The 70,532-nt window shown below is 42.7% G+C and overlaps 6 protein-coding genes and 1 long non-coding RNA gene across 8 annotated transcripts in view; 2 read left to right on the plus strand and 5 right to left on the minus strand.

Annotated features, from left to right (window-relative positions):
- The window catches only part of LOC122040739 (sterol 3-beta-glucosyltransferase UGT80B1-like), a 15,090-nt gene extending 12,417 nt beyond the window's left edge, over positions 1-2,673 (minus strand). The window contains exons 1-3 of the mRNA XM_042600164.1: positions 2,293-2,673; positions 1,348-1,499; positions 771-1,013 (exon numbers count right to left, since the gene is read on the minus strand). Coding sequence (XP_042456098.1) covers positions 771-1,013; positions 1,348-1,499; positions 2,293-2,530 — 633 coding nt within the window. The 5' untranslated portion in view covers positions 2,531-2,673. The remainder of the gene's footprint in view (positions 1-770; positions 1,014-1,347; positions 1,500-2,292) is intronic.
- A 2,531-nt stretch (positions 2,674-5,204) lies between these two features.
- On the minus strand, positions 5,205-7,340 carry LOC122040741 (sialyltransferase-like protein 1). Of its 2 annotated transcripts, XM_042600165.1 has the most exons (2): positions 5,904-7,340; positions 5,205-5,341 (listed from the first exon to the last, which is right to left on the minus strand). In XM_042600165.1, exons 1-2 carry the CDS (start codon positions 7,023-7,025, stop codon positions 5,240-5,242), a joined length of 1,224 nt encoding a protein of 407 aa, XP_042456099.1. In that variant the 5' UTR covers positions 7,026-7,340; the 3' UTR covers positions 5,205-5,239. The 2 variants fall into 2 exon arrangements, with proteins under 2 accessions (XP_042456099.1, XP_042456100.1); XM_042600166.1 differs by lacking the exon at positions 5,205-5,341 and having other exon boundaries at positions 5,595-7,340.
- A 126-nt stretch (positions 7,341-7,466) lies between these two features.
- On the minus strand, positions 7,467-10,230 carry LOC122040742. The gene is made up of 5 exons (XM_042600167.1): positions 10,003-10,230; positions 9,800-9,906; positions 8,534-9,038; positions 7,860-7,975; positions 7,467-7,748 (listed from the first exon to the last, which is right to left on the minus strand). The coding sequence occupies exons 1-5, from the start codon at positions 10,228-10,230 to the stop codon at positions 7,544-7,546; spliced, it is 1,161 nt and encodes a 386-aa protein (XP_042456101.1). The 3' UTR covers positions 7,467-7,543.
- Positions 10,231-12,064: 1,834 nt separating this feature from the next.
- Positions 12,065-16,236, minus strand: LOC122040743 (inactive leucine-rich repeat receptor-like serine/threonine-protein kinase At1g60630). Its single transcript, XM_042600170.1, has 2 exons — positions 14,212-16,236; positions 12,065-13,076 (listed from the first exon to the last, which is right to left on the minus strand). The coding sequence occupies exons 1-2, from the start codon at positions 15,605-15,607 to the stop codon at positions 12,301-12,303; spliced, it is 2,172 nt and encodes a 723-aa protein (XP_042456104.1). The 5' UTR covers positions 15,608-16,236; the 3' UTR covers positions 12,065-12,300.
- LOC122040744 lies at positions 13,095-15,550 on the plus strand. The gene is made up of 2 exons (XR_006128710.1): positions 13,095-13,665; positions 14,127-15,550. It is a non-coding gene; the product is annotated as an uncharacterized LOC122040744 (long non-coding RNA).
- Positions 16,237-31,399: 15,163 nt separating the features above from the next.
- On the plus strand, positions 31,400-36,476 carry LOC122040745 (tobamovirus multiplication protein 3-like). Its single transcript, XM_042600171.1, has 11 exons — positions 31,400-31,783; positions 31,965-32,055; positions 32,148-32,200; positions 32,286-32,378; positions 32,463-32,534; positions 34,233-34,305; positions 34,394-34,439; positions 35,693-35,756; positions 35,831-35,884; positions 35,969-36,046; positions 36,127-36,476. Exons 1-11 carry the CDS (start codon positions 31,634-31,636, stop codon positions 36,217-36,219), a joined length of 867 nt encoding a protein of 288 aa, XP_042456105.1. The 5' UTR covers positions 31,400-31,633; the 3' UTR covers positions 36,220-36,476.
- Positions 36,477-57,417: 20,941 nt separating this feature from the next.
- LOC122044408 (myb-related protein Zm38-like) lies at positions 57,418-58,392 on the minus strand. Its single transcript, XM_042604894.1, has 2 exons — positions 57,971-58,392; positions 57,418-57,891 (listed from the first exon to the last, which is right to left on the minus strand). The coding sequence occupies exons 1-2, from the start codon at positions 58,231-58,233 to the stop codon at positions 57,486-57,488; spliced, it is 669 nt and encodes a 222-aa protein (XP_042460828.1). The 5' UTR covers positions 58,234-58,392; the 3' UTR covers positions 57,418-57,485.
- Positions 58,393-70,532: the final 12,140 nt, after the last annotated feature.

A 70,532-nucleotide genomic window follows, 5' to 3' on the forward strand; every position in this document is an offset into this window, starting at 1 on the left:
TAGAAAGGCACAAAATAATCAACATAAAAAAATGTAACTACATAACTTCTCTCCAAATAAAAGAGAGGAATAAAAATTTCTTTGCAAGAGGTTATTTTCAGAAGGTAGCAATGTCCTTTATTTTAAAAGATATCTAAAATCTAAATCTCTTTTTGTTTTTGTACTTAATATTCTAACTATTGTTTTCTTGTTCTTTGAATTAAATTGGTAAATATCAAATTGAAATACTCTGAACACTGAAGATAGTTGGAAATCATAAATTATTAACAACCACTTGCTGAAAACTGCAGCAACCCATATTTTTTGATTTGTATATTCTACTCTGGAACACAACTTCTCCACTAAAAGAAAGATTATACACACTGATTTGTTAGAATGGGAATGCCAGAGTCAATCTTATAAACGATTGAGATAGATAAGGAATCCTAAATTTTGTCAGAGAACCATACAGAGTTTGCAGAAAATGATATATATGAACATGAAGCTCCTAAAAAAAGCAATAGATGCATTTGAATTTTCTAGCTTTCTCATGATATTTCATAACAAACATATACTTTCACAAAGGAATGTTCTAAAACTACATCTAAAGGACAGCTCGATGCACAAAGCTCCCGCCAATGCGGAGTCCCGGGAAGAGTCTATCATACGCAACCTTACCTGCTTTGCAAGAGGTTGTTTCTGAATGTTCTAAAGCCACATCTATATTCAAGAAAAGTATACTATAAATTGGCAACATTAACCTTCAAAAGGTTCCTTTTGTGTTTACTTGCCTGAAGCTTCTTTGCAAAAGCTATAAAAGGTTGCACATCTCCTCTTGTTCCAACTACAAGCATTGCTATCATTAGTCTCGGAATTGATTTTCTGATCTGAGAAGCATTCCCTTCGACATCTTCTGGTGCAGAATCAAAACCATCAAACTCCAGAAGTTCTGATGCTACAGGAGCAGTTCGGGTAACATCTACCTCCACTGTACCATCATTCTGGATCCTTATTAGATCTTCAATTATCTTTTGCTGAAAAGAGTGGAACAAAGAATTAGATAGGAAACCAAACAGAAATAAAGGCATCAAAACAAAAGTGTAGAACATAGAATTTTTGCAGGTTGTTAAACCCAAGGCATTTGAAAGAATAAGAAACCAGAACCAATCAGAAGATGGACAGAGGTACTGATAATGGAGTATGATTTAAAACAACAATTAACTCTAATACTGTCCCTGTGCAACTAGTCAGTAAACATAAAGCACGCCAAGCACTCCAACAAAAGCATGTGAGAATTTTGGTAGCTGTAAAAAATGATCAAACAATTATTATTGAAATGAATAGATACATCATTTGGTAGATATCTACCTTTTCTCTCTCTGACAGCCTGTCCAATTTCAAGTCATACTTCGGAATCTCTTTTCTTTGTAGTTTTGACCTAGGCAAAGTAAGCTCGGGCCCTTTAAACAACAAACTGCAGCTATTAGACCTCAATTGTTCAGCACCACAATACTCCAACCCTGAAAATTCAACAATTACAAAAGATAAGCTTCCAACAACGTTCTAAATGTAAGAAAAGCACATGAATAGGTATCAACATTTAAAGTAGGATCTGGATTGGGCTAGGATCTTAAGATCCGATCCAATTCTATATATGTTTATCATTCCTACATAGGATCTCAATTGCACATTTTACTGATTGACATGTACCATAATAAATAATTTTCTGTTGTGTCATATTATTTGAGAAAGTTTACAATTGTATAAGATTCCTTTTACTCCTAAGTAGAAGAATCTTTTCAACTATTGCATTATCATTCAGATTCTATGTTTTAATCATATGATCTGAATCTATGAACCTCCATTCCTAGGTAGGATATCAATCCTGACGACCTTGTTGTTCAAGATGGCCTCTATGACACCGACAAGAAAAATGTAAATACCTTTTAAAGCTTGAAGATATTTTTGTGAATGTATGTACTTACACAGACGATTAGAGAATATGTGCAAGGGGCATGTTGACAATACGTAGGGCCTGTTTACTCGGGCATAAAATAGAGAGGAGCGTAAGGAACGGATCGAAACTGGTGGATGAAGGTTTTCTTTACATACATAAAGATAGAAGAGAAAAAAAAAAAAATGGAGTACTGTTCAAGTCCTACTTTTGTTTCGCCCAAGAGGAGGGAAAAGGTTCCCAAATTTGGTTCACACACAACGTTTGCAGACTTCAAGTAGCTACTTCCACAATCCACACACAGTATCACGAACAAGGATGGGAAAGGCAATCCGAAAAATACCAGACAGAAAACTAACCTAGCTGAGACGATGTCCAAGAGCGAGTGACCCATAAGTCGGAGGCATAAAGGTCCGAAGATTTGCCTGAAGAATCGCTAGCTCCATCGTCTACATCGGAAGAAGTACCAGTCCCTTCCCCGCAGTCCCCCTCGCCGCAAACTTCGCCGCCAGCAATTGGCGCAGCAAGCGTCGCCGGATGCTCACTATCAATCACTTCTCTATCTTCCAACCCCAAAGCCACTGCCCCATTCCCCATTTCTTGACCGCGATAAAGCCAGAAGATTCAGACTTCCGAAACGCACCGGATTCACAGCGAACCCCGGCAGATCTGAGACCGCCGAGGCTTCACGAAGCCTGGAAGAGGATCTCCAAAATACAATAGAGGTCAAGCGAAAGACCACTGGGTTGGGATCAGGTATATAAAACACGCTGATCTGCGGTTTGACTGGCAGTTTGCGTGGCAGCATATTGTGAATAATTTTTTTTTAATTAAGAAAAATAATAATATTTCCATTAAAAAATAGATACTAGTTTATAATGATGGTTCAAATTTCTCTTAAAATATATCATATATTTGTGGTATTCAAACTACTCTTGATATTCAACCGTCCGTCATAATTTATTTGCGTTTCTTAAATTTATTTAGGTTATTAATGAAAAAATTTTACCAGATCAATTATATTTAAAATTAAGTAATTCAATAAGTTGAAAACCTAAATAAACAACAACCCCAAAAAAAAAAAAATGTATGATAAATTTTTGGATGTGCATTTCAGAGTCAACCCTCTTATTTTTAAAATGCCAAAATGATGCGGTTTTGTTATCTTGATTCAAAAGGCACTTGGCAAGGAGGATGCGGTGGAACGAGAGGCACAGGCTTTTTTTTGAGTTTTTAAATGGGATAATCATTCAATACATTTGAAAATAAGACATTATGGGGATGACTGAGGTGTATGTTTAAATATGATCTAGCATAAAGAAAGCTATCCCTCATTACAGTGTTGCAAAATAAGAACAAAGTGAAAACTTCTAGGACAAAAATCAAAAGTTAAAAGATTGCCCTTAATTTTTGAAATCATCGCAAAGTATACCTTTTTAATTTTTATCAAAAAGAACCTCTCATACTATTCATGTATTAAATGTCACAGCTATCTTCAAATTCTTATCACATGTATTAAATTTTTCACTACTCTTCATAATTTGTAGCAACTACAATTTTATAATTATTATAACATAAATGTTGAAATTTATAATTATTACAACGTGAATAATAGATGAAGAGGATTAACTCTATATTACAACAGCTATAAAATCATAGCTATTACAATAAAAATACTTTTAAACAAATTAAATATATATTATAGCAAGTATAAAATTATAATTGTTATAACAAGTCTGACTAGTTCAGGATTTAATGCATATAGTAAGAGATAATACTAAAAATATATAATGAAAGACAATTGATTACATTACATGAGTTACTAGTGGATAGAGGTGTCTTTTTAATAATAATAATAATAATAATAATAATAATAATAAAAAAGATTCCAAAAAAAATAGGACGAACCTGATTGTTGCCCAAACTTCTATGATGTGAAAACTCATTTATATCAACATCTTTCAACCCTCTCAAAGCCCCTTCAACCATACAAATCTTTGTTAGCTTCTCCTACTTCCTCCTTGGTCCTTCCTCCTTAGCATGAAATGGGTTATGTACATGTATGCTTATTTTGCCTCTGAGGCTTCATAGCTTCTAGTTTTCTCACTAATGTATTGTCTTAAAGATTAATATCTTTAGAACTTTCACATCTGTGCATGAACTATAACTAAAAACACAATTTGTAATTGAAGAGTAATTTAACTTTGAAAGTGAAAGCTAAAGGTTGGTTTACTTGAATGAAATGTCCTTTTTCTCTTCTCCTTTCACTTTAGATCTAAAGTTATTTTCGTAGTGGAGAATTTCTTTGTACATAGATAGATAGCTCCTCACCACCACTTTGTGGCAGGCCAAGCAAAATAAAGAAAGAAAATATATTCCATTACTCCAGAGTGACAATAGGAATATCAAACCATGATGAATCCCAAAGTGCATTGCTCAAATTAATATAAATTAAGGAGATCAATCAAGTGGTTTTTGAGCAATAGTATTATCTCCTGCCTAATCATTCAAGTACATGAAAGAACCTTTGAACAAAATAAAAGACATCAAAATGGAGACAATTTCCACAGTATTATCAAAAGTAACTTAAAACTCGATTAAAAAGCATTACAATTGTAATTGAGGAAGCTTCTCAAAATCTCATATTCCAGGCAGAGCAAGAAAAGAATTGATTCCTTGAACCAAGAAAGAGCACTCCTTGAGGGATGCACACCAGAGTGACAAGGAATGCAAACATACATATTACTTGGTCTTAGCAAATAACTGACTCATGTTTCAACCTCAACCGAGTAACATGAATGGTGCAGTGAAGTAATGAACTAAAAATCTGAAGATTTTCTTATGCAGACATGGATGGTTATTAGAGAACCTTTGAAGGGAGATAGATTGTTGATCTCTAGAAATCTATTCAACCGAGGTTAATGCCATGGCAGCAGAATGAATATTCAGATTATATAAATAGAGATGCAAATGATTTTAGCTCTTAAGGCAATACCAAGTCGAAGCACAAGTTAAGTTATTTGAATGGTGATAACCATCAAAATCCCTCTGAAAATGTTTAGCAGATCTTCAACACATGCTGAACTAATTAAACATACTGAACACTTGGGGGATGCAGTAACCATAATGTCATTGTACTAAGCATTAGCAATTAACCAGTATAACAAGAGTTTACACATAAGAACTGAATAATTTAAGTAACTTGTTTGTTTGACTTAGCATATGATTAGATTTAAACAAAACTAGCAAAATCAGCAAGTCTGGAATGGGACGAACAGCAAAGAGTATTTGTGTGATTCTGCTTAATTATACTTTCAGCTGAAATGAACAAGCAAATTCCAAATTTTCATTCAAATAACCACAACTTTGAATCAAGGAACAATCTTCCAAAGAAAACTTTTCAATTACCTGGCAGACAAATAAAGATGCTAAAATCAGCAAGTCCAGAATGGGATGAACAGTGAAATACTTTGAACTGAAATGAACAAGCAAATTCCAAAATTTTCATTCAAGTAACCACAACTTTGAATCCGCGAACAATCTTCCAAACAATACTTTTCAATTACCTTGCAGACAAATAAAGAGGCTAAAATCCTCAAGTCTAGAATGGGATGGACAGTGTAAGAGAATTTGTGTGATTCTGCATACTTATACTTTCAACTGAAATGAACAAGCAAATTCCAAAATTTTCATTCAAATAACCACAACTTTGAATCAGGGAACCAAACAATACTTTTCAATTACCTTGCAAACAAATAAGGATGCTAAAACTACCTTCTTCATGCTCTTTCGCAAGTATTTACCAGAGCGTGGGATGAATAAAACTACCTTCTTCATTCAATTTCCTTGCAAACAAATAAGGATGCTAAAACTACCTTCTTCATGCTCTTTCACAAGTATCAATTTGAGTTCATTGGTAGAATACCACGGGAGGAAGCTTAAATCCTGAGTCTGTGAGGAATGGAATTGCCTGCGGCTGCTCAACCAGGTCGCGATACAGGGCATACTCGGCCGCGTAATCATGCAAGTCTAACTCTGCCTTCTGGTTGGTGTGGTAGTGGTGCTTTGCCTCCTGCGACTTCCCGAACCCGAAAACGCTGACCCGATCGCAGATCCCCAATGCAAGCATCACCGCCTGCATTCCGGATGAGTAATGGAACATCTTTTCGTTGTGGGCCTTCGCCCACCCCTCCGCCGGCGTCCCTGTCGTGTCCACGAATCTCTTCAAAGAGTAGTACTTGACGATACGGGAACAGAGCATGTCGAATCGAAGGTCCGTGACGAGGAGCGGCGCCTTGTGGGACGAGTTGCAGACGGCGTAGTCGAGGAAATGGACGGCTTGGCAGATGTACATCACGATAGGGACGGTCTCGCCGTAAGGGTGACAGAAGCAGCCCTGCCTCCGAGCGCAGAGGTGGAGGATGTTGCTGTTGACGAAGGAAAGGTCGGTCTTTGTGCCGACGTGTGGGCCGTACCCGTTGACGCGGGCGTTGTTGAGGCGGATCACGAGGTCGTGGCTGTCGATTAACCCGCCATGGCTGGTCTTGAGGAGAATCCCGCTGTTGCCGACCACGGCGCAGGAGCCGTACCGCCGATTCTCAATTCCGCCTGTGTCCGAGAGGCCGCGGTGACGGTCGATGGGGCGCTTGACAAGATCGACGAGGTCGTGCATAACCCCCGGATCGAACCGGCGGCGTCGGAACCAGTCGCGGAGGGCGCGGCGGAAGTCGGGCAGCGCCATGTAGTCTTTAGGTGCGCGAAGCCGTTGCGGGAACCGCATCGCCTGACGCCGCAGCACATCGATGTGGCCCTCGCGCCGCCAGTCCGAGTGGCTCACAAGCCGTGCCTCGGTGCCGCGGCGGCGAGCCGAGGAGATAAAGGACCCGTCAAGAAGATCGTCCACATCCTTCCGCAGCTCCCCATCCCCAGACTCCGCCGCCGCCAGCCTGACAATAGAAGCGTTGGCCGCCGGCGGGGCCTCGGCCGACCGCTCGCGGCGTAACCCGTCCTGGACCGCCGCCCGGAAGCTGAAAACGGAGAGCACGGCGAAGACGATCAGAAAGATAAGGGGCAAGCGCAGAGACCGCTTCATCCTCGCCGCTAAACGTACGGAACCGAGGAAGAGGAAGAGCGCTGCTTTCTCCAGCAAGATCGCATCTTTAGGAGCGGAGGCACATCAATAAAAAAGCGGGAGAAATTCCAGCGGGGAGGCAGCTACAAAGAGGGGTTCTTGGCCGCCATGGACGGGGATCTCAGCAGGTCACAGCTCGAAGAAGAGAAAACGAGATCAGGATTGTCGTTTTCGTGTTTACTCGTTTCGCACCCGCAATCGAGATCAACGCATCGGAGATATCCCTTGGAAATTCCGTTGCTCCATGGGTAAGTACACATATATTTTAGTATAGGTCAGTCTTCGCTGTCCTTCCCTGGGTTGTGCGCTTCCATTTGTTTCGATTGTTCAACGATAACGTTGATGTTGATGCGACAGTAAACATTCATTTTATCAAAAAAAAAAAAAGGTAATACAACTCCATATGTAAATCTTCCAAGTAATTGGCAATTTCTCAGTCTCCAAATTTGTAAAGAAAATTCAAGGATACTGAACGTTAACTAAGCGTTTGCCACACCAACAATGTAAGCATTCCATGCATCTTGTTGCTGGAACGATGACAGTTCTTCATACTTGACATCTCTATCTGCGTTAAACTCCTGCCTATTGTGATCGTCCAATGTATCCGGCATTTTGCGAATCCAAACACGTATGGAACGGAATCCAGCCTCCTCCAAGCAATCCTTGATTTCTGGTATCGACCACCTGAGTAAGGAAGAATTCTTAAGCATTTGCTTTATTATCAGTTTTTATCAACAAAACTCAAGCGGGAACCAAGAAAACAAGTGCCGATGGTAGGAACGGCGAGAATCTTACAAGCGCCAATCGTAGGAAAATGCATGTCGAATACTATGCTGCTTTCCGAGATGGAAATGGAGGCTAATTCTTGTCTTTCGGTTTAGTATGTCAAATTCTTCTTGCTCCCAAACATACTGCAATCAGGCAAAACAGAGAAATCAGCTAAAAAAAGAAAAGGATGCTTGCGATGCATGTTGAACATTATTAGATAATTGCAATAGGCATTGTATAATAGCAGTCCAGAATTTATCACCTTTGATTCAGTAAATCAATCAGCAATCTAGACATTATTAAATGGACCCTTCCTACCAATGAAATCTCTGCGACCACAGTCTCTGAATCATTTCTAGAAATACTAAATTCTGCTCCATGAACCAAGCCTTGGTAATTAAGCAGCTAAAGAGTTGAATCATATATCTACAAACTACTCAAACAGCATAATTTGATAATGAACAATTTAACGGTATGGCAGAAGTACACACACAGAAACTTGCATCAATAGATCAAAAATGTTGCAGTTGGATGTGAGCATTTAGAACTATGGCTTTAGAGTATTTAGATCAATACCTCACATTATATTACTAGGTGAAGGGTACCTAGATTTATTGTATGACGAACCTTACTAAGGTCATGTCATTTCAATATGGATAACCAATATTTCCAGTAACTGAGAGATCAGTAACACAACTTACTGTAAAGTTAGAAATCCTTCTTTGAAGCCGCAACTTGCACTCTGACGAAACACCACCATACAAATCCATAACAAAAATGCCACCCTTTTTTGACAGAACATTCAGAGCGTGTTTGAAGTACAAAATCAAGTCTTTACGCTTGTGGAGGCAGCAACAGCTGTAATTGAATGCACAGACAATGTCTCTATTGGGCAGTGCATATTTTTCCATCAATGAAGTCATGGAGGTTACTTGGTTAACAGAGCCATTACCCTCAGTTGCATTCGCACTTGCTGACGAACCAATTTGTGCACTTAAAGATGGATCATTGATGAGATCTTGTTCTTGGCGTGTCACAAGGCAAGATTGCTGGGGACGCAAGACATTACCATGGAAAAGGGAGATCCTGGAATATCCATCAGCCCCAAGCTTACCTAAGTTATTATCAAAGCACCAATTAAGTGATTCAAGGTCCAAATCAACACCAACAGCTGTTCGTCTAGGGTCACTACGTAGCCACTCACAACTGCATAATTTGGAGAAGCAATTTTTCCAATCAAAAGATCTTCAATAAACCTTCCAATTACATTGAGTGAATTTAAGTAAACCCCTAATAACAACAAACTTCTATTTGAATTGACCTCCCATCTAGAGTAACCCTATTGGGTGCAAGTGGATCTTTAACAAAAAAACATTAGAACAATTATCACCATACTGATTCCACTTGCATAGAATTCATCTATAAGTAGATTATTCGCCAAATAGATATTGAACAGCTTTCTGTCCATGGAGATTTGGGAGAGGATCTACATGGAGATATTCGAGGGACTAATCCGTAGAGATTTTGAAGAAAAATCTAGATGGAGCTTCCTTAGCAAATTGGATGAGAGTATCACAATGAATATTCCTGTTAGAAGGGATTAATTGGTTTTAATACAGAGGAAATTTGTTCTTCCATCTTTTTATTATGTCGCTAGTATTTTATTACATAGATCTTTATGATTGAAGCACTTCGATATGACAAATTTAGAGAAGGCCAATGTGATCTTAAAAATAAAAATTCCAGGACTTAAGATCCTATATGCTAATCACATTATACTTTATCAAGAGTTGAACTGAAGATCCATATGAGGGCAATTAAGAGCAAAATCCTTACAATTACTAACAACTATTAGTATCTTAGTCCCACGAACCCTAGTCATTTGAGCTTCACATATTCTCTGGGAAGGAGCTACAGAACTACATGAAAGGAAAGAAATTGTGCGCACAAAATGTTTGCATATATACCTCAAAAGTGCGGTTCCACAGAAATCTTCCTGCAAATGTAAGGGAAACCGTCCGCCGACATACATCAGAAAGAATTTTTGCATGTAGCTGATGTCCCCCTTTGGCGACTGTAACGACCCGCCATGAAATGGGAATATATATATATATAAATCTCAATAACCTAGAGAAAGCCCCATTTCAGCACAAGGAGATTATGATGTCACCTGAACAGAGAGCTGATAGAGATGGAATTTGGAGAGAGCAGTCGAACTCCAATCGGCTCCCTCTCCGTCATCATTGTCTTCTTTTTCTTCCGGATCGCTTAGTTCTTGCTGATCGGTTGGCAACGGAAGGTCGTAAGCGGCGGAGGGTAAGGAGTCGTCGTTATCATCTCCGCCGCCGCCGCTTCGGTGCCTTGGTGATTCGCGGTGCTTCTTCCCGCGCTTCCCCATCACCCGTCACTCTAGGTTTAGCAATATCATGAGCGATGCAGTTTTGACTAAAAATAATTGTGATTGGGTTATACCTAGCTCTAATTTAAAAATAAATATAAAATAAATAAATTTTAACATTAAATTTACTCATCAACTAAATAATTTATAAAATACAAAAAATTAAAAATTAAAAATTAAAAGTTTGATAATATTTTCGACAACTTGATTTGTTTTAGGTTTAACCAATTATTTTATCAAAGAAACTTGACAGATAAAAAATTTGACTGGACTTAATCCATTCAGATCCATATAAAATTTGGACTTAACCCATTTACAGCCTTAGTTATGTTGCAGGTTCTCCATTGAGATTTTGACCAAATTACTCACGAACTAAACCCTAATTATTACTCTCAACTAAGTGAAAGAAGATTAGATATTTGGAGATTCTTCTCTAATATTATTTAGAACTATTTAACATGTTTTTTATATAAAAAAATCAAAAAATTTATATGAAAAAAACTAGAATGATCTATGATCCTGTCTGAAAGAAAGAAGGTGAAAAGTTGAGGATGTGACAGATTTCGCTAATCGGCTGTAGATCTTGCTCCGCTTTGCAAAACAAGTAACATTAGTGCCGAGCCAGGGAAGGGTTCCCGGCGTTGACCTTTCAACGCTCAAGTCAATCATCGGAATTATAGAAAAAGTGGAGCAACAGTAGAACTAGCACCAGACAGTAATAATACACACCTCTGCCAATGATGGCCCCCCTTTATATAGAGCTCTAGTGAGCGACGTGCACGCTCCTCGAGGCATGATTGTGTTCTCCAATACATCCCATGAAAGGATTTGCCAAGAAAGTACCCTTAACACTATACCTTAACAGGGCATGTATGTCCCCGACAAGATAGTAGAAGCTTCCTCCGTACAATCTGTCTGTCGATCATGTCTTGTGTCAACGACATTATTTCCCAAAAGGATGTCGAGAGATACTATAGTGGTCTCGTTGTTTAGCCAAGCAGGATAGCGGCCGGGATTCTACTCCGTCTTTGACCAAGTCCCGTTGCTTGGTCGAGCAAGGTAGTCGCTCGGGCGGGACCCCCCCCCCCCACTTTGTCGACTTCAATTGCTCTTCCGTGCAGTGACTATGTAATAACATGCTCTCCTCCGTTTGGACAAGCTATCCGGTCTCTTTTGGCGCCCTGTTGCTCTGTATTGAGTATCGACTGTCTTACGTATCATCTCGAGCTAGACAGGTGGTCGGATCGGACATGCCTCTCGTCAGACGAGCTCTGACCATCCCAACAGAGCATTACAATTGTCCTTCGTCCGACCATTTGACATCTGGACGTTTACCTTCTTAACTTTGATCTCCACCTTGACAGTTGATCCCGTATCAAGTGGATCTCCCTTTGTCGCCGCATCAATCTCCATAAAAAGTTTATAGGAAGATCAAGGGATGAATTACCTTCCTCTTTTAGGGCTAAAATCGAATGGATTGTGATATCCTGTGGGTTTGATTGATCCATAAATTGTTAAGGCCGAAATTCTAAAGCAACTATATCCTCTAATTCTATCAAAGATGCATTTGTCCATTAGCTAACAAACCAACTTTGGCTAAAATCACTTTGCCCAATCTGTCATGATCAACAAACCAACTTTGGCTAAAATCACTTTGCCCAATCTGTCATGATCAAATTAAATCTAGTTTGACAGAACTCAACTCAGACTCAATTCAATTAAAAACACTATCCAACTTAAACTCCTTCCTTTAGACCACAGTCTTGCCTTATATTTTTATAAAAAATTATTTTCACAACTCAAACTGATAATAATTTTATTATTATATCAAAACTTCATTATAAATTCACGAGGCTTTTTATTTGTTATCTTCGGAGAGAGTTGTCTTCGTACATATCGAGCCATTCAGAAAATGAAACAGAAAACTTAAAAACATGGCAGAAGTCGTTCGATCACTCTGAGAAAACAAATTAATTCTCCTTTTATGACCACGACTAAATCTCAACAAATTCAATTCACACGCCACTCAACCCGCCGATCGATCGCCGGCGAGAAGCTGATTATTCGGATCTAATCCCTCTCCGTGAACCCCTCCGATCCGTACTCCCTCGGCAGGCTCTGCACCGTGCCCGACCACCGGCCAGGCGAGTGGTCGCTGCTGTTGGACGACGCGACCATCGCCTCCGCCCTCGCCTCCCGTATCATCCGCAGCACCTCCCGCATCGCCGGCCTCCTCTCCGCCTCCACCGCCACGCACGCCGCCGCGATGTTCAGCAGCGCGGTCAGCTTCTCCTCCGCCGTCGCGGCAGCCGCCGCCGTCGCGGCAGCCGCCGCCGTCGCCGCAGCCGCCGCCGTCGCCGCCTCGTTCCCGGACGAGGATCCCCCGCCGGCCTCCTCCCCGGAGTCATTCCGCTCCTCGGCGCGCACGGATCGGACCCAGCGAGTGACGTCGCCGCCGGGCTCCTCGAGGAGGTCCTGGAAGGGCGCCTTCCCGGTGAGGAGCTCCAGGAGGAGAACGCCGAAGCTGTAGACGTCGGAGAGCGGGGTGAAGGACTGCAAGCGTCGTGCCTCGGGGGCGCGGTAGAAGAGGGAGGAGGAGGAGGCGGCTGCGGCGGAGGACGACGAAGGGAAGGCGTCGTCGTGGAGGAGCAGGGTCGGGATCAGGGCGTAGTCCGCAAGGCAAGACTCGAAATCTGGGCCGAGGAGCACGTTAGCGGGCTTCAGGTTCGCATGGACCGTTACTGGGCTAGTCTGGTGCAAGAAGGCCAACCCACTTGCCACGTCCTCCGCAATCTTCAAACACGACGTCCAATGAAGCGGCTTCCCGCTCCCCGATGGCCGCGACCCTGCCACAAGTAAGCAAGCCATCCATTAGAATCAATAAATAAATTCAACGTTCTTCACAAACTGGTAGCTTTGACCATCTCGATCAAACACGCCTGTGAAAGTCGGTGAAAGATTCTTGTTTAACTTCCCGAAGCAGAAGCAGCATCTCCACGTGAGTGCACAAGGGTAAGTACAACGAGGGGGCTCTGAATTCTTAAGCAACCGCAGTAGCGAGGAAAGCCGACAAGGTGTTTGTTAAAATGGCGAAGAGCGCAAACAGGGGGCCATGCTCAATTCATGGCTCGCCTGCGCGCATCCTTGTCGCTTACTTCGATGGCTCCAGACAAAAACAATGCCAGCTCTGCTTTAATGGAGGCAGAGGCATGGTGGATCCGGGAATGAATTAGTGAGGTTTCAAGATTTGGTGGATCTCAAGTTTGAATGGAAAGCTTCTTCTTTCCATGCAATAATAATAGGACAAAGAGGTCAGACTAGGATGGGATAAACTTTAAATTGAATCAGGTAGTCACAGTCAAGCCCGAGATAAAGAATCTATCTACAGGGCTGAGCAGCGGCAACCCTGCAGTTACTTTTCCATACTGCAATTCTGTGAGCTTTGAACTCTCTCTCTCTCAGTCTCTCTACTTTTACCAAAAAATTCTCAGAATCAAATTCAAACAACTACTGATATTAATATTAAGTTTCTGTTTTCCGAGTTTATGCCCACCAAATGATGGTCATTTAATGGTCACTGTTACAGAGTGAGGTAGCTCTTAAATTTCTTATTTGTATCAACAGGCCTCATGCCAACCCTATCACTTGAGCTGTTGATGGCATTGAATGCCAAATATTGTACGGGAGCTTTTGGTTTAAGAATTGCAAATCTAACCATATCAATCTACTCTCCTATTTCTACCCACATCTAAATAGGCTCGTTAGTTTTTTATGCATGGCATCCTACTGTTTCATAATTTTGATTTTCAAGATTGTTGCAATGGTTAGATTGTTAATTGCATGAGATATCTTGTTGAGTATATTGTTTTAAACTGCATTTTGCCATGATTTGTCAGTTTAAATGGAGGAGCTTAACGGAGAATTAGTTAAATTAACAGAGGAGTAATGAGCAAATTAGAGAAGGATCGAGGGGTGACAAACCATGAATGAGGGAGAAGAGACTGCCGTTGGGGAAGTAGTCGTAGACGAGGAGACGCTCCTCTTTGGCCTGGAAGTAAGCGCGAAGGGGGACGAGGTTGGGGTGGCGCAGACGGCCGAGCTCCTCCATGCGCCGCCCGAACTCCTCTGGGGGCGGGCGGGAGGCATCCTTGAGACGCTTCACCGTCACGATGAATCCGGACTCCATCACCGCCTTGTAGGTGCTTCCGACCGTCCCCCGCCCCAGCGTCTCCGCCGAAGCCCGCAATAGCTCCTCCAGACTGTACATCTCACCGACAGCGCCGCAGAATACGAGCTTTCCGAGCCCCTCCGCTTCCCACGAGAAACCGCCCTTGTCTCCTCTTCCTCTTCCACTCCCGCCGACGGCTGCCCCGCCTTCTTCATCTGGCTTGTTGCGGCCAGCACCTGATTCGTAACCGACTGATCGGGTCTCAACCACCGGCCGCCTCCGGTTCCTATTGCAGAACCAAAGCAACGCGAGGGCCAAGCAAATTGACAAGAAGAGAGCCCCCGCGACAGACCCGGCGACGATGGCAATGGCCCGCCTCCTGCTGTGGTTGCTGCCGGTGGGAGGCAGGAAAGGTGGGAAGGCATTTACATGATCCAAAGACGATCCCGGGCTGATGGAAGACGGCGGAAAGATCAATTTTTTAGTGCAGGGAACCCCAATTTGAGCCCCGCAGAGGTTTGCATTGTCGTGGAAAGAGGAAGCATTGAACTGTGAAAGGGCTCTGGTGGCGGGGATCTCGCCGGAGAGGTCGTTCCCGGAGACGTTGAGGTATCGAAGACTGGGTTGGTTGAATGCCGGGATTTGCCCCGTGAGGCGATTATCCTCGAGCATGAGCTCATACAACCGCGGGAGGCTGACGAGAGACACCGGGATTGGGCCAGAAAGGAGATTTCCAGAGAGGGCAATCACCTTCAGGCGGTGTAGCACGTCGAGATTGGCTGGAATCTGGCCGGAGAACTGGTTTTCGCTGAGGTAGAGAGATTTGAGGTTGACGAGGGGGGAAAGGTCGGGAATGGCACCGGAGAGCGAGTTGGACTTGAAACTGAGAACGCGAAGCTGGTCGAGAGGAGCAAGGAGGTCCCGGCTCATGGTCCCGGTGAGGTTGAGGAACTCGAGCACGAGCTTTGTCACTCTACCGCCAGGGTTGCACTGCTTCACTCCATTCCACCCGCCGCAGAGCCCCGATGCGGTCTCCCGCCGCCATGGCAGGGAGCCCTGAGGATCTATAGAGTTCTTCAAGGTCAAGAGCGCGGCAACGTCGCCGCCGTTCGGCACATTGGCGGCAAACGAGGTCGAGAAGCAGAGGAAGAAGAAGAAGAAACACAGGTAAAAACTGCACATTGGAGTTGCAAACGGGGTAGCCTTCATCAGAAGGCCGCCGCAGGAAGGCCGAGCAGGAGGAGGAGTGGCTTTCTGAATCACATTGCACCCGCCAGAAACAGAAAGCTGAGATCTTTGGACATTGACGCGCGAGATCGAGAGGCTGCGCTGTCGGCGGGAGGCGGAACTCGGAAGTGAGCGAGCCCGTCGTCCTCAAAGCACGGGTCTGCCTTCACGTGACTCATTCACTCAGTAGCAGCGAAAGGGAAAAACAGAGCAATGGGTGTGGTCGCTCATCGTCCCTCGTTTTACCACTGCCACTCCCCGATATTAATTACCATCCCCATTCCCCAGTACGCTCACACCTCGGCTTCTTAAAAGCTCAATTAATTCCTCTGTCTCCCCTCACCTCCTCCACCTTCCTCGCTCCTCTTCAATGGCATGGGATCCGATGGACCTTCCGCCGCTGAAGCTGGAAATGTATGGAGAAGAGCGAGGAGAAGGTCGAAACGTGGAGAACTGAAAGGTAACAGGTAACTGAGGGTGCTCACAGTCAGCCGCAGACGCACAGTGGCATCTCTTTCAAATCTTGGGGAAGGAAGGAGTGGACCGATTTAAAGTTCTTCCAAGGGAAAAAACAGCGAGAGAGAGAGAAGGTAAATAATAATTGTTTCTGAATCGATGCAGCTCGTCTAGCTGGCGTGAGGCCGGAGGTAGAGTCTCATGACAAGCCAAGCAATAAACTCGTAATGATTATTGATACGGACAAGTGTCCAAATTTTAATGATCAGCAACGGGGAATGCACCCTTATATTTGATAAACGGCCATGATTGAAAGGCGCACTTTAAAATTATCGAAGATATATTTAACTTTCAAATTTTTTTTAAAGACGCATGTATTATTTATTTTATCATTTTCGTCATCGCACAATGATGTTATTTTGTAAAGAACAACGTAGTAAAATTGTATTGATTTTTAAAATACAGTATTATTATAGTATTAATTTTGTTAAAACCAACACTATAATGATATTGATTTTTGATAGTATCATAATATTTGGTGGAAGGGAAAAATAGAAAATAAGTGACCCTTTGAAAAATCTAAAACTTAGATACATTTTTTAAAATTTTCATAATTTTAAATGCGTCTTTTGGCCTCGCTATCGATCAAACAAGGTTTAACCTTCGGTGTTGGAATGAAAATTGTAAAGCTTTCGATTTAGCCTTCCTTAAGCGTTTATATCAGTTTAGTCGAGTCATTAATCTGATTTATAATTACACATGTTTTGATTATATACTTGTTTTGAAAATCATAAATTGTTCATCTATTTATGATCAAAAATCAAAATGGTGGTTTTTTTTTTTTTAATGAATCGTCAAAGAGGACCCTTCTTTACTTTAATATTAAAGGACGCTCCATCCCTGGTACATGTATCCTTCTCTCCCCAATCTACTGGTTCGTCCGAGTTTGGGTAGTTTGCAAAGCTGCTTCTCGAAAAAAATTACAAATATTTCGAATCCTCCTCCTTCAAAATCCCTCGTTCGCCATTCACAATTCTCTATCTTCGTTGATCCTATCCGGAATCTGAGTCAAACGGATCGTCGGATAAGGTGAATTGAATATTGACCGAGTTGCGACGTCTCGGAGGGGGGTATTGCTGAGATGGCTTCTGTGTTGACCAATTCGTCAAAAGTCCTCTGCTCAATGTTACCTGCAGTCAGCGACCGAATCGCCCCGGTCTCTGGTGTTGAATTTTGTATTAAATTCAAAGCATTTTTTGGTAGTGTTTTTAGTCTCACATTGCTAAGTGGAGAAGCTTGGAAGGGCTTCCTACTATCCTTGCTTAGCAATGATAAGGGGACCTACACGCATGCGCGGGCCAAGCCCAAATCGAGTGGATTTCGGGGGTTCGAGCCGGAAATCCATAAACCGGGCGTCACGTACGCGATTAACGCACGCAGGGGGGTGCAAATCCCCAGCCAGTGGGTCTTGCGCTCACGGGCGACCCGGTCTGTTTTTGCTAGTTTGGTTCAGTCTGAACCAAACCAGTTTGGTTTCTGGTTTTGTTCCGTGTAAGGAACGGACGCGTTTCCTCGCTAGCGAACTCAGAGTGAATAAAAGGGGACAAGCAGTGCCTCTATTCTTCACTCAATCTTGGAGTGCACCTACGGGCAAAACGAGCGGTTGTCGGATCTTGGGGGAATTTTGCCGAGGAGCCTTTGCACCGTGAGGCGGCAATAAATTCTCTAAGGACAGTCGGCGTGCCGACGCTTCAACCGGATAACTATATTCTAAACGCGACTACTTTTTTTATCTGTCTATTGCATGCTATTTTTGTGTCAATATAATACTGCTGTTTATATTGCTTTAAATATATTACCAACATTCTTAGAGAATTTATTGCTTGTATCAATAGACATGATGAATGATAGGGTAATAGGATCTGATGAGGCTAGTGCTAGACCCGAGAAATTTTATGGGCAAAACTTCAGACGTTGGCAACAACGGATGAAATTTTGGCTTACTACCCTAGGGTTATTCTCCGTTATAGAAACAGACCCTCCTTCACCTACTGAAGAGGAACCTGCCCGTAGTGCTGCCTTAGAGAGGTTTAAGCAAAGGGATTATCTCTGCCATGGGAGAATCCTGTCTGCCCTCTCAGACGCACTATTTGATGTATACTGCTCAACCTCTTCAGCTAAAGAGCTGTGGAAATCTTTGGATAAAAAATATAACTCCAAAGATTCTGGTTTAGAAAAATATACTGTGGCAAAATTCCTGAACTTCAAAATGGTTGAAGGCAAATCTGTGGTTGAACAGACACATGAATTCCAAGTTCAAATTCATGGTCTTGCTGAAGGAGATATGCCATTACCTGAAAAATTTCAGGTCTTGTCTATCATCGAAAAATTACCTCCGAGTTGGGAAGATTTTGTCATGACTCTTAAACATCAGAGAGGTAAAATCTCTCTAGAAGATTTGATGATTGCCTTAAATATCGAAGAAGAACATGGGAAGCAACATAAAAATGATGATACAAGAATGCCTATGGATTTTATTTCAAAGGCAAATGTAGTAGTCTCATCTGACAAGAAGAAATTCAAAAATCAGAAAATGAAGAACAAGATGAAACCCAACCCAAAGGTTCAAAAGAAAACTGGATTAGGCTGGGCATGTGGACAGGTTGGACATTATGCCAAATTCTGCCCTAAGCGAAAGGACAAGAACCAAAGCAATACGTCCAACACCAAGGCACAAGTAAATGTCGTGACTGCTAGTGACGACACCAGCGATAGGTTTGTTACCTTCAAACCCGAACTAAACTTGATCTATCAACCCAATGAATGGTTAGTTGATACAGGTGCTAATGTACACTGTTGTGCTGATCGATCTGCCTTCCTTACTTATCAGGTAATTGAAGGCACTTCCGTGACCATGGGGAATCATTCTGCAACCAGGGTGTTTGGGATAGGGCAAGTTGACCTGAGGTTCACCTCTGGAAAAGTCCTGTCACTGCATGAGGTGCATCATGTTCCAGCGGTCCGTCGGAATTTGATTAGCGGATCAAAGTTAGTTCGTGCTGGTTATGAGTTGAACTTCAAATGTAATAAAGTTGTAATATTACATTTAGGAACCTTTATTGGAAAAGGTTACCTTAATGAAGGTTTATTTAAACTCAATGTAGAAAATGCTACTTTAAATAAAACTTCTAATATTGGTTGTTCATATAACATTGAGTCTTATGATATGTGGCATGACAGATTAGAACATGTCAATTTTAATACCGTAAAAAGGATGATGAATCTTGACATGATCCCTAAGCATGCTATAAATGATAAGAAAAAATGTGAAATTTGCATGCAATATAAACAACCCCGTAAACCCTTCAAATCAGTTGATAGAAATTCTGATATTTTAGAATTGATTCATACTGACTGTTGTGAGTTTAACGGTGTAATAACGAGAGATCATAAAAGGTATTTCATTACCTTCATTGATGACCACTCTCGTTATTGTTATGTTTATTTGCTAAAAACCAAGGATGAAGCTTTAGATAAATTTATGATTTTTAAATCTGAAGCTGAGAATCAAACCGATAAAACAATTAAGAGGTTAAGGTCTGATAGGGGTGGAGAATTTACCTCGAACCTGTTTCAAAAATTTTGTCAAGATACAGGTATAATCCATGAGGTAACTGCTCCATATAGTCCTCAATCCAACGGTATAGCAGAACGGAAAAATCGAACCCTTGAAGATATGATTAATTCCATGTTAGGCAGTTCTGAGTTACCCAACTTTATGTGGGGGGAGGCTCTATACACTGCATGTCATGTGCTAAATAGAGTCCCAATGAAGTCAAGGGATAAGACCCCATATGAGCTTTGGAAAGGCCGAATGACAAGTTTGAAATACCTTAAAGTGTGGGGGTGCCTGGCAAAGGTACTAGTACCTGAACACAGAAGGAAAAAACTTGGTCCAAAGACCGTAGATGGTATCTTCTTAGGTTATGATCAAAATAGTGTTGCATATAGGTTTTTGATTATTAAATCAGAAATTCCTGGAATAGATGCAAATACTATTGTAAAACTTCGTGATGCTACATTTTTTGAGGATATATTTCCTATGGAGACGAAAACACCTCAATCTAATATTTCTACTAGAAATGAGCCTTCTTCCGTGGAGATCCCATTATCCGTAGTGGGTACACCTTCCTCAAGTTACTCTAGATTAGATGAATCTAGTGAGTATACAGAACCGAGAAGGAGCAAGAGGCAATGTGTGTCTACGGATTTAGGTCAGGACTTTATCACCTATAATATAGAAGGTGACCCTGTGACATATAGAGATGCCATGACTTCTCCTGAAGCTAAGCACTGGAAAGAGGCCATTAAAAGTGAAATGGACTCTATTATCTCTAATGCCACTTGGGAGTTGATAGATTTACCTCCTGGGTGTACCACTATAGGATGTAAATGAGTGTTTAAAAGAAAACTAAAACCTGATGGGTCAGTAGATAAATTCAAAGCCCGCCTAGTTGCTAAGGGATTCAAACAGAAAGAAGGGATTGACTATTTTGACACTTATTCTCCTGTTACAAGAATTACTACAATCCGAGTATTAATAGCATTGGCGTCCATATATCATCTTGAGATCCATCAAATGGATGTTAAAACGGCATTCCTTAATGGAGATCTTGAAGAAGAGATATATATGGATCAACCTGAGGGATATGTAGTTTCTGGAAATGAGAACAAAGTTTGTAGGTTAGTCAAATCTCTTTATGGTTTGAAGCAAGCCCCAAAGCAGTGGCACGAAAAATTTGATAGAGCTATGCTATCATTTGGCTTTGAAGTGAATGACTCTGATAAATGTGTATATGCTAAAATGAAAGGTGATAATTGTATTATCCTATGCTTATATGTAGATGATATTCTACTGTTTGGAACTAACCTTTCTATTATAAATGAGACTAAGACCCTCTTAAGTGGTAAGTTTGATATGAAGGATATGGGTTGTGCTGATATGATTTTAGGGCTGAAGTTGACTCGATCAACTGATGGAATAGCAATTTCTCAGTCACTCTATGTTGAGAGAGTATTAGAGAAATATGACTATAGCCAAGTTAAATCTGTTGTCACACTATATGACCCTTCAAAAACTCTCCACAAGAATAATAGTGGTGTGACAGTGTCTCAATTAAGATACTCACAAATAATAGGTAGTCTAATGTATTTAGCTAATTGTTCTAGACCTGATATTTCTTTTGTTATATCGAAATTGAGCAGGTTTACCAGCTGTCCGGACAGAACGCATTAGGATGCATTAGACAGAGTACTCAGATATCTGAAAGGCACTATATCCTTGGGCTTGTGGTACGGGAGATTCCCTGCAGTCCTGGAGGGATATAGTGATGCTAGTTGGATAGCTGACACTGCTGAGTGTAAAGGCGTTACTGGTTATGTCTTTACACTTGGAGGCGGTGCAGTTGCTTGGAGGTCTGTTAAACAGACGATTATAACCCGATCTACATCTGAGGCAAAATTGTGTGCTTTGGATACCACAGTAACTGAAGCTGATTGGCTTAAGGGTCTTCTTTCTGAAATTCCCTTGATGATGAAGCCAATACCTTCTATTTCAGTACACTGTGATAATCAAACAACAATAGCTCAGATTAGAAGCTCCAAGTATAACCAGAAACAGAAGAGACATGTACGAATAATATTAAAGTCTATTCGTGAGCTAGTGTCTCTTGGAGTGGTGTCATTGGACTTTGTAAGTTCAAAAGACAATATTGCTGACCCACTCACTAAAGGACTTGATTCTGAGAAAATCAAGAGATCCAGTAAGGGAATGAGACTGAGGCCTATCCTGGTTTCATCTATAGCGGCAACCCAACCTATCTGATTGGAGATCCCAAAAAGTATGTTCAATGTGGTACAAACAAGCTATAAGGGTGAAACGTAAGAATCAAATTGATTGAGATGTAATCTCATAGTCTCTTCCTTGGATAGATGCTTGACTGCCAGTAAGGATGAGCTTAGGAGCTCTTAATGAGTTCAAGGTCTTAATTACAGGATGCTTGCAGTACATCCTTGGAGAACTCACCTATGTAAGTGTAACTGTGTGGCCGCAGTGTGGGGGGTCTAGGCAACTCCCCTTAGCACTTATGAAATAAGATTCGGTGGCATGACCGTAATGCACCAACCCAGAAGGATTCAACCGTCGCCCGTGATGAGTTGTTACCAATTGACTTCACATATAAAAAAAGGGTTTAAGTTCAAGACCTAGTTCACTTCAAACCTATGTGAATAAGATTGGTGTACTTAGGTGAAAATTCAAACCGGAAGGTATTTTCACTAAAAGCTCATTGCAACCTAGCCTCAGGACATATTTTATCTTTTAAACCGAAATGATTTGAATTTGTGGGGGATTGTTGAATTTTGTATTAAATTAAAAATATTTTTTGGTAGTGTTTTTAGTCCCACATTGCTAAGTGGAGAAGCTTGGAAGGGCTTATATAGGAAGCCCTTCCATCCTTGCTTAGCAATGATAAGGGGACCTACACGCATGCGCGGGCCAAGCCCAAATCGAGTGGATTTGGGGGGTTCGAGCCGAAAATCCATAAACCGGGCATCATGTACGCGATTAACGCGCGCAGGGGGGGTGCAAATCCCCAGCCCGTGGGCCTTGCGCTCACGGGCGGCCCGGTCTGTTTTTGCTAGTTTGGTTCAGTCTGAACTAAACCAGTTTGGTTTCCGGTTCGGTTGGTTCGAACCAAACCAGAGTTTGGTTTTTGTTCCGCGTAAGGAACGGACACAACACCGCGCGAGAGGAGACGCGAACGCGACACCGCGCGTGAGGAGACGCGGACGCGTTTCCTCGCTAGCGAAGCAGTGTTTCGTACCTCCTCAGAGTGAATAAAAGGGGACAAGCAGTGCCTCTATTCTTCACTCAATCTTCCTTCTTCTCCCTTCTCTATGCGATACATTCTGCACAGCACCTCCTCTGTTTTTCTTTTCGAGTTCGAGTCTTTCTGCGCCTTTGTTATGTCCTGAGGCTTGGTCTTTCGGCGATCTGAGGTTGGGTCCGAGTGTCGCGTCCGTTTTGGAGTGCACCTACGGACAAGATGAGCGGTTGTCAGATCTTGGGGGAATTTTGCCGAGGAACCTTTGCACCGTGAGGCGACAATAAATTCTCTAAGGACAATCGGCGTGTCGACGCTTCAACCGGATAACTATATTCTAAACCCGACTACTTTATTTATCTGTCTATTGCATGCTATTTTTGTGTCAATATAATACTGCTGTTTATATTGCTTTAAATATATTACCAACATCTGGTACCTCGAGGCTCGAGACGGATCCAACGAATATATGAGTAACAAATTAATACTAGAATAATAAAATGAAAGGAAAGTGATTACGAGAACATACCCTGGCCCAGGGGGCGCCCTCGGATAGGATGCGGCTCGAGTTGTTGTGACCCAGAAGAGTAGATGACTCCGATCAGACTGGAGAGCTGGATCTGCCGACGTGAAGCCGCACACGGCATGGAACAGGAAGACGAGTTGTAGGTCGGGATAAAATCTTGGCACACAGACCGGGATAAGACACCGACACGTAGGTCGGGATAAGACACCGACACGCAGACCGAGATAAGACACTGACACCCAGGACGGGATAAGATACTGGCACGCAAACCAGGATAAGACACCGACACGCAGGTCGAGAAATAAAGCAACCCCAAAGTTAGACACAACGCATATAATCCGAAACATAACCGCGGCTCGTAGGCCGAAACACAACAAGGTCTCGATGGCTGGAATAGTGCCGAAGACGCTCGTCAACATGGGTCGGCTACCGGATCGGCTTTGGAAATATATTACAAACGCTAATCGAAAGCATCTACAATGATGGGACTCGGCCACGACTTGGGAGTCGTATGCGACACTAGAGGCGGCTGTGAACGATAGTCGATGATGGCGATAAGGGGCTGGCAGGCAAAGAGTTAAGCCCTTAACACTGGAGGGGGCGGGCAATGATCGCAGTGGTGACGGCTGGTCGCAGCGGAGGAAGAAAGTGGGAGCGATGTTGGTCTAGTGAATGCGTTGCGAAGAGGAGAAGGATTGCAGCGTTGCGAGGAGGGAAGGGGCAGTGGTCTGCCCGACAGTCGTTGCTAGAGGGTGGCGGCGAGAGAGAGAGAAGAAGGTCGTTTCTTTTTTCCTCCCTGGTGGCGGCGTTGCGATGGGGAGAAGTAGGCGCCGGCTGCTAGCGTCGCCGGCAGCGGCATCAGAGAAGGGGAAGAGGTGGCTGGGCATCGCAGGAAGAAGCGGCGGAGGCGTTTGAGAGCGGCTCGCGTGGGTGAGAAGAAGGGACGACCAGAGGCAGAAAAGGAGAGGAGCATCCGGCGACCGGCATCGTCGTCGGCGAGGATTGTGATAGGGAGGAAGTTCCTCTGGCGGCGGCGGCGTAAATCCACGAAGAAGACCCCCCCCCCCTGCAACAGTGCTCTCTTTCCCCTAATAAAGCCCTAAATAGTGCAATGACAAAATTGCCCCTCCTCCCCCTCATAATTCCTTTCCTACCATTAAGTCATATCCGTATCATTCGCCAATCAACACCACTGCACCTTCTCTTTTGTCTATCATCGTTCATTTGTAATGTGTTCTCCAATCTACGTGTCCATGTTCTATTATCTATCTTTTAACTGTCTACTATTGTCTCATCTTATTATTTAGGATTTAAATTTTAATGTCAGTTGAATTACCATTCGAGTTTCCGAACATCTTCCTCCTCCATCCAATTGTCATTGTTGTAGCAAATATATTATTGTAGTAGTTACCCAATCGTAATTGCTATAATGTTTTTATCTATGGTCTTACTATGTTGTAGCAACTACAATTTTCTACTGCTACAACGTTCTAGTCTAAAAACGTAGTGGCAACCATGATTTCTTAGCTGCAATAACGTTCTAATCTAATCACACTGTAGCAGCTACGATAAACCATGTTGTAGCAACTACGAGTTCGTAGCTACGATTTATCGTAGCTGCTACAATGTCCTGGTCTAAACCATGTTGTAGCAACTACGAGTTCGTAGCTGCTATAACCTTCTAGACTGTAGTCTAAGTATGTTGTTAAAGCTACGAATCATAGCTGCTGCTACGTTCTTCAACAAGAACATTGCATCAACTATAATTTCGTAGTTGCTACAATGTGGTTAGACCAAAACATTTTTTATCTGCTATAATGTTTTGGGCAAAATTAGTTGAAATATCATTTTATTATTCAAAACTAACATTGTAATGTATTACTAAGATATTAAGCATTTATTTTATAGAATTAAATGACGTCTAGTGCTTCAACCTCCTGTTAGGATCCTTCGTACGGAGGCTAGAGAGGGGGGTGTGAATAGCCGACCCCAAATCGTCGCGTTTCTACAAACTAGGGTTAGCGCAGCGGAAAATAACACGTAGAAACGAAGGAAAAGAAGACAAACCTCAAACAAACCGATGTAACGAGGTTCGGAGATGAACTCCTACTCCTCGGCGTGTCCGTAAGGTGGACGAAGCCTACCAATCCGTCGGTGGATGAGTCCCCGGAGAACCGGCTAATACAATATACTCCTTCTGGGTGGAGAAACCTCGCCACAATGTTTCTTGCACAAGCAAGATAGGAGTACAACAGATACAAGAAAGCAAAAGACAATATGAAACACTTGCTTGCCTTTCTTGTTGACTGGAGTGATGAAGCAGCAGCTTCACACCAGCAGCAGCTGACGAGAATCCAGTCGAGAAGCTCACGCGAAGCTTCAGCTGCGAGGAGCTCAGCAAAGCTCTGATAGCAGGTAAGAGCAGAAGCTCTAGAGCACAAGAACAGAAGTTCTAAGGAGGAAGCAGTAGTAGCAACGAAACCCTGTAGCGTCTTTTATACCTGCGAAGAAAAACACGAAGGAATCTAGCCGTTGCGTCGCAACGGCTAGTTCCCTGATCGGTCCACAGACCGATCAGCGCTTTCTCCCGAACTCCGCTAGCTACTGATCGTGCTCTGATCGGTCTGCTGACCGATCAGGGCTTATTGAGTGCGGTTCCTCGCACTCTTCAAGATCGTCACCTGATCGGTCGGCAGACCGATCAGGATATCGCCTGATCGGTCTGCAGACCGATCAGGGTCCATGCTGATCGGTCCCCAGACCGATCAGCAAGCTCACAGAATCGATGCCTGCCTTCTGTTTGTCATCTGATCGGTCAGCAGACCGATCTAATACACAAGCGTATCACTGGATCGGTCTGCAGACCGATCCAGAGCTTGGTTTTTGCCCAAACCAAGTCCCAAACCTTCCAAACCAATATCCGATCAACCTTGACCTATTGGTACATCATGCTTAGCATCCGGTCACTCCCTTGACCTGCTAAGACTCTCCACCAAGTGTCCGGTCAATCCCTTTGACCCACTTGGACTTTCCTCTTCGTGCCAAGTATCCGATCACTCCCTTGATCTACTTGGACTTCCCAACACCAGATGTTCGATCACCCTTGATCCATCTGGATTTTCCCTTGCCCGGCTTCACTCACTCGGACTTTCACCTGGCTTCACTCACCAGGATTTCCACACTGCCTAACATCCCAGTTAGGACTTTCTCACTGCCTGGCTTCACTCACCAGGACTTTCCAACTGCCTAACATCCCAGTTAGGACTTTCCCACTGCCTGACTTCACTCACCAGGACTTTCCACACTGCCTAACATCCCAGTTAGGACTTCCCGCTGCCTGGCTTCACTCACCAGGACTTTCCACCTGCCTAACATCTCAGTTAGGACTTTCCCTCGTGTCAAGCTCCCTGCTTGGACTTCTCCGTGCCAAGTCTCCATACTTGGACTTTTCCAGTGCCAAGTCTCCATACTTGGACTTTTCCCGTGCCAAGTCTCCACACTTGGACTTTTCGCGTGCCAAGCTCCCTGCTTGGACTTTTTTCCCGTGCCAAGTTTCCGTACTTGGACTTTTCCAGTGCCAAGTCTCCATACTTGGACTTTTCGCGTGCCAAGCTCCCTGCTTGGACTTTTCCCGAATCAGGTCAACCAGGTCAACCTTGACCTAAGGTTGCACCTACAATCTCCCAAACACCTATTCTTGTCAAACATCAAGAATACAACTCTCTTCTCGTCAAACATCGTCAAACATCAAAACACAACTCGAGTCAGGTCAACCAGGTCAACCTTGACCTAAGGTTGCACCAACACCTCCTACCTAAACTCTACTTCTCGTGCATATCGTAAGAAAATACAATGGAAAAGTAGTGTCCACCAGTTTAAGTCCTTCATATCATCACTACAATTAAATGACTGATAGATGAAGTTAATAAGTAGAAGCTCATTTGCTTGGGCTCTAGGCATACCACATAATGCAAATATTTTGTATAAAATATGTTTGGCAATTGGGACCATCATGCTAAGTATTTCATCTTTCAAAATCAGATGATTAAATTCACAAGAAAAGATGTTGTTTTGATTCCAGGACTTTTAGACCATAGCGATGCAGTTCCTTTGTATTTGGATATCGTCTACCTCTACCTTCAACATTTTATGGATCAAGATTGTTCAAAGAATGAACTAGAGAACAAGCTAATCAATATCAATAAATAATCATCTCTTGAATTTGATCTTTTATTTTATCAACTTGTTATTTTGTATTTGTTTATTGGCATGCTATTTACTACTATTAGCAGTATATTTAGACTACTAATACAATCACTACTTGATTATGTAGATGACTTTAAAAATTTTGATAGATTTAATTAGTGTAAGGTTGTATATGACTATATGGTGGCAAAAGGCGACTACGCTTGCCCCTAGTGCCCCCGCTAATGGTGGCAGCACCTCATATGCTAATCATTAGACCATCTTGAGGGGACACAAATTGTGTTGGGTAAACTTTTTAACGTGACTGTCCCCACCGCAGAGCGGCCCCATACTCTAGAAACCCCCGAAGAGATTTTTTGGAGAGGCACAATACCACACTATTGCTAAGAGGGCTTGGACATGGCACCGCATGCAACATTAATATGTTGCTAGGAGGGCTCGAACCTGGCACCTTAGACAACAGGTGTCTCCATGCTTGCCACTAAGATAGAGGCACTTTGACGGCTGTATATTGTTGGGACCGATGTGCCCGCTAGAGGGGGTGAATAGCGTTTCATCACGCTTGCGTCGGTTTACTTCGTCTTGTTGTTGTGCAGCGGAATGCTCGAAGACAAACACTCACAATGCTAACACCTAGGATTTACTTGGTATCCACCTCAAGAAGAGGTGACTAATCCAAGGATCTACACACGACACGCTATCTTCACTAATGAAAACCTCCTTCTCAATCGCAGCCGGAGGCGGAGAAGCCTTGTACAAACTCACACACAACACAAACACAAATACAAGAAGAAACTCTAAGAATACAAGTGAATACACCTTTCTTCTTGCTACTAGTTGTTGCCTTTTGAACCTTGAAGATGCTCCTCAAGTGCCTTTAAGAACTGGCGTGAGTGCTGGAGAAATCGCTGTGAAGATCGCTGTAAGCCTGCAGGAGAAGATCGCAAAGATCTGCGGAGAAAAACGCTCCACAACGGCTATATCTTGTGCTCCCAATCGATTGAAATCAACCCCAATCGATCGCCACGTCAGCTCCGCACAATCCCAGCCGTCCCTCACCTGCATCCTGCGCAACGGTCGAATCTCAATCGATTGGGACATTCTGAATCGATCCACCAATCGATTCAGATGCTTTCTGTGTTCTCGCGATCACGCGAGAACTCCCAGCTCCAATCGATCGACCGATTGATTGGAGATTCCCAATTGATTGCCCGATCGATTGGGAAGACCTCTGTGCTCGCGACTGATGCTCCCAATCGATTGGGTCATTTCTTCCTTCGCAGCACACTCCAATCGATCAATTGATCGATTGGACCTTGGTTCAATCGATTGACCATCCTGAACTTAACTCAATCTCAAGTCCAAAGTCTCCAACCCACTCCCGATCAACCGTGACCTATTGGGTCTCCATGCCTAGCATTTGGCCACACCCGACCAACCTCGAACTAGCCTCTAGTCTCCTCCATCAGCCTCGCGTCCCTCGGATATCTCCCCATCCTTCACGCCTTGTCTTCAGGAGCTTCTTTTGACCTCATCCTAGTTGTCGGGTCTTGCTTGCCAAGTCATACTAGGACTTACCTTGCCAAGACCACATGCTTGGACTTACACCCTTTGTCAAGATTATACTTGGACTTTCCAATTACCTGGCTTCTCAACAGGACTTTCTCCTTTGCCAAGATCACACTTGGACTTTCCAATTGCCTGACTCCTCACCAGGACTTTTCCTTTACCAAGATCACACTTGAATTTTCTCCTGCCTAGCTCCACACTAGGACTTTCCCGTTGCCTGGCTCCTCACCAGGACTTTTCAAATGCCTAACCTCCAGTTAGGACTTTCCTAGTAAAGTCTCATGTCAACCTTGACCTACTTGACTTGTATTCTCATCATCTTAGTCAATCCTTTGACCATCTCCACAACCGGATGATTGCTCCAGTAATCTCCTTATATTGTCAAATATCAAAACTCAAATCTCAACTCAAGCTTAGTCAAACTGGTCAAATATGACCTAGGGGAATTGCCCCAACAATCTCCCCCTTTTGGATGTTTGACAATACCTCTAAGTTAGACTAAATCCTATAGTCTTAACCTCTTCTTATACCAAGGCTAAATCTCATAGCCTTAACCTCTTCTTTATCACAAGGCTAAATTCCATAGCCTTAACCTCTTCTTTATACCAAGGCTAAATCCCATAGCCTTAAGCTCTTCATGACAAGGCATGAATGAAGATTTCCTTCATCCTCTCCCTTTCCTAGAGGATCATTGACTACATTACGTTAGCTAAATCAATTGTGATAGCGTCATTGACTACATTAGGTTGGATCATCATCTCAATTTGGTTTGACTCATTCACACTAAAGTTTTCATTCTCAATGTCATATATATATAAATTATTAGTGTTTGAGTAATCATTGTTTTTAGTGCTCAAATATAAAATGGTTTTCAACATCTAAGGATACAAAGTTAAAATAATTTGTATCCCCTTCTAAATTATATGGGTCCTCATTAGCTCATATGATGATCTATCTTCCTCCTCTGTTGTAGTATAATGACAACTTGTTGGGTATTGGAATACAGTACAACTTCCTCATGTACATTTTTTTTTGACTCATAAGGATGTCCTTAGTTGATGGATTACCTAGTGGATGAGAAAGACATCAATTGTTGCTTAAGATTATCAATATAAGATAGTAAATCAGTAGAAATTGATGAATCCCTAAAAACAAATAAAGTGAGTTATGAGAATGAAATAATATAAAAATTATTTATGAACAACAAATAATTTACACTACTAGCTAGACCAAAATGTTATAGTAGTTATGATTAGTTAAATGCCACAATGTGATTAGACCATAATGTTGTAGCAGCTACAACTTTATAACTGCTACAACATTCTGGTCTAAGAACATTATAGTAGCTATGAAAACCCTAAATAGTAACACGAAACAACAACAAGTAGTTAAAAGATAAATAATAGATGATTATCATATATATAGGGGAACACATTGCATATGAACGAGGATTTCGAAGGAGGAGAGTTCAAATTGTTTTAATTTTTTTCTAGCAGTGGGTAGTTAAAAGATAAATAATAGAAGATTGATAGATTTTTTTTTCTTATATGTCTGATAGCTTTAGACAGGCTTAGAGAGGAGAGGAAGCTTAGGAGGCAGGTAGGCGAGGCAGTGCAGTGGAGTTGATCAATGAAGATAGTGAAGGGCGAACGAGGTATTTCAAAAGAGTTGGGTTCGAAATATATTGAATTTTTTTCCCGCCTATATGCCTCGACCCACCTTGAACCAGTATGCAAACTACCTAAACTCAAATGGAGCAGTTAATTAGGGGGAGAAGGATAAATGTACCATGGATAGGGATGTAAACGAGTCAAGATGCTCACAAACTATTCGGGTCTCAATTTGAAAAAAAAGTTCATTTGAATTCATTCGATTAAGTTAATGAACTAGTCGAGCCTGATTTCAAGCTCGAAAATATTATCAAACTAAACTTGAGTTCAATAATATTTGATTCATGAGCACATAAATATATTCGTTTAAAACTTACTAATATATTCATTTAGAAACTCAGGAACATATTCATCAAGAACCTCACGTATTGCTAACGTGATTATATATATAAAAGTTTCTTTTTACAAAATATTCCTGATATTATTTGTTGACAGATCCTATTTTGGAAACATTCTAGCGTCGTCGTTTTCCCACAGCCAGAAACGTGTCGACTTCTGCTTCGTCTCGCTGCCCCGCGGTTTCGGCGACGCCTGCGAGAGCCTTTCTCCGTCCTTCCCTTTCTCCTCCATTTTCCCTCTTTTTTTCTTCTGTTTTTTTTTGTCTTTTCCATTTTTGTTTCTGGCTCTTCCTCTTCCTCTCTCTCTCCCAGATTCCGCAGAGTAACCTCTCCTCGCCGGAAAGTTTTAGCCCTGGCGGATGCGCCACCTGATGGCCTCGCCATCGGTCTTTCTCTTGCTTCGGAGCGGCGACGATTGGTGGGACGAGGTGAACAACTCCGTCTCGTGGCAGGATCGGATCTTCCACACCCTTGCCGTCCTCTACGGCCTCGTGTCCGCTGTCGCCCTCGTAATTTCCTCTTCCCTTATTTTCGATTGTATTTCTGGATCGAGGGTTTCTGTTCTTATCTCGTCTTGATTTAGCTGCTAATATTTATTCGAACGGCCAATTTGACTAATTGATAGGGTATAGGCAATATCCCGGCGCGTGTATCATGTTGTGGTCAATGTTCATATTTCTTAATTTGCAGATTCAATTGGTTAGAATTGAATGTCGAGCATCAGAGTTTGGTTGGACGACGCAGAAGGTCTTCCACTTATTGAACTTCCTTGTGAATGGGGGTAATTATTTTGTTTTTCTAGCTTCCATAATCGTTACTTGTAGCCATGATACACTCATTTCCTGCTGCTGCTTTGTAACTCCTGCATTGCAGTTAGGTCACTGATTTTTGTTTTTCGTTGGAGAATCGATGAAATACAGCCAGAGGTGCGCTTGGGGTCTCATTTGGCTTTTTTCTAATGTGTCTTTGATGGTTCTCCATGTTATCTAAATATACATGTTGGTGCTTCAGATAATTCAGCATATTATTCTTGATTTTCCTGGTCTTGCATTTTTTACAACCTATGCTTTGCTGGTGTTATTTTGGGCAGAAATCTATTATCAGGTTGGTATTCACAATTTTAGCTAGTAATTCTTTGACAGAAAGTTGACTGAGTAGTGTTTATTTCTTGTTTGATGCTACCTTCAGGCACGTTCAGTATCTACTGATGGGCTTAAGCCAACCTTCTATGCAATTAATGCAGTTATCTATGTTATACAGGTAATTTCACAGGGTATTTTCTACAATGCATATAGTGATCCCTTCTATGCTGGGAAAGGATTTCTTATAGTCTTTATATATAGGTTGCAGATTAATAGTCTACTCTCATTCACTATATGTAAGTTTTTCTAGGTGTTAGAGTTATTAGATTTAATATTTTAGAGGTTGCGGTCTAGTCTTTGGGTCTTATATCAAGCTTTTGTCCATAAGTGATAGTTTTCTTTTATAAATAATACAATATTTTTTTTCTCTCAACCTGGTTTATTATCATGTCTTCTCAAGCTCTCATAGTTTTTTCCCTCCTAAGAGGAACTCCACAACTTGAATGTGACAACAAGCCTCCTTTGCACCTCACACGGTTGCCTCTCCACCTCTTAAATTGTCTTGGTGTAAACCCTATTTCTCTCCCTTGTCCACTATGTGGCATTCACTCGATAGAGGAGTTATGTCATGACATCACAACATCTTCCATGTAGTTCCTTAACAAAGCAGTATTCTAACCTCGTCATTATCAAGAAATGCCAACAACTTTCCCTCTCACATATCATTTCTAGGCAGAAGTAGATTTGAATGAATCTATAGTTGAGCGTTCCTCCCCTCACATCTAGGTCTCATCCTCAAAGCCACCTCCTTCCACAATGGCCTTCTCAGCAAATGCCATTTCTTGAGGAAAAAATCCTCTTGATTCCTGGATTCTAATATCCCCTCCGTGCAAGATCTGCACACAACATTGACAACTAGGAATCTACAACCTGAAACCAACAAACCAATTCATATCAGAAAATTTGGTTCGATGGTATATCATTTTGATTTTGGTTTACAAAGTAGGTAAAATTAAAATCTAACTAAACCGTAAAGTTTAAGGTATTTATAATATGTATATAGAGATATATTAGTATGATAATTGTTATGGTCTCGTATTCTTATTTATTTGTTATGTTCACTAATCAAAAAAATTCTTAAATTTCAGTAAACTTTATTTGTGAGTCTCAATATAAATCTGGGTCTTTTGCTTACATAAAATTTTATGTCAAGAGTATAAAAATTTGGATCATATCATATATATATTTTGGGTCTTTTGCTTACATAAAATTTTCTTTGTTAGTGTATCTTTTCTATACCTTTTTTTTATTGTTCCACAGCATATGGTGCACATCTCTGTCAATACTCAAACTATTCATATGGCTTGTCCTATGGTAGTTTTATTGGCCATGGAATCATATTGTTAACCTTGGGTAGTTTGAAATTAGACTTGAGGATCAGGTCTAGTTGGGATGATTTCTATGATTATCCTATTATTCCACACAATGTTTAGGTCTCTACAAGATTGGTGTTTGTTCATTCTGCTACAAAAGTGTGTTTTAGTGACCAAAAAAAAAATTGTCACTGAAACTTAGTAATTTTTCATTAAATATTTTGTCCATATATTTCGTAGATTCTGTGGTTAAAAGTATATTATTGATGGCATCAATTGATCCATCAATAAATTTAACGTTAGGGGCAACTTTTTTAAGTTACTAATTGACAATTATTATGGTATCATCATTAACTGATACAAGATAGTCACAACTTTGTGACAATTTTTCATATAATTATTATCAACAACTTTGTAACTAAAATACTAGATAACTGTAAAATTTGTTGTGGGTAAAACCTCAGCCTTTTGTGGTGACAGCTTTTTCTTTCAATTGTATGCAGATCTCTCTATGGTTTGTCATGTGGTGGAAGCCAATTGGTGCCATGGTCATTGTCTCCAAGATATTCTTGGCAGGTTTGCTTCTTATTACTGTATTTTTCTATGGCCCATTTTAATCAATGTAAACTGCAAGGTATTATGGAAACATCATCTTCTTTGTCAGTTGTCTCATTGCTTGCTGCTCTTGCCTTTCTTCTATACGGAGGGAGGTATGTTCATTCTTATCTGCCTTGTGAACAGATACATACTAGAGATCTTCAATTTTTTGTTTTCATCATTCTTTTTTCTGTAACATGTTAGGAGATTTATGCCTCATTGATGCACTGTTTGAGCAGCTTTATACGATAGATATTTCATTTTTTTTGTATCATTCTTTTTTCGGTAACATGTTTTGGGGATTTAAATCTCATTAATGCACCGTTTGTTTGCTGGTCTCTAGTATGATTTATTTAGGGGGCGTTTGGTTAAATGATGGGAATGACTATGGGTATGAGTTTGATAGTAAGGTGTAATGAGAATGGGAATGGAAATGAAACCCACCTAGTTATATGGGTTTGGTTGATTCCCATAAATCTAGAAATCATTCCCAAATTGTCATTCCCAAACCCACAATCCAAACACCATCTTTTACTATCATTCCATTCCCTCATTCCCAAACCCATCAACCAAACACCCCCTTAGTTTGCATATGTTTCCACCGTATCCAGTTTAGTCGAGGGAAGGTTTGGGCCTTTGCTTTTTCAGTATTATGTGTTTACATATTTGAAAGCTTATTGGTTTTGGCCCACATGCAATTCCTAGTTTCTGAGAAACCTAAAATTAGTAAACAAACATGCAAAATGCCGAAAGGCTTCCTCCCGGATAGAGGGGAAAAATGTCTTCTCTGTTACTAAACCATTTTCTGCTATATGAATACACAATGCTTCATTATTATAGTTCCTTTTGGATTTGGTAAAATTCATGGTGATATGAGGTATAAGAGTGCCTTTTCTGATTGTTATGACTTACAAGTGCTTCACAAACTTGGTAGGGAATTGTAGAGGGGTTGGTTTTAATATCAAAAGGATAATCCATGTTTAGTCCTGCTAGTTACAATGCATCTGCAGCTAAAAGTTATGCAAAGGCTCTACTCATTTTGCTGATTCTTGTTTTGGTGTCTTTGTCATGCATAATATCTAGAAACAGACGACAAACTTCTGAGACAAATAAACTTAAACGTGATGTTCTCATCGATCTGTTTATTATTATATGAACAAAAGGCACATGCTGTTATAGTAATTTTATTGTTCCATGTGTGTAAATAAGATTAAGGACATTCAGGAAAGCTAATACATTTCTTTAGCTTAGAAATAGTTCAATGCTTCAAGATATCTTCATAGCTGATGTCCTTATCATGGGAACTCCTTGTTGCATGCACTCCTTTTTGCATTTACTTTGTGAACTGATATTATGTTACGGATAGGCTTTTCTTAATGTTGAAACGCTTCCCTGTGGAGTCAAAAGGGCGTCAAAAGAAGTTGCAGGAGGTATTTATTAGCTACTAATGTTCACTTCTCAGAGCATTGGTATAGATACTGATTACCTTGTTTTCCTTGTATAGGTCGGCTATGTTACAACTATATGTTTCCTCTGTTTCTTATTAAGATGCATTATGGTAAGTGTTTTGGTAAGGTAGTTTCGCTTCATAATCTGTTTGCTAAGATATCAGATTTATCAATTCTAATTATTGAGTTTGCAGATGTGCATCAATGCTTTTGATAAAGCTGCAAACCTTGATGTTCTAAACCACCCAATTCTGAACTTTATCTACTACATGGTATGATCGATATTCTTCCTTACTGGTCTGCACAGCTTGATGTTTGCATGATTCTCACCGTTTCTTTTTGTCTCCTACAGCTTGTTGAAGTCCTGCCATCTTCCTTGGTACTTTTTATCTTAAGGAAGTTACCTCCTAAACGCGGGCTAAATCAATACCACCCAATCCACTAAGACTAGAAGATGATACTTCTGCAGCTGATAACTAAGTGTTTCATGCTGAAGATCCCAGAGAGGAGTTAAACAGAACTGGCACCCTCAAGTTGTGCAAATTTTCAAAGAGTTAAGTTTGTTTCTATGAGGCTTCAGGCGGGTGGTCTTTTCAAGTCCTTGTAGCAATTTAAACTAAACAATTACCATGTAGGTTAATCCAATATACTCTGTTTCTTGTTTCCTCCATTATTTATTCCAAATCCATTAATACCGATGCAGATCGAGCGAAGAAGTTGTCTGGATCACGTAAGCATTCTTTCAATCATATTATTAATTTGTTTGTAGATTGGATTCATCTTTTGATGTGACCTCCTTCGCTGCCGAAGGTGGAGATTGTTCGTCTCTAATGTTTGTTTTGATGATCTAAGCTAAGCTTTGTAGTTATGTAGTGACTTCTTTTGCACTTCTTGAAAAGCTTAGCTTAGCTTTTGATCTAAGCTAAGCTAAGATTTTCGACAATTTGTTGGATTATCAACTCTGAATACACACAGATGATTTGCTTTCCAAACTCTACTACGCAGTTGCAGCTCAAGCCTCCAGCAGCAGCAATTTGATGAATTCACTACTCGAATTTCTTGATCAGTGAGAGATCATGCAGCATTTTCTCAATTGCGTCGTCTTCAAGCATTCACCCTTTGCTCTGCCCCCAAAACCAGTTACACGGAGCAGATCCATTAGTCACAAACTATGATCAACCTTGAAATGCAACATTAGAAACAAATGCATGGAATTTACTAGGTAACCACATATAAGATTCAGTTTAGCAATAATGGAATGCGCATGGCTTCCACACAAACCCAAAACCAATCTGCGCCATGCTCGGAGGCATGAAGCACGAATGGACCATGACAAGCAGATCCCCTTACTATAGGGTGAATTTTTCTACCAACTAAAAATGGTAAAGTTCATATCAGGACACAACAACAAACTATAAATTTGGATAAGAACAATCCAAAATAAATATCAGACAGGCTCCTTTGATGAGTTAAGACTTGGGACTAATCCACGAGACAAAGACGCTAGTGCTAAAGAAAACAGCTCGTCGTAAAGTAATCCAATCTTTACCTTGATAGATGGGACAATCGCAATAGCTTCTTCAACTGTTTCTGGACAGTTTTCCAAGTACACAAAGCTATCACCAAGAATGCACACTATTATGGTAAATGTTTCGAAATGGTTGTAAAAAACGAAGTAAAAAATTAGTAGGGTCAGACCTCAAATTCAGCCAATTTGTATCTGCTCAGAACTCTAAAAATAAGTTCTACATTATTACACCTGAAAGAGAACTTTTAAACCTATGCTAACCCACAGAAACAAGAGAAAGAGAAGGCAGCACATGTCTCAAATAAAAAAACTATACTTTTAACCACACACTAACACAAATTAGACAAAATCTTACCGTAATATTTGATTATGGAGAGTTTAGCATTATTAATAGTCACATTGACACTGGATTTGAACAACAAACAAACAAGATCTGCTTAGCATTGGAACCATTAAACAAGAAGGGTTCGGTAGTTTCTTGTGCATGCCATATTCAAAGTTCAATGAGCTATGTGACCATGCTATAAAGCAGTGGAAAAAAACATAGTGTTTAACGTAAACCCGCGAGATGAAATAAGAAAGAAGGCACATGAAAATGTTCTCTCCAAACTGCATACTCAACTGTAATATAATAGTCATATTCTAGGTAAGATCTCTAGGAACAATTCTGACCCTCAGACTAGGAATTAGACCTTCCCATCAGGTTGAGATATGCAATGGGAACAGAGATCACCACATCAATAATTTAAAATTCCCTTCAACAATTCTGACCTAATCAAGCTGTAGAAGGATATATGCTCATGTCAAAGACAGCAAATTTCCTTCCGGGTTATTAATAACAGAAAACCTAATATTGGGAATCATGCAGTAACAGCAAATTCTCTACTCTGTATTTTCTCTCCCTCCCTCTTATGGTGGCTCGTTTCCCAGCCGCCGCTTGCCGCTGTCCTTCCCATGACATCACCATAGGCGGCGCAGCAGCGCATCTTCTTGCAGATTGTGGCTTCCAATTATACAACGTCGATCCGGCCTGTGCGCGTCTCTCCGACCGATAAGCGGCTGTTCCCCCTCCGAACTGAAGCGGAATCCCCAACGAGGTCGTAACAAGGTTATTCAAAAGAAATTATGGATGAAAGAGGAACACTCACTGATCTTGTCCGAGTGCGAGTAGACGGACGCTGAGAAGATGACGCTCACGTTAACTGGATGTCGGCTGAAGGCGATGTGGACCTCTGACAAGCTAAGCTTGCAACCATAGAATCGTTAGTGCCGAGCCAGGGAGGGGTTCCCCGGTGATGGTCCTCCGACGTTCAAGGCAGTCACCGACAAGCGAATGAAGGATGAAGTAGAAAGAAACAACGTTACTATAACTACAGTAATCCCAAAACATATCTCCGACGAAATCTGGAGGTCCTTATATAAGTCTCTTGAGAGACGCGTGCATGCTTCCCGAGGCGTGCACGCTTCTCAAAGTATACCTGGAAAGGATGTGTCGGAAAAGCGTGTCTGACGCCATATCTTAACAGCTCGGGTATATCTCTGACGTGACAGTGGAAGCTTCCACCGTACGATTCTTTATCTGCCCATACCACCGACCACGTCGCCTGTCAATGGCACTGATCCCCAGGAAGATATTGTCAACTGCTCCCTTTGTCTGTTATTGGGCCGAGAGGGAGAGCCGCTCGACCAGTCGGCTGTTCGGACAATGCAACGGCCGGGCCGAGCGTCCACTCGTCCGATGAGCTGCTGCCGACTACACCCCGTCGGGCGAAGGAGTCCTGCCTATCGAGTCGAGGCTGCATCCACTGTTTGCCAAGCGGGATGCCTGCTCAGCCTTCGTGTCTCCCTGGTTGAGCTTTATGAGCGTCGGAAGCTCGGTGTCTGACCGAGTTATTGAAGTGTTGGACCAGCTACTCTATCTGCTAACCGGAAAGGTAGTTCGCCTGATCGGACGTCTGCCTAACGGTGACCACTTTGACCACCTGTCGGACGGGCCCTACCTTACCACCGGATCACATGCCTCCCCCTTAAGTCTAATCGAAAGAGGTTGCAAGTCTGACTGACTGGACAAGCAGTCTGGTGACCAATTGGCTGATCAGCTAATGAGCCGGTTGGATCCTGATCGACCCGTGTAGGACTAGTCTTTCTCGGCCGAGCACGCGCCCACACCCATTAAATGCTGCCCTGTGGGAGAGCGCCACGTGTTGCCGGCGCAGGCGCCGCACGTTCGAGGTGACAGCTGCTGATGTGATGTTTGGCAGTTCGAATTCAAAGGCTGGATGTGCACTCCGATTCCCATGCCCTAGATCGGATGACTCTGGTCGGCCACGCCCATTTTTATAAAGTCTCAGCGTCACCCTTTCTTCCTCTGCATTTTCTCCGTGTTCTCGGACAGTTCTGCTCCGACGATTATCCTGCGTCTAGTGCTCCGGCGGTTCTTCTGTGTTCAGTGCTCCAGCGATCCTCTCCCTCTTGTAAGCTCTCCCTTTCCATCTACATTATTGCTTTCCTGTTGCTCCTTTTCGGTCGCCGTACTTTTCAGTTTTGTGTTTTCTGGCCATCTTTCCTTTCGTATCTTCTGCCTTTTCATTCCCCGGCCATGGCAAGCTCCTCGCAGCCGTCCGACCCCATTTCCAGTCTCTGATACGCCACCATGGAGACTCGATTCGACACGGCCGACGCCGCGCATCTGATAAATGCTTTTGACCTCCCGCCCGACCATGAAATAGTTTTAGCCTCCCCGTTCGACCGGCCCAACGGCCCGCCGAACGGCACGGTTTGCTTCTTCCGAGACCAGTTTGTGGCCGGTTTTCGGTTTCCCATTCACCCCTTCATAACCGAGGTTTATAACTACTTCCGCGTCCCACTCGCCCAACTCATCCCTAACTCTTTCCGCCTGCTGTGTGGCGTGGTAGTGTTGTTCCGAGTACACAACATTCCACTGACCTCTCATGTTTTCCACTACTTCTACTATCCCAAGCAGTCCGAGCTGAGCACGTACCTTTTCCAATCTCGGATCGACCTAATCTTCTTCGACAAAATGCCTACCTCCAACAAACACTGAAAGGAGTACTTCTTCTTCCTGAGACTCCCCGAGCGGCCCTGCTTTCGGACCAAGTGGCAGGTCGGGCTCCCTACTCAACCTGATCTGAAGAGATACAAGACCTGACCGGATTACCTCCACGTTGCTAATATGTTGGCCGGCCTGAAGTTCGATATTCACAAACTGTTGTCAGAGGGTGTCATGTACGCGTTCGGGCTAAGTCCAATCCGAACGAAGCTCCCGAGCAGCCTAAGTATGGAATTTCTCAACCTGCTTCCTTTGAATCTAAATGATTCTGTTTTTCTTTTACAGTTGACATCATGATGCGCGCCCGAGCAGCCGACATTATGAAGGCCAAGCAGGCCGAGATTGAAGCAGCCGTGGCTAAGGAGATGGAACGGCTCAGCCTGCCTCCTGTCGACTCATAGGAGGGCATAGCTGGGGAAACCGCAACTGTGGGCGACGGGACCGCCGAGCGGTCGCCCAGCGCGGGAGGGACGACCGACCCAGGATCAGTCCGAGCAGCGCCACCTGTCATCCCTGCTGAGGGTTCGGGGTCCTCGGGCGATGAAGTGTCGCTTTCCCGCAAGAGACGTCAAACGGACGCACCTTCCCGTTCCACTACCTCGGTCATCCAAGCCTCTGCAGGGGGGAGGCACCCCATCCCCAGCTCCCGCAACAGTGGAGGTTACCTCTTCCGATCGGACTCCGTCTGTGGCTGAGTTATCAGAGCCGCTCGTCGTGCAGCCAATCGCTTTCTTGCCACCAACTAGGCGAAAGATAACCCGCTCCGTTGTCCTTCCAGTTCACCCTGCCCATACTTCAGGACCGAGTGATTCTTCTCACTCGGCGCCGAGCGGGCGACTATTCGTCACCGCCACTCTTCACCTGCCGATGGAGGACTTTCTTGCACCAGGCGACCAGCCCAGCTCTCCCCAGCATCAAGTCTATTTTCGTGGCCGACTCGCTCGCATCTGGGAGGAAGCAAGGGCCCGAACGACCATGAAACCCCCGGGTACGCTTGCTAATAGCCATCTGGAGATGTCCACTAGGGTTAGTATCTTTAACAATCAATTCATAATTTACCTCCGCTCGGCACTAATATTTGCTTGTAGTACTGGGTGGAGAATATTGTCATGTGCCAGCGGCTGGCACAAGTGGAGGACGAGCTGAAGAAACTCAAAATTTCTGGAGAAGCCTCCTCCCACGGGCCAACGACCACCGGTCTGCAGGGCGACCTGAAGAAGGCCCAACAGCTCCTCGCGGAGAAGTAGCAGAAGTAGGTCGAACAAGCCAGTAGGATGGATCAGATCAAGGCGCAATTGAAGACCTACGATCATAAACTCGAGCTGGCTACCAAAAGGAAACAACGAGACATCGTCGACCTGGAGCAGAAAAACCAGGATGCTCGACAGTTGGCCAAGAAACTGAAGAAGGTAGAGGACTTCCTAGTTGCCGAGCGGGAGAGCCGCTCGGCCAAGGAGGCAGAGCTTCAGGATTGAGTGAAGCGCCTTGAAGATGAGCTGGCGGCCTCCCGTGCTGCTCTGACTACCTAACAGGTGGCCGAGCTAGGTCGCTTCGCAGTCCTGAAGCAACAATACCTTCGCACGGACCAATTTCTGGAGAAGGCGACCGATCGGATCGTCCGATCGTTTGAGCTGGCGATCGATGCGACACTCGACCAACTGAAGGCTAACAGTCATATCTCCGAGGCCCTATCTGATAAAGACGTGAACCGCATCTAGCTCCTTGAGTCCATTCCCGACGAGGCTTTCGAATATATCAAGTGAGTGAGACGTCGGTAGAGAATGTTTTGAATGTACTCCTGCCGTTCGATAGTGACCAATTATCAATGAAATCCTTTTGGGCTTTTTCTTCATATTCCATCTGTTTGCTTAAGTATTTGGCTGTATGGTTTTGATCGGATATTATGATCGTACTTTCATTATTGAAATATTCGCTAGGCTTGTACCTCCGGGGTTTATAGTCGCCGCTCGACTCTAGGTTTTAACGTCTCCGCTAGATGATCTTCCAAGGCAGGAGTTTAAGGTCACCGCTCGATCGTCGATGGGGACATGAGTTTAAAGCCGCCGCTCGACAATTTGGTGAAGACCAGGGTTTAAGGTCGCCGCTCGACCGTCGATGGAGACATGGGTTTAACGTCGCCGCTCGATGATTTGGTGAAGACCGGGGTTTAAGGTCGTCGTTCGACCGTCGACAGAGACATGGATTTAACGTCGCTGCTCGACGATTTGGTGAAGACCGAGGTTTAAGGTCGCTACTCGACCGTCGATGGAGACATAGGTTTAACGTCGCCGCTCGACGATTTGGGTAACCTTTCATTTTTCATTTCAATCCTGCAATCAGAGGGCACAGGAAAAACGGAAGGTACACTTCAATTACATTGGCACACCTTTCATCCAGCTCGGTATGGCTAGAGGTGGTTCGTGCTCTAAGGACGTTCTAGTTGCCGTCCGTCTGCATCTTCTAGGTAGTAGGCGCCTGAGCGGAGCTTCTCCACGACTTTGAATGGTCCGGCCCACGGAGCTTCTAGTTTATGGACATCGTCGACCGACTTCACTTTCTTCCACACGAGGTCGTCGACCTGGAATGACTTCGGGACCACTCGTCGATTGTAGTTCTGCCTCATCCTTTGCCTATAAGCCATCAGCCGAACGACTGCTTTGTCATGTGTCTCATCCACGAAGTCTAGCTCCAGAAGCCTCTGCTTGGAGCTAGACTCCCACCTCGACCGAGACAACCGCCTCCCTGCCGTATACGAGGTGAAACGGGGTTACACCCGTGCCTTCCTTAGGAGGCATTCGGATTGCCCATAATACACTGGGGAGCTCGTCAACCCAGCTCCCTCAGATGTGGTCGAGCCGAACTCGCAAAATCCACAATATCTCCCGATTGGCGACTTCAGCTTGTCCATTCTCTGAGGGTACACTACGGAGGTGAAGGCCTGCTTGATGTCATACCCCTCACACCACTCTTTGAGTTTCCGTCCGACAAACTGTCTACCATTGTTTGAGACGAGTCGACGCGGAATGCCGAACCGACAGATGATATGTTGCCAGATGAACTTTTGGACCATCTGCTCGATTATTTTGGCCAGTAGCTCGGCTTCAACCCACTTGGAGAAATAGTCCACCGCGACGAGCAAGAACTTTCGCTGCCCGATCGCCATGGGGAAGGGTCCCACAATATCCATGCCCCATTGGTCGAATGGGCACGACGCAGTGGAGGTCTTCATCTCTTCGGTCAGCCGGTGGGAAAGGTGGTGATACTTCTGGCAGGATAGACAGTTGGCTACTGTCCGAGCGGCATCTTCCTGTAGAGTCGGCCAGAAGTACCCGGCCAGTAGGATCTTCCTTGCTAGCGACCGACCGCCCGGATGCCCTCCACAGGAGCCTTGATGCACTTCTTGCAGTATATAGTCGACATCCTCTGATCCGATGTATTTAAGCAATGGCCTGGAGAAGGCCTTATTGTAGAGCTGGTCCCCAACTAAGGTGAAGCGACTTTCCCTTCTTCTCAATAAGCGAGCTTCCTCCCGATCGGTAGGCGTAGCTCCCGATCGTAGAAACTCTATTATGGTCGTTCTCCAATCATTGGGAAAGTGAGCCACTCCATCCGATCGACATGCGCCACCAAGGATACTTGCTCGATCGGTTGAGTAATGACGACTGGTGAGAGTGAGCTCGCCAATTTGGCCAGCTCGTCTGCTGCTTGGTTCTCCACTCGGGGGATATTTTGGATGATTACCTCCTGAAAGCTTGCCTTCAGCTTTTCGAAGGCTTCAGCGTACAACTTGAGTCGCGTGTTACTGATCTCGAATGCTCCAACCAACTGCTGAGCGGCTAATTGAGAATCAGAGTGGATAAGAACTCTGCCCGTGCCGACGTGTCGAGCGGCTTGTAAGCCGGCTATAAGAGCCTCGTACTCGGCTTCATTATTAGTTGCCCAATACTCTAGCCAAACGGATAACTTCACCCGCTCTTCTTGTGAGGAGATAAGCAGTATGTTGATCCCACTACCTTGTCGGGTGGACGACCCATCCACATATATTTTCCATACTGAGTCGGGCTCAGGGTTTTGCACCTCTGTGACAAAGTCGGCCAAGGATTGTGCTTTGATGGCCATTCGGGGATGATATTGGATATCAAACTCGCTGAGTTTCGTTGTCCATTTGATCAGCCAATCGGACGCCTCTGGGTTAAGCAGGACTCTTCCCAAGGGGTTGTTGGTCATCACCACGATAGTGTGGGCAAGGAAATAAGGGCGAAGCCTCCGAGAGACGAGTACCAAGGCAAATGCGAACTTCTCAAGACTGGTGTAGTGAGATTCAACATCCTTTAATATATGATTCAAGAAGTACACTGGCTGTTCTTCGCCGTTCTGTCGAAGCAGAGCCGAGTCGACAGCGTGCTCGGTCGAAGACAGATAAATCTGAAGCGGTTCACCGGCAGTAGGCTTAGCTAGTGCAGGTAGTGAGTTCAGATATACTTTGAGTTCCTCGAAGGCCTGGTCACATTCTTTGTCCCATTGGAACTTGGTGGCTCGGCGCAGAATCTTGAAGAAAGGTAGGCTCCGGTCAGACGACTTAGAGATGAACCGCGATAATGTTGTTACCCGACCAGTGAGGCGCTGAGCTTCCTTCAAGTTTCTTGGAGGCGGCATGTCCTGGAGTGCCTTCACCTTGTTAGGATTTGCCTCAATACCCCGCTCGGTGACTATATATCCAAGGAAGCGCCCACTCTTCGCGCCGAACAGACACTTCTGAGGATTTAACCTGATTCCGTATGCCCGGAGGGTCTGGCAGGTCTCCTTGATATCGGTACAGAGATCGGCAACTCGGAGGAATTTAATTAATATGTCGTCAACATATACCTCCATGTTACGGCCGATCTGCTGCCAGAACATTTTGTTCATCAGCCTTTGGTAGGTGGCTCTTGCGTTCTTTAGGCCGAACAACATTACGTTATAGCAGTACATACCGTCGGCAATGATGAAGTTAACTTTCTCTTGGTCTTCTTGGGCAAGCGACACTTGATGATACCCCTGATATGCGTCCAACATGCATATCAGCTCGCACTCGGCCGTGGAGTCCACCATCTGATCTATCCTGGGCAAGGGATAGAAGTCCTTCGGGCACGCCTTGTTAAGATCCTGAAAGTCGATATAGACCCTCCATTTATTGCCCGGTTTGGAGACTAGCACCACATTGGCGAACCAGCTCGGAAACTGAACTTTGTGTATATGGTCGACCACCAACAGTTTCTCAATCTCCGCCCAGATAATTAGGTTATGCTCGGCGCTGAAGTCCATTTTTCTCTGCTTCACCAGCCGAGCGTCCGGTCGGACGTGGAGCTCATGTTGTGCGACGTTTGGGGAAATGCCGGGCAGCTCATGGGTAGACCAGGCGAACACGTCATGGTTCTACTAGAGACAACTAATCAGCTTGGCATTCTGCCCAGCCTCTAGGTCAGACGCTATGAAAGTTGTCACCTCTGCTCGGCTTGGATGTATCTGTACTTCCTCATTTTCTTCATAAATTAAAGTAGGGGGCTTCTCGGTTATGGTGTTTACCTCTATCCGAGGTGTCTTCTGAGCGATCTTAGCCTTGATCTTGACCATCTCGGCATAGCATCTCCGAGAAGTCAGCTGATCCCCCTTTACTTCTCCAACTCGATCTTCTACTTGAAACTTAATCTTCTGGCAGAAGGTTGAAATGACTGCTCGAAATTCATTGAGGGTCGGACGACCCAAAATGACATTGTAGGCTGAGGGGGCATCCACTACGATGAAGTTGGTGGCCCTTGTCCTCCGGAGTGGTTCCTCCCCGACCGAGATAGCCATCTTGATTTGGTCGATCGGTAAGACTTCATTGCCAGTGAACCCGTATAGAGGGGTCGTCATTGGCAACAGTTCGCCTTTGTCAATTTGGAGCTGGTCGAACGCCTTCTTGAAAATGATGTTGACCGAGCTGCCTGTGTCAACGAATATACGATGAATAGTATAATTGGCGATTACCGCTCGAATAATGAGTGCGTCGTCGTGTGAAACTTCAACTCCCTCGAGATCATGGGGACCGAAGCTTATCTCAGGTCCGCTGGCTTGCTCTCGACTACAGCCCACCGCGTGGATTTCTAACCGCCGGGCGTGTGACTTCTGGGCCCGATTAGAATCCCCGCCGGTCGGCCCGCCTGCTATGATGTTGATCTCGCCTCGAGCAGTATTGCTCCGATTTTCCTCCTCCCGAGCGGACGACCTGCTTTGCTCGCGCCCGGCTCTTGTCGGCTCCGCGCTTCTCCGATGAGGCCGCCTTGGTGATCGCCTTGCTTCTTCTCGTCGATCGGCCTGATGATGCTCGTGTCGCCGGTCAGGAGAAGGGGATCGACGTCGATAACTCTTAGGCACCGGTTGGGCGACCGGATCGAACCCGCGACAGTCGCGAGTGTTGTGAGATGTAGACTGATGGAATGAGCAGAACAAAGGGGGTTCATACCTACCCCTTGGGCTTCGGCAGTTCTGCGACAACATGCTGGACGACATGTGGCCTTGCTCCCTGGTGTGGGCGTACTCCCTCAGTGTTGGTGCAATATCCCTAGGTCAAGGTTGACCTGGTTGACTAAGCTTGAGTTGGCTCAAGCTTGAGTCTCTATGTTTGAGTTTCGATATTTAACAATAAAAATAATACGTGGAGATTACAGGTGTAATCATCCGATTGGGGAGATTGCTGAAGTAATTCCCCTCTGATTAGGGTTTGACCAGTCTGAGTTTGAAGAAGAGTCAAGTAGGTCAAGATTGGCTAGATACTTGACTGGGAAGTCCTGGTGAGTGAAGATAGGCGAAAGTCCTGGTGAGTGAAGCCAGACAGGTGAAAGTCTCGGTGAGTGAAGCGGGGGCAGTGGAAAAATCTTGGTAAGTGAAGCCAGGTGAAAGTCCTAGTGAGTGAAGCTAGGCAAAAGGAAAGTCCTAGTGAGTGAAGCTAGGCAGAAGGAAAGTCCAAGTGAGTGAAGCTAGGCAAGTGAAAGACCTGGTAAGTGAAGCCAGACACGAGGAAATCCAGATGGGTCAATGTTGACCAGACATCTGGTGAAAATCCAAGTAGGTCAAAGGGATTGACCGGATACTTGGCACGAGGAGAAAAGTCCAAGTGGGTCAAAGGGATTGACTGGATACTTGGTGAAGGAGTCCTAGCAGGTCAAAGGTGATAAGATGCTAGGCATGATATACCAACAGGTCATGGTTGACCGGATGTTGGTTTAGGGGACTTTGGATTTGGTTTTTCGCAAAAACCATGAGCTGGATCGATCAGCCGATCGATTGGCTCATGCCCAATCGATCGACCAATCGATTGGGTGAGTCCCCGCGACAAGCCTCCTCCCAATCGATCGGTGGATCGATTGGGAGAAGCTCGCGATCACACAGAACAGCTCTGGACCGATCGATCCAGGCAATTCCCGAGAGCACAGAGGTGCTCTGGATCGATCAGCTAATCGATCCAAAGCCTCCCCAATCAATTGAGAGCAATCCAATCAATTGGGATCCGACCGTTAGCGCAGATATTAGCTGTTGGAGAGCGTTTCTTCGGTACTTCTTCGATTCTTCTCCACGGGCGATCACAGAAGCTTTCTACAGCTATCTTTTCTTCCTCACCGCCTGTTCTTGAAGGTTCTTGGAGGCTCATCCAAGTCAAGAGGCGAGTTGCAACAAGAAGCAAAAGAAGCTAGGGTTTTCATTGTAATCTTGTAAGATTCATTTGTATTTTTCTTCTTTCTTTCTCATTGTTGTATTGTGAGGTTGTAAGGCTTCTCCGCCTTCGGTAGTTACCGAGAAGGAGTGTTTTTATAGTGGAGGATGTGTGAGTGTGTAGATCCTTGGACTAGTCACCTCTTATTGAGGTGGATACCAAGTAAATCCCTAGAGTTAGCGTTGTTGTTTGTGTTTCTTGTATTTCCGCTGCACATCATCTCAAGAAGCGAGCAACAACGATCGCGATGAGCTATTCACCCCCCCTCTAGCTACATTTCGGTCACAACAAGTGGTATCAGAGCAAGGTTGCTCTTCACCGGAATCATCGCCGGAAGGGGCAAAAAACTAGAGGGTGAAGAAGTTGGAGCAATTCTACAAGTCGAAGACTTCATTCAAGAAGCTCAACTTCAAATGGATTTCCAAGATGGACTTGGATTCGATACAAGGGTGCCTCCACCGTTCACAATGATGAGCTTCGATCTTTGAAAATCAAGGATCAAAAATTTCTTGATGGTGGAGATAGAGCAATGGTTTGCTCTCATGGAAGGCTTCGAAGCTCCAACAAGTTCAAAGGGAAAAGTTCTCAAGAGAAGCAAGTGGAGCCAAGAACAAATTCAAAGGAGCGAGGCAAATGATAAAGTGACCAAGCTTTTGGTCAATCTATTACCTAGCCACATTTTGGAGCAAACTGGAGAATTCAAGGATGTCAAGGAGCTTTGGAGCAAATTGGCAACGATTCATGATATCCCCTCCACTGTACCAATCCAAGAAGAATCAAATGAGGGTGATTCATCGAATTAAGATAAAAAAGAAGAAGAAGAGGACTCCGAGGTTGAGAGGTGCTCAATATCGGAAAAAGAAGTCCTAGAAGCTTCATCCTCAAAGGAGTACAACCAAAAGAGCAAGGAAGGAGCATATTCCTTGTTTCATGTACAAGAGGATGAAGAGGAAGATGAAGTCTCCACCTCTAGGATTGAGGGAGAGAGACCTTTGTTGACATCAGATCAAGAAGAAGGAGAAGCTTCTACATCCGGGTCAAATGGAGAAGAATATGTTGCATCCTCCAAAAATCAAGAAACATCAAATGGAGGAGCAAGTGTCATCCCTACACATAAAGGTAAAAATGGTTCAATTAAGAATAAAAATCATATTATATGTTTTAAGTATAGGGAACATGGGCACTACAAAAGCAAATGCCCAAAATTGGCCAAGAAGAAGAGTCAAGTGGCACTAAAGGGCAAGGAGAAACCCAAAGAGACCACTCCTGGAATAAAGAAGAGCAAGGAGCACATTGTGTGCTTCTCTTGCAATCAAAAGGGACACTATTGTAGTCAATGTCCCAAGGGGAAGAAAGTGGTCAAAGCTCAAGGAGGAAGCACAACTCAAGGGGGAACCTCCAAGGTAAAACGCAAGGTATCATTTGTTGAACCTACCCTTTTAAATAATGGTAAAAAGCATGCTAGTTCTAATTTATATCATTTTAATGCTATTTACCATAAAAATGGGAAGCATGATAGCATTAAGGAAAAACATGTAGCGCTTCATGCTAAAACCACCACACCTAGGTCTAGGAAGGTAGATAAAAATTTAGGCAAGAATTCTAAGGATTTTAGTTACAAGCCTAAAAATAAAATTGCTCAAGGATTAAATAAAAAACCAAAAACTAAGGATTTAATGAGAGAAAATCAAGTTTTGAGGTCAAGACTTGATAAATTAGAAAAGACCTTAAAAAGGATGAAAAATATCCAAAAAGGGCAAAATGAGCAAAATCTATGTTTAGGACAACAAGGGGCATCCAAGGGTCATAGAGGTTTGAGATACAAACCTAAAACCAAAAAGGATGTGCTTTCTTACCATAGAGTTCCATATAGTTATGGAACTAACCCTAGGCCTAGTGGTCAAGTCAAAAATATAAGGGAAGTTATCCCTAGAAGTATCTTTGCAACAACAAACGTGACTAAGACTTCTAAGAAGTCTAAGAAAGTCACAAAGAATGTCACAAGGGAAGAAATCCCTAACGTTGACTTAGAAAAGATGACCAAAGACTCTAAGAAACCTAACAAGGTCACTAGGAAGGTATCTAGGGAAGTTATCCCTAGTGAATACCTAGAGCATCCAAGGAGCACCAATAGGTTTTGGGTTCCTAGGATCATTTTCTCTACTCCTTAGATGGGTTAGAGAGTGTCAACTCCGATTAGAAGGGCAGTTAACCCAACTTTGATGAAGTTGACACTCGGAGAGCATTTTCAAGGTTATTTTTAATCTTTGAAAATGAAAAGGATTATGATTTACTCTTGAAATGAGTAAAAAGTGCCATAATTTGAGAAAATTGATTTTAAATTAAATTGGCATAAGTGGGAGAATCGTAAAGAAATGTCAAGTTGGGATTTTGACATTTTATTGGGAAGTTAAAGGCAAATCTAAGCCCTATTTTAATTTGTTACTCTTTAAAAGAGTAATTTGTGCCAAAATTTGAGGAATATACTTAATTTAAATTGGCACAATGTAGGAAAAGCAAAGGAAATGCCAAAATTGGGGTTTGACATTTTTTTGGGAAATATTGGGCGATCTAGGTTTAAACTTTAAGTTAGCTAAGGTTTAAGAATACTTAGATAGTCATTTTAGGTATTTTATTTATGCTAAGTTACCATGCTTTGTTTGCCCATCATATGTCATGATATCATATTTATTCTTGCACTCATGTCTTAGTATGAAAAACACAAAATACCATGTCATGTTATACATATACATCATGTAGTTATAGGAAATTTTCTTTTGAAAATTATTTATCTTTAATGTATGTCATAACGCATCATGCATTATTTTAATTCCTTGCAAACTAAGGACAAATGACATTCATTAACAAGCAACATCCTTGGTGGATGTTCCTAACCTCAAAATGCCTAGATAGATATGCATAATCCCTAGATTAGGGCAAAACCAAAGTTCACATCTCACTAAAGAACTATAAGGTGACTTGTATGTGGTTTCGTACACATTAGATACAAGTGAGATGTTAGGGTGATGAACAAAACTCAAGGTGTTGATTAAGTGTATTCTTTTGAATTTTAAGTTCATCAAAACAACACTAGTTATGTGTTTTCCAATCATTGGGAAAACTAATGTACAAGTCATGTGCATTGAGCCCAAAGAACATGGTTGGATATTGGTTTTGAAAAAGGTTTTAAAATGCTTTTAGAAAATCTTGATGAAGACTATATTTTGATAGTAATCATCATTGAAAAATTAGACACAAACTAGAAGAAAACACTAAAGTTTTTACAAGTTTTCAAGTTTGTGTCAATCTTGAAAAATAGAAAGTATTTTCATAGAAAACTATTTTTTCTTGATAGTATATGCCCTAAGTAATGACTACATGAATTTTCATGATTTTTCGAATTTTGTAGAATTTTTGGGGAGTTTCTGAAATTGATTGAAAGTGAATTTCAACATTTTCAGAGCTTCAATCGATCACCCGACCGATTGGAGCGCCTCAATCGATCGGGCGATCGATTGAGAAGGCATTTCTCACTAGCAAAAGCTCGTTGGATCGATCCACACAGTTTGAATCAATCGGCGGATCGATTCAGCTGGGTTCAATCGATTGGGACTCAACTCCAATCGATTGAAATGCTGATTTTGGCTGGGTAAGCTAGAGTTTAGCATTTTTTGTCTATATAACCCCTCCTTACCCCTTAAAACACATTTGTATACATTTAGGAGGAGTTTCATGATGAAAACAAGGATAGATTGGTTAATGAAGACTAAGTAGAGGTTTAGATTAAGGTTTGGTTTCAATATTGAATTTTTGAACCTCAAAACTTCTAAATTTAGGTTTCCTATATGTTTAGGGATTCCAAGTCATTGTTGGTGCAATGACAGAAGTTACGTACATGTCTTTAGGGGGAGTTACTCTTTAAGGACATGAAAATCTATTTTTTATACACCTTGGAAGATGGTTAACCTTCCTTAGCGTAAATGCTCAAGGTTGAGCATTTTAAATATAATGAGGAGTGAATATCTTCATTGTTTGGGTGTTCATGCTCAACGATGAGCATTAAAAGATAATGAAGGGTATGAGACTTTCATTATCGTGTTGAACACAACGAGTGAAGTTGTGAACAACGGTGAGTGACTCTTCAGGGAGAGAGTTTTTGATGTGTGCCAATAGGGGGAGAATGTGTGGTTATGTTAGGCCTTCATTACCTAAAGAGGGAGTTTGCCCTCTAGGAAAGGGGGAGAATGAAGGAAACCCTCATTCATACATTGACATGAAGGAAATTGAGGCTATGAGATTAGCCTAACTTAAAGGTGTTGTCAAATATCAAAAAGGGGGGCATTGTTGATGCAATATCCCTAGGTTAAGATTGACCTGGTTGACTAAGTTTGAGTTGGCTCAAGCTTGAGTCTCTATGTTTGAGTTTCAATGTTTGACAATAAAAATAATACGTGGAGATTATAGGTGTAATAATCTGATTGGGGAGATTGCTGGAGTAATTCCTCTCTGGTTAGGGTTTGACCAGTCTGAGTTTGAAGAAGAATCAAGTAGGTCAAAATTGACCAGATACTTGACTGGGAAGTCCTGGTGAGTGAAGTTAGGTGAAAGTCCTGGTGAGTGAAGCCAGGCAGGTGAAAGTCTCGGTGAGTGAAGCCGGGCAGTGGAAAAATCCTGGTAAGTGAAGCCAGGTGAAAGTCCTAGTGAGTGAAGCTAGGCAAAATGAAAGTCCTAGTGAGTGAAGCTAGGCAGAAGGAAAGTCCTGGCGAGTGAAGTTAGGCAAGCGAAAGACCTGGTGAGTGAAGCCAGACATGAGGAAATCCAGATGGGTCAGGGTTGACCAGACATCTGGTGAAAGTCCAAGTAGGTCAAAGGGATTGACCGGATACTTGGCACGAGGAGAAAAGACCAAGTGGGTCAAAGGGATTGACTGGACACTTGGTGAGGGAGTCCTAGCAGGTCAAAGGTGATCGGATGCTAGGCATGATATACCAACAGGTCATGGTTGACCGGATGCTGGTTTAGGGGACTTTGGACTTGGTTTTGGCAAAAACCATGAGCTAGATCGGTCAGCGACAAGCTTCCTCCCAATCGATCGGTGGATCGATTGGGAGAAGCTCGCGATCGCACAGACCAGCTCTGGATCGATCGGCGGATCGATTCAGAGCCTCCTATCGATCGCCCGATTGATTGGGAGCTGCGAGTTTGCGCGATAAGCCCTGGATCGATCGGCCGATCGATCTAGGCAATTCCAGAGAGCACAGAGACGCTTTGGATCGATCAGCCGATCGATCCAAAGCCTCCCCAATCGATTGGGAGCAATCCAATCGATTGGGATCCGACCATTGGCGCAGATATTAGCCGTTAGCGAGCGTTTCTTCGGTACTTCTTCGATTCTTCTTCACGGGCGATCACAACAACTCTCTACAGAGATCTTTTCTTCCTCACCACCAGTTCTTGAAGGTTCTTGGAGGCTCATCCAAGTCAAGAGGTGAGTTGCAACAAGAAGCAGAAGAAGCTAGGGTTTTCATTGTAATCTTGTAAGATTCATTTGTATTTTGCTTGTTTCTTTCTCATTGTTATATTGTGAGGTTGTAAGGCTTCTCCGCCTTCGGTAGTTACCGAGAAGGAGTGTTTTTATAGTGGAGGGTGCATGAGTGTGTGGATCCTTGGACTAGTCACCTCTTATTGAGGTGGATACCAAGTAAATCCCTAGAGTTAGCGTTGTTGTTTGTGTTTCTTGTATTTTCGCTGCACATCATCTCAAGAAGCAAGCAACGATGATCGCGACGAGCTATTCACCCCCCCTCTAGCTACATTTCGGTCCCAACACTCAGTTCGGGGCCCTCTTGGAGGTTAATGGTTGGATGGCGGTCGTCGTTCAGTCGGCGCCGATGGTTTGGATGGAGCCTCCTTCCTTCGGGCCGCTTGGGCTTCTTCCACGTTTATGTACTCATTGGCCTTCTCCAGCATGCGGTCGTAGTCGCGAGACGGCTTCCTGACGAGCGATCAGAAGAAGTCCCCGTCCACAAGCCTTTGCGTGAACGCGTTCATCATGGTCTCGGACGAGACCGAGGGGATATCCATCGCCACCTGGTTGAAGCGCTGGATGTAGGGTTGTAGAGTTTCTCTCTAGCCTTGCTTCATGGAAAACAGGCTGACGCTCATTTTCTGATAACACCTAATGCTCACGAAGTGGTGAAGGAAAGTCGTTCGGAAGTCTTTGAAGCTCCGGATAGACCCGTCCGGCAACCTTCTAAACCACCGTTGGGCCGAGCCGGAGAGCGTAGTGAGGAAGACTCAGCACTTGACTCCATCTGTGTACTGATGAAGGGTAGCAGCATTATCAAACTTGCTGAGATGGTCATCCGGGTCGGTCGACTCGTTATACTCTCTGATCACTAGGGGAGCGTAGTGTTTCGGCAGCGGATCCTGCAGAATGACCTCCGAGAATTGTCGGTTGATCCGCTCGGGTGATGAATCGGCTCGGGGGGCTTTGCCTTTTCTTTCGTCTCGAGCGGGGGCCTCATCTGAGGAACCCCTATCTAGGTTGGCCTGAGTGATCTCTGAGGGCATCTGAAATAACGCCCGGTGAAATGGAATGGGCGCTGGCGGAACTTCTCCAGGAGTGCCGGTTGGCATCTTGTTCTGTCCCCATATAGAGAGTTGCTCCGGTCGGTCTTCATGCGCTGCTCGGCCTCCCGAGGCCGATGTTACTTGCTGTGCCAGTCGATCGGCCAGCGCCTTTTGTTGCTGCTGCTCAATTAATTTTGTGGCTCGTACTTGAATGAGCACATCGAGCTCTTCTGGAGTGAGCGTCACGGTGTGGAGACGTCTAGCTTCCTCCATCTTCTCCGCTCGGATTCAAGTGCGTTCCTACAGACGGCGCCAAATTTGATTCTGTCCGAGTGCGAGTAGACGGATGCTGGGAAGATGGCGCTCACGTTGACTGGATGTCGGCTGAAGACGATGTGGACCTCCGACGAGCTAAGCCTGCAACCACAGAATCGTTAGTGCCGAGCCAGGGAGGGGCTCCACAGCGATGACTCTCTGACACTCAAGTCAGTCACCGACAAGCGAATGAAGGATGAAGTAGAAAGGAGCAGCGCAACTGTAGCTACAGTAATCCCAAAACATACCTCCGACGAAGTCTGGGGGTCGAGTTCTTATATAGGGTTCCTGAGAGGCGCGCACATGTTTCCCGAGGCGTGCACACTTCTCAAAGTATACCTGGAAAGGATGTGTCGAAAAAGCGTGCCTGACGTCATACCTTAACAGCCCGGGCATATCTCTGACGTGACAGTGGAAGCTTCCACCGTACGATTCTCTGTCTGCCCATGCCGCCGACCACGCCGCCTATCAATGACACTGATCCCCAGGAACATATTGCCAATTGCTCTCTTTTTCTGTTATTGGGTCGAGCGGGAGAGCTGCTCGGCCAGTCGGCCATCCGGACAATGCAACGGCCGGGCCGAGCGTCAGCTCGGCCGATGAGCTGCTGCCGGCTACACCCCGTCGGTCGAAGGAGTCCTTCTTGTCAAGTCGAGGCTGCATCCACTGTTTGCCGAGCAGGATGGTTGCTCGGCCTTCGTGTCTCCCTGGTTGAGTATTATGAGCGTCGGAAGCTTGGTGTCTGACCGAGCTGTCGAAGTGTTGGACCGACTACTCTCTATCTGGTAACCAGGAAGGTAGTTCATCCGATCGGACGTCCACCTAACGTTGATCACTTTGACCACCTGTCAAACGGGCCCTACCTTATCACCGGATCACTCACCATCCTCGATATTCCAGCAGGCAACGTTCTCTTCCTCCTCCCCTGACATGTTACGGAGGCGTCGGACGAGCGACGGCAGAGGTAGAAAGAGAGTCTCAGGGGAGTCGTGGAATCAACAATTCTGGAGCAGGGAAGGGAGGAGAATGATGGCAATTATGGACTCTAATTATAAACTTAATATCAATCATATAGAAATTTGCCAACTATTAACTCTTTAGGTTGGTGTCTTCCAATTTGTACTATTTATTTAATGAGTTTCAAAGATTCTTGGTCGTTTTGTACCATGTATGGGGCATCCTGATTTATTGGGATTGAACATGGTGGTTCGGATGAGATATATCAAAATTTAAATTATATATATATATATATATATATATATATATATATATATATATATATATATATATATATATATATATATACACGGTATTAAAAATTTTAATATAACAAACATTTATATTGATATTATATCAAATTTTTAATATGATATAAATTTTATATTATATATAGTATCGGTATAATATATTAAAAATTTCAATATAAATTTTTTATCGATATCGATACTGAAAATTTCAATATGATATTATATCATATCAAAATTTTTAATGTGCAATTAAATCGGTATGATTTTATATATTTCAATATGATATGTATGATTTATTAAAATTTTAATATTTTTTTCTAATCCTACTCATATTGAGATATAATATCCTTTATTGCAAACTTATGATTGATATTAGAGAATTTTTGCTTCTTTCAATGAGTAGTGATCAGTGGATGGATGGAGCCACGGTCCGGAGTGTTTAATTTAGTTTGGATCATCAATCCTCTTTTGCCCGTGGTTGATGATGAACTACCCAATTTCAAAATTTATTGAACCAAGTTAACACCTCTAAGAGCTAAGATGGTCAATTGATCCAAAGGATAAGTGAAAATGAGGGATGTTAAAGATCTCCTAGTTGTCGTCGTGATCTCATGGATTTTACTTGTGAATAAGAAGAGTGGATCATCACTAAAAGATCATTCAAGCGTTACGACCTTGGAGAATAATCGCCAAGATCACGATTCACAACTGATCAAATGGAATTCATTATGTCAAGATAAAAGTCTAACTACCATGCTAACAGCAAGTGATTTTCAATTGAATCAGCCTGGTCACATTTCCCTGATTTACTTACCATCGACCTGTGCATCCCCCTCTTCTTCTTCCTTCTTCTTCCCCTGATCACGTACCTACATGCATTTAAAAGGCTGAACAGAAGAAGAGTAGAGCGGGTGACAGAAAGGCACACCCAACAGAAATTCAGATACTGTCCCTGTCATCCACTTAGTATGTAATCAATTGTTTAATCTCACCGGCACCACCACACCAACTAGATTCCAAAATTAATTAAGTAGAAATGTTCCATTCCCCACAATTAGAACTCTATTGATAAAAAAGCGCACTCAAAATTACTATTTTTTTTTCCAAAATGAGAATTATTGCGCCCTTAAAAAAATCCAAAGTTAAGAATTTTATAATTTTAAATAAGCCCTTTGTCAATTGCCGATATATATATATATTTTAAATATTCACTGATGTTACATGGCTTAATTAAGCTGCTGAGAAGCTACAGTAGTTGAATTCTAAGCGTTGAGGACGAGGAATCCTGCCGTCTCGAGCTCTTTTGCTGCTCCGGAGCTTGAGAGGGAGGGCCAATGCAGAGCTCGAGATTGAGGTCCGGGAACTCCGACAGCTGCCACGCCGACGGCGATGGCTCCTCTTCGCAGCCGCCGGTACTGCTGCTCTTGTCTTCAATGTCCACAAATCCAATCGCGAAAGGAGTTGTTGTTCTCTTTGGGACTGAAGTCGGAGTCGGCGCCGCGTCGGAAGAAGCATGATCAGCGCCGGCGATGGGCCGGTGCGTCACCGGATCGATTCCCCTGCTCAAGAGCTTCCTTCTGATGTGAGTGTTCCAGTAGTTCTTGATCTCGTTGTCGGTTCTCCCGGGCAATCGCGCAGCTATCAGAGACCACCTGCGATCATAAATGCACAAATCACTTTAAATTCTGCAAAAAAAAAAAAACAAAAACAAACAAACAAACGACTGAGTACTTGTTGCCGAGGAGGCCGTGGAGCTTGATGATCAGCTCGTCCTCGTCGTCGGTGAAGTTGCCGCGCTTGAGGTCGGGGCGGAGGTAGTTGATCCAACGGAGGCGGCAGCTCTTCCCGCATCGGAGGAGGCCGGCGGCCTTAGGCAGCGACCGCCAGCACCCCTCGCCGTGGGCGCGGATGTAGGCCACCAGCCGGTCGTCCTCCTCCTTAGTCCACGCTCCCTTATTCGTGTGCGCTTTCTCGCAGCACGGCGACCTGCCCATCAGCTTCTATATCTATGAACTACTGTGGCCTACCTCACCGCTATCTCTCTCAATCCATCTACTACTTATATACAGCCAAAGAATTAAAGATGAGCCCGAGCGATCAGAACTGGTACTGCGTGTCCTAGAGAAGAGAAGGATCCATCGATCGAGTTGGTGAGGAAAAGGTAGGAGGAGGTCGAAAGGAAGGTAGGCGTACCCTACAACTATAAGGCTTGGGATGAACCTCATGATTGGTCGCCATGACCGGCCAACGAGGTGGGTAGGTAGGTGTAAACTGTAAATCGAATTAAGGGGAGGAACAGCAGTAACAGCAAAATCTAAGCAGCTAATGTTAATTAATTAATTACCTTGCTATATCTTACTAATTGATCCATCCTGAGTTTTATGCATATTCAGAAGGAGACGAATTGTGGTGGATGTGTGACAAGAACAAGTTACCATAAACGGGGGGAGTTGGCCGGGAAGAGGGTGAGAGGGCCATCCTTACCCGATTTTTTTTTTTTTTTTCATGTGAAGCATATGGCTCGCATTACTACAGTTTGGTCGCCGAACCCAGTAGCAGTACCGACTGCATTTTTTGCTTTTCGGCCTCGAGCTAGTGCTGATTGAGACTCCCATCTGTCGTCCTTCAATCAACGCCATGCGCTATTTCTTAGCGTCGCGGAAATAGTTTCTTGTAAAATACAGTTAAAAAACACACCGAACGCGAGATGAAAGGAGGTAAATCATACCGAACGGCTTCCAATGTGATCTAACCCTTCACTCCCGGGCTAAGATGCAGTGGCAGAGACGCCTAAGCAGTTCTCAAGTATATTGTTGTTCGATTCCTAGTTATAGTAAATTGTAAAGATTTTTCTCGGTTGAGATGAAGAATCTAGGACGTTAGTTGCTAGACGAAGAACTATTTGCACCTCCGAATTTATCTTAGTAGTCAATGAAAAATTTTTATAGTGCCAGACCGATTCAAAAAGTTGACTATCTGGATTGACATAAAAAAAATGATTTGACCTTTCTAGGGATCCTGTGATTCGACTTTTCTTCGAGACTCTGCACTGACGAGAGTTTTTTATCAATAGCTTAGCTTTATATCAATAGCTTGATCGTACCAAGCCTATGTAATTACAAAATCATCTTGTAGAATGATATGTTGTCCCCGATAAATATGTTGTCCCCGATAAAAATTCAGAATAGGTAGCTTCTTCCCTTCCAACTTTGAGAGTTTCCTATCTTACACGACTCGACAATGAATTCTGTTTACTTACGGCCCATCTTAATTTACCTTATGTTAATTGAATTAAATTTATCATTGATCATTTGTTAAGAAGTTAATTACATAAATTTAAAATTCTAATCTTTGATCAATAAAAAGCTTTAGTTTTTCTCAAGACCACGAGAACTTCATGCATCAGATTCTCTTTTAAGACAAAATATTTTTATTTAAAGTATATCTTGGAGAAATTAAATCCTTTGGTTCGTAATCTCTGGTCCTCTCCTAGTCCCTTCCGTAATTTTCACATTTGATCGCGATCAGAATTTGACCAAAATTGACTACGATCTCTTCTGAGTTCATCTTCCCATCTAGATTATAGTTTGGATTGAGCTAGACGGCTGGAGGCTACCAGCGATCGGCGGGTCGTCCCCCTGGTCAGTATCATATAGTTCATCCAATCACCGGCGATCTCTGGCGGCTTGGCTTAACCCAAACTATAACCTAAGTGGGAAGATGAACTCAAAGAAGATCACAGTTAATTTTTACCATATTCCGACCTTGATCCGACGTGTAAATTACGGAAGAAACCATGAGAAAATAAGAGATTGTGGATTAAAGGATCTAAACATGGAAGATAGATTTTTTTGTTCAAAAGTTTAGGATCAAGAGGTACCTTGGTCATTTTCTTCTTTTATTTGGATGTTTCTTACGGAGAATCACTTCCCTTGCATTTCTCCCTGTGCCCCTTTCCTTTATAAAGCAAACAAAGAATGGTAGTTCCCACCTATTCTTTCACTCACCTAATTTCTCTCCCCGTTTCTTTCTCCTTTAGGATACATGGACTTATGACGACAAAAAGTATTTTAAGAAAGATAAATTTAAAAAATAATTATTTTGATTAATCCCTAGCTTGATTTTGGGGGGAGAAATGGATAAGAATATTACTTAATTACTAAATCAACCCTTATAAACAAATTAATCACATGTTGTCTAAGGATAGCAATGGGTATCTAACCTAAATGATGGCTGCAAGTTTGTGACTTCATGTATCACTAAAGATCATGTCTGAGTATCAATAACAATACTAATGCTATCCTCAAAACTTATCGCATCTTAACAACTTGAACCAAACAAAAACCTACAAACGCAAGTATGAAAGTTCTTAGATAATATTATTATTTTTGACTAGCTACATGAGTGGGCATAGATTCTCTCTCACTAAATGATGCAGTACTTGAGGGTTGTGCCTTTCAGTAGTGACTAGATTTTCCTCCTACAAGGGATCCAGTACTTATCTGTTCTGCACAAAGCAGTGGAGTACTGCAACACCAGAGCTAGGCAGACTCACAGAAGTTAGGGGAGTACGTACATTTTTGGTTTGTGTTGCAGGGAATTAGGTAGAGTTGTCTGGGAAGGAAGAAGATGAAGTCCACATGGTCACTGCTGTCACCAGATGCCAACTCCATGGCAGCTTATGAGACCCAGAAGGAGAGAGAAGAGTAATGTGGTGGGTAAAGCTACTAAACTAAGGAATGAATGATGTGGTTGTGGTTGTACCTTTCTTTTGGGCAAGCATGAAAGGGGGGAGTTAGGGGGAGGATGAGGTTAGGTATGTTTGGCCTGTTGGTCTGAGCATATGCACCTCCATCCTCTCGTGGGGCACAAAAACTTTATCAACAGTAGCGTGTCATGTTTAGATTTTTTTACAAGATTAAACAATGAATGTGTCAAGGAATCTCTCATTGTGCTATTGGGATGACGCTCAATTGCGCACATAATCAATGGAAGAAGTTCATCACGATAGCTGATCAGAAAAGAATTTGAATGATCTCCATTGCCATCTTTTCAGCAGTTCTTTCCCTCTCGAGACTCCCTGGATTTTGGTTTGATACTTCATTCTGAGATTGTGATCGGAAATGAGATTATAAGCATAGTCTTGATACTCAGCAATATTGTTACAAGAAACTATTGTTGAATCAGTAACATCATGTTTGACATTCTCAGAAGTCTGGTGACAATTCTCATGTAGATGTTGAGTCAACAGAATTTGATACAACAACAACTTGATTGATCTCGACTACTTTTTCCTCTGTCTGTGCATCCTTGCTGACAAATATAGTAGCTTCTGGGCTTCTTGATATAGAATCAACATTCTTCAATTCTTCTGGTTCACTGCAAGAAAGATTTATTTGCTTCTTTATATTGGTGCAGGATGTACTAGAATTGAATTTGAGTTTTTGTCACGTCCCGGGAGAGTCTCTGTCAGAAGAAATTTCGGCAACATATCCCCTGTACGAATGACAATCTGAAACTTTCTACAATGTCCTCAGGGCCACATATACCTCCGTCAACACGGCTGGAACAATATATATAAAAACAAGTAATCACCGTACAGTTTAATAGTAAAACTATACAAATGCAATAATAAGAAAACTAAGTCAAAAATCCTACTCAACTACACTTATAAAGCTCAAAACCGATATCCTACTCCACTACACCCATAAAACACAAATTACAACGAACTCACCTCTTTTGCCATCAAGGTAGGCATGTAGCAAAAACACATCTAAATAAAACTCATCGACAATAAATATAACACAATATCCAAGTGTCAAAATTAGAACAAGTCTAAAAAGTACAATAGGAAAACCAAAAGATAAAACACATCCTCGCGATCTGCAGAGGACTAGCGACTGAAACTCCTCCGAATAGCCTCAACCTGAAAATAGTAAATATCCACGGGGTGAGTCAACTCCTCAGCAGGTATATTGACATGCATAGTAAGAAAATAACAACTAGCACTAATCAGGCGTACAGTCTCCTGGTATAAAAATGATAAATACAACTGAAATAAACAGAAGAAAAATGTATTAATCAGGACCTGGTGTATGGATAATCAACCGAGAGGAAGAGGAATCCTATATGCATGTCAAACAAATGCATCCATCCAATATGCAACATACAAGTGCAGCAAACACAAGCAATAAATGTATCAGTGCGTATGATGCCAATGATATGTCCTGGTCACCCCTACTCTCCAGTCAACCGTCTCACACACGATGGTGAGACCGAGTGGGTAGGGCTGTGACAACCGTGCACTCTGCCATCACTACTCCTGATGAGTGACCGAGTGGATTGGATGCTATCGGAGTACACCTATCCTCCTACCCCAAATCATAAGTGGGGGAGCGCAATGCTCTCATCTCCCTAAGACAATCCAGATGAGGGATCCCTGATGTGCTACCACGTTGCGTCACGCTACCCATGAGTGGACCAGGGAAGCACTGACAGAGCAAACTACCACACACCCTGCCTGATATACCACTAACCCATGAGTGGTTGTGTGTGCAGATCCATGAAACTGGCGATGAACTCAACAATAATGGGGCTACCAATCGCACAGCATGCAATCATGCAAGATGGTGCATGATACTAAGCATGGGAATATCCTAAACTTATCCATCTCTACATAATGTGTACCATACGACAAAGAATCAAATCAAATGTCTAGGCACATAGATCAGATAGGGTATAAAAACCTAGGTCCTGAACATAATGAAGCATGATTATGTCACTACCCCTATAAGCATGTATAATCAGGTAGATACTAACATGAAGTGCATAACAAGTAACAAAACAAGCATGTAATAGGTATCGGATAGTGACCAACCAAAGTAGATAAGAAACATAATCATTACTATTTGTTAAAAACATTACTCATATCAAATGACAAATCTAAAAAGATAAGTCAAAGTACCCACCTCCAATAGAAAGGTCCAATCTGGTAATCAAGATACTCGTCTCGCGTCAAAGTCCTGTATTATCAAACATATAATTTTAGCTAATTCCGATTTGTATCCAGTAGCTAAATTAAATTCCTATTAAACCAAGAACCCTAATCCACATCACACTATTATCATCCTTTATAGAAATGAAATAACATCAAGACTCACCCAAATCCGTAAACCCGGCTGTTGAGTCACTATCGGAGACGCGTGCTTTGGGGGTATAGTGGACGGAACTAGGAGATGCTGCTGCAGAAACAAACAATGACAGAATCCACTGTGATCATCCAACAACTCAACACAAACATCCCTAATTCAATAGTTAGGAATTCTAACAATAATTTTCCCTAATTTACACTGCTGTGGAAGTTAACAAAAATCCTTACCTAACTTCCTCTTCTTCGATGATGGCAGTAAGAAATCAGTTGCTGGTGGTGGCACAGGTCAAAAGACGCCAACGCACAGTGAGCTCCTGCCAGAATATGATTCTCTTCGGCAAAGGCAGAGGGTAAGGAAGGGAAAAACAACGATGCTAGGTCAAAGTTGGTGGCTACTGAGGAAGTGAACCGGAGCAGAGGGATGGCGATGACATAAGGACCTCGAATGGTGGCCACGGCAGGGCGGCAGTGGTTCGCCAGTGGCAGATAGTGGTCGTCGTATCCCTGGTCTCGGCTTGCTCTGGCGAAGGTCAGTGCGGCAAGCCCTCTACCGACGTCGGGTACGGAAGCTAGGGCTCGGCGGTGATTCGGGACTAGGGAACAGCGTCAGAGCAGGGGAGATCGCGTGGAGAGGCTGGCAGAGACGGGAAGCAGAGAAGGAGAGAAAGAGTCGGACACGACTTTAATACCCTCGGGGGAGAAGAAAAAAGAGGAAGGATCGGGAGGGTGGCTCGGCTGGCGGTGGCTCACGCTCGCCGATGCTTGGGCAGGGACGGAGGATAATGTAAGAGATCGGTGGCCGGCTAGAAGGGGGTTGGATAGCTATGTCACCCCCAATTTCGATTCTTCTCTACAAGGTTAGTTAAGCAAGCGAAATACGAAAACTAAAGCAATGAAAATAAACAAGTAAGAGCAAACGCTAACACAAATCCTTTACGTGGTTCGGAGATTGCTTGCTCCTACTCCACGGCGTGTCCTTGAGGTGGACGAACCCTTGATCCTTCGGTGGATCAATCTCCGACAATCTCCGGCTAGCTCTTACTCCTTCTCGGTGGAGTATAACCTCTCACAAAGCTCTCTTCCTCTTACAAGATGAAGACTTAGATTAGGAGGAAGAGAATGACTTGGAAGCTTTTGACAATTGCTAAGGAGTTATTCAACAAGCATGAGTAACCTCCTTCAAGCCCCAAAGCTTTCCTTAAATAAGAGGAGAGAGTTGATCATCATATCAAATCATCTCGGCATCAGTCGACTGGCAAAGCCATCAGTCGACTGGTGTTACCGTTGGAGGTAGCCAACGGCTACTTTGCAGCACCAACAGTATGCCAACGGTCATTTACCAGTCGACTGCTAAAACATGTAGTCGACTGATCCACACTGACCGAATGAACAGAACAATTCTGTTCGCACCCAGTCGACTGCGCGGTCGAGTGCACCAGTTGACTACTGAAACATGCAGTCGACTGCTACAGTACTGCTACAGTAACACTACAATACTGCTACATTAAAACCCTAAAACTAGAATTTACTCCGAGTATAATTTCTCATACACTCGTACCCTCACCCTTACGACTCATTTGACGCTTCCTTTGCAGCTTTAACCTCTTGCCTTCAAGCCTACTTCCTTTGGCTCTCGTCCCTGGGATGCATTCAAGCCCGCGGCTCGTCCCCAATGCCATCCTTCGCGTATGCCTCGAAGTCGCTTCCCTCGGCCCTTGTCCTCGCTGTCTTGACCACGGTCCCTCGGATGCTTCATCCTTCACCGGACCTGAAGCTATCAACCTGAGTCGCATGTGTATCCTACAAACTTGCACAACTCAAATACACATATCAAATACAAGGGTGAACCTAACTTAAACTCTTTGACACACACATCAAAACTATGATCGTACCGATCAAAACCTAGGTCGATTGCACCAACAGATAAGAGAGTGAGAGGATTAGGTAGAGGCGAGGAAAGCGTTCGGTTTCGGCCACGAAGAGGAAGAGAAACCCTTGGCCGAGGGGTTTAATCACGAGGGAAGGAGCGTCGCGGGCGGCAGCGGTTGGAGAAGTTAGGGTACAGCAGGGTTCGGCGGTCGGGAAGCGGGGCGCAAGCAGAAGGGAATCGGCGACTAAGGAAGAGGAAATGAAGAAAAAAGAAAAATCAAATATTTCCTCGCTAAAACGGGGTAGCCTAAACAGGCTTTCCCGGGACCCAAATTTTATCTATGTAACCGAAGTCATACAGTCTTTGAAAAATTCCCAGAAAATTTCTAAAAATTCTAAAAAATTCTGTTATGGTGATTCGCCCATTTTCGGTATTTTACAGTTTTGGTATTGTCAAAGGTTCAAGTTAAGTCATGTTATGATCTAACAAGTTAACTAAATGTGCAGGATATTTACTCAACCGGAGAAATCTTAGCAGATCATAGAAGCCGGGTAGGAAGCCCAAGTGGGTCGAGAGGACCCGACACTTGGCATAGAAGCTCGATAAGTATGGAGGACCATAGATCGAGGGAAAGTCCTGGTAAGCCGATCCAATGCTAAGTAGCAAAGTCCAAACATGTCAGGAGGATAAATGTTTAGCAGGTAGGTTGAGGTAAACAAACTGGAGAGGAGCGATAGTGAGGTCGTGTTCCGGGAAGAAACAAACCTTAGGTCGCTGATCCAACTGAAAAAAGTTAGAAAGTTTCCAACTTGAGATCAAGATAGTGTTAATGTCAATTTCTACTCATGCATCATACTATATTGTGCTAACCTTTGTTTTGCAGGGATATATTATGTTTAACTCTATTTTGCAAGAACCTGCTTGATCAGTCGACCTAACCTAGGGATCGATCGACCGAACTAATTTGACTCATACCAGAGATCAAACCAAAGCAGAGCGAAGGTCTGATCAAAGCTTAATCGGTTGACTAAACCAGTAGATCAATTGACTGAACGTAGTTAATATAGCACAGATCAGATCGATTAGAAGCAAATTAGAAGACGGCATGATCGGTCGACCGAACACAAGAATTAGTTGACTGAACATTAAATGCAATTAAAGTTCATTAATGGAGGATCTCGACGAACAGGGAAACAAGATTGATCGGTCGACCGAACATGGTGATCGGTTGACTGAACCATTAAAGTTAATAAATGTGTGAAGATCGGATCTCAGCACAGAAGGAAAGCACAGGGTTCAGTCGACTGATAGAAAGTTCAGTCGATCGAACGGTTTATCAATCAACCGATCGAGACTTATATAAGCAGAGCTTGAGGCTCGAGGCGAGTAATCAATTTTGAAGTCAACATTGTGTAAAGCTCCTGTTCGTTCTGCTACCCTGCGCTTCACTTTCACAAGCAAGCTGCTCCATCCAAAAGTACCGACCGACTTCTTCTTCTATCTAGTATCGGTATAATTTTTGTTTATGCTTGTATTGTTTTAATTTCTAAAATATAGTAGTTTGTTACTATCTTACATTCTTCATATTGTACGTATTGCTTCTTTATGAAGATTTCAAAAAAAAGAGTTTTAGTGGATTGTCCAACGGTGCGATCAAGGATCGCAGGTCTTGGAGTAAGAGTCGACCTAGGCTCCGAACCAAATAACCAACTTGTGTCATCTGTATTGTTTTCATTTTGATTTTCATTGTTTATTCTGATTTATTTTACAAGCAAAAGAAAAGTTTTTAACGTGTGATATTCACCCCCCTCTATCACATCTTTCGATCCTTCAATTAGTATCAGAGTCTGGTAGTTCTGAATTTACTTAATTGTTTTTCGAGCAAATTTTAAAAACTTTTTATTTCTTTCAAAAAGATTCTTCTTATACGCTTATCTCTTTTTATCCTGCACTACTAATTCCAAGGCGAGAGTCTGGGAAATTTTTTCTTTTCTGAACTCTTTGATTGCAAGAATGTCGAACTCCTACCAAGAAGGGTATAGCACCATCCACCCTCCATTGTTCAAAGCAGAAAATTTTAGCTACTGGAAAAACAGAATGGAGTGTTACCTCAAGTCCGACATTGAGCTCTGGTTCACCATAATCAAAGGACACACTCCTCCAATGATTGATGGAAAACCAATAGAACCAGAAGACTGGACTTCCCCAATGATCAAGAAGGTACACTAAATTACAAGACAATCAACACCATCTAATGCGGGCTAACCATGGAAGAACTAAACCGGGTCGGGCTGTACGAAAATGCAAAAGATCTATAGGACCATTTGATAAAGCTACACTAAGGAACCGATGAATCTAATGTAAATAAGAGAGATTTACTATTAAATAATTTATTTAATACTAAAATGCTTCCCGAAGAGATGGTCACACAAATACACGCTCAACTAAAGGACATACTCAACGACCTACATCTGATCAGACACAACCTTGAGAATTGCGACACGATAAGGTACACACTAAATGCCTTCCCGAGAAATGCTTTGTGGGCATGAATAATAGATGCATACAAGTTTCTAGGGATCTTTCAATTCTTAAATTAGATGAACCTTTTTATGAATTAGAATTACACGGATAGTCTAACTCGAGTGAAGTCGAGAAAGGGATTTCTTTGTATACAGGATCGAGTAAAGAAACCAAGACCAGAATCCAAAAGGAACCAAAAAATGAGTTGGACTCAGACTCAACCAATGAAGAAGAGCTGGTCAACATGGTCCGAAAACTACTAACAAGAAAGAAGTTCAAAAGGAGCACCAAGAAGGCACTAATTAACCATACGCTAAACAAATCAGAAATGATTTGTTATGGTTGCAACAAGAAGGGGCATTTTAAAAATGAATGCCCTAACCTGAAGGAAGAAAAGCCAAAATCAGCAAGAAGGAAGAAGGCCTCCCAAGCAACGTGGGATGAATCATCTTCCGAGAAATCCGATGGGGAAGAATAGAAGCATTTGAGCCATCTTGCCCTTATGACAAGAAACGAAGATTCCGAGTCTGAGGAAGAGTACGAGTCCGAGACCGACACCAAATCCGAGGGAAGCCACGGATCTGTATCCGTTTCCGAAGGTCTCGATATGGTAACATTTTATTCCAAGTCAAACTTACTTAAAGTAGTTAAATGCTTGTTTAAAAAATTTAAAAAAAATCCGAAAAACAAAATAACTTACTATTTAAGGAAATAGACCACCTTAAGGAGAAAGTTAACTTGAGTAACTCGACTAATCATGTTCAAGTTGGAAGTTCAACCCAAGTTGCAAAACTTGAAAAAGAAAATTTCAATTTGAAAGGTCAAGTCGAGCAACTCAAGAAAACATTGAAAAGTTTGAATTAGGATCCAAATGTCTAAACATGGTACTTGGGTTGCAACGAGCCGTGTACAACAAATCAAGACTTGACTATATATAGACCAAACAAAATCAACAAACCATACCTATCTTTAATTAGTCTAAATGTTAGAAGATAAGTCCAAGCATGAGATCCAATAAAATGCTTAATCAAACCAATCAAACTAAATCTTTATTTAATCCCTAAGAATCAAATTCACTACTTAGATAGATCATATCTAAGCTATGACTCGGGGGGAGCAAATAGAAAAACTGTTCAACCAACTTGATTAACCAACTTTGTATGCTTAGGATTAGGTTTACTTTTTTGCTTAGAATGGTTAGTTAAAAAGGTTTACCAAACCCTAATAACATAGCATCGGAATGGATTGAGATGATAGTACGTCAAGGAAGCTTTGTCGAAGGCACGTCTAGGTTAAATCTTGTGTATTCTACCTAGTGTACTAGACTTAGTGGATCTTACCGAAGCTACCCTAGACAAACATGGATTAGTTAGACCAAAACCAAGTATTAAGTTTTTTAGGCAAGACTAATTTGAAAAGTATTCACAAAGTGGTCTACCATTGATACACAAGGTCATATGTCTCGCCACTGACTGAAAACTTATCCTTAGGAAGTTTACTTGATTAAACCAAAGCTAAGTTTGAATCTAACATGAGCTCAACAACCTTTTTTAAAATACTTAATTAAAATTAATTATTTAAAAACTTAATTAATTTCAAACTTAATCTCAAACTTAATTAATTTCAAACTTCCTTACTTTCAAGCTTAATTAATTTTCAAACATAATTATTCTAAAACTAAATTAAATATTAATTTCAAATTTAAAAATTAATTAATTTTCAAACTTAATTAATTTTCAAACTTAATAATTTTAACTTAATTATAAACTTAACTAATTTTTAAACTTAATTAATTTCAAACTTACATAATTTCAAACTTAATTAATTTTCTAATTTAATTATTTTAAAACTAAATGAAAAATTCATTTTAAATTTAATTAATTTTCAAACTTAATTAATCTAAAAGTTAATTAATCTTCAAACTTAGTTATATTAAAATTAAACTATACTAAACTTAATTAAATTAAACCAATTAAAATTAAACTAAACTTAATTTAACTAATAAAATTAAAATAAACTTAAAATTAAATTAAAATTATTAAGACTGAAAACTTAAATTAAAACTATTAAAATAAAACTTAAATTAAATTAAAATCAAACTACAAAATTAAATCAAAATTAAACTTAAAAATTAAATTTATTAACTTAAATTTAAACTAAACTTAAACTAAAATTAAACTACAACTAATATTAAAATTAAACTAAACATAATTAACTAACAACTTAAATTAATTAAATGTTCAGTCGATCGAAGCCACGGTTCGATCGACCTAACATAGCGTAACTTTTGCAAAACAGAAAATATTTACCTGTCGACCGAACACCTGATTCAATCGACTGATAATGTAAATGTTGGTGCAATATCCCTAGGTCAATGCTGACCTGGTTAACTAAGCTTGAGTCTTGATATTTGAGTTTCGATACTTGACAATACATGGAAATTACAGATGTAATCATCAGATTGGGGAGATTGTTGATACAATTCCTCTCTGGTCAAAGAATGACCAGTTAGATGTAAAGAAGAGTCAAATAGGTCAATGTTAACCGAATACTTGACTGGGAAAGTCCTAACTGGAGGTTAGGCAAGGGAAAATCCTAGTGAGTGAAGCAAGGTGAAAGACCTAGTGAGTGAAGCTAGGTAGGCAAAAGTCCCGGTGAATGAAGTCGGGTAGTTGAAAAATCTTGATGAGTGAAGCAAGGTGAAAGACCTAATGAGTGAAGCTAGGCAGGTGAAAGCCCCGGTGAGTGAA

Source organism: Zingiber officinale, chromosome 2A, assembly GCF_018446385.1.
Source record: "Zingiber officinale cultivar Zhangliang chromosome 2A, Zo_v1.1, whole genome shotgun sequence".
Classification (NCBI taxonomy): Eukaryota; Viridiplantae; Streptophyta; class Magnoliopsida; order Zingiberales; family Zingiberaceae; genus Zingiber; species Zingiber officinale.

Excerpts from the sequence above, each read along its gene's own strand:
- LOC122040741 (XM_042600165.1), bottom strand. The coding sequence starts at position 7,025 with ATGAAGCGGTCTCTGCGCTTGCCCCTTATCTTTCTGATCGTCTTCGCC. Across the intron at positions 5,342-5,903 it reads ACCTGGTTGAGCAGCCGCAG|GTAATTGAAAAGTTTTCTTT; the intron begins GCAATTCCATTC and ends TTTGTCTGCCAG.
- LOC122040742 (XM_042600167.1), bottom strand. The coding sequence starts at position 10,230 with ATGGGGAAGCGCGGGAAGAAGCACCGCGAATCACCAAGGCACCGAAGC. Across the intron at positions 7,976-8,533 it reads GAAGGATTTCTAACTTTACA|TATGTTTGGGAGCAAGAAGA; the intron begins GTAAGTTGTGTT and ends GCCTGATTGCAG. Across the intron at positions 7,749-7,859 it reads TTTTCCTACGATTGGCGCTT|GTGGTCGATACCAGAAATCA; the intron begins GTAAGATTCTCG and ends TTCCTTACTCAG.
- LOC122040743 (XM_042600170.1), bottom strand. The coding sequence starts at position 15,607 with ATGAAGGCTACCCCGTTTGCAACTCCAATGTGCAGTTTTTACCTGTGT. Across the intron at positions 13,077-14,211 it reads TCTCTTCTCCCTCATTCATG|GGTCGCGGCCATCGGGGAGC; the intron begins GTTTGTCACCCC and ends TACTTGTGGCAG.
- LOC122040745 (XM_042600171.1), top strand. The coding sequence starts at position 31,634 with ATGCGCCACCTGATGGCCTCGCCATCGGTCTTTCTCTTGCTTCGGAGC. Across the intron at positions 31,784-31,964 it reads TCGTGTCCGCTGTCGCCCTC|ATTCAATTGGTTAGAATTGA; the intron begins GTAATTTCCTCT and ends CTTAATTTGCAG. Across the intron at positions 32,201-32,285 it reads TCGATGAAATACAGCCAGAG|ATAATTCAGCATATTATTCT; the intron begins GTGCGCTTGGGG and ends TTGGTGCTTCAG.
- LOC122044408 (XM_042604894.1), bottom strand. The coding sequence starts at position 58,233 with ATGGGCAGGTCGCCGTGCTGCGAGAAAGCGCACACGAATAAGGGAGCG. Across the intron at positions 57,892-57,970 it reads CACGGCCTCCTCGGCAACAA|GTGGTCTCTGATAGCTGCGC; the intron begins GTACTCAGTCGT and ends TTATGATCGCAG.